This window comes from Culex pipiens, chromosome 2 (assembly GCF_016801865.2).
Source record: "Culex pipiens pallens isolate TS chromosome 2, TS_CPP_V2, whole genome shotgun sequence".
In the NCBI taxonomy this organism is placed as follows: domain Eukaryota; kingdom Metazoa; phylum Arthropoda; class Insecta; order Diptera; family Culicidae; genus Culex; species Culex pipiens.
Window position 1 is genome coordinate 137,130,584 of NC_068938.1, and position 72,089 is coordinate 137,202,672.

At 37.6% G+C, this 72,089-nt stretch overlaps 2 protein-coding genes across 2 annotated transcripts; both read right to left on the reverse strand.

Moving 5' to 3' along the window:
* Nucleotides 1–28,356: 28,356 nt before the first annotated feature.
* Nucleotides 28,357–59,974, reverse strand: LOC120425580 (uncharacterized). Its single transcript, XM_052708202.1, has 7 exons — nt 59,679–59,974; nt 59,118–59,623; nt 58,962–59,061; nt 58,808–58,903; nt 36,677–36,829; nt 28,851–28,975; nt 28,357–28,785 (listed from the first exon to the last, which is right to left on the reverse strand). The coding sequence occupies exons 1-6, from the start codon at nt 59,964–59,966 to the stop codon at nt 28,925–28,927; spliced, it is 1,194 nt and encodes a 397-aa protein (XP_052564162.1). The 5' UTR covers nt 59,967–59,974; the 3' UTR covers nt 28,357–28,785; nt 28,851–28,924.
* LOC128092959 (uncharacterized) lies at nt 37,161–38,642 on the reverse strand. The gene is made up of 4 exons (XM_052708201.1): nt 38,179–38,642; nt 37,593–38,110; nt 37,440–37,538; nt 37,161–37,377 (listed from the first exon to the last, which is right to left on the reverse strand). Exons 1-4 carry the CDS (start codon nt 38,464–38,466, stop codon nt 37,272–37,274), a joined length of 1,011 nt encoding a protein of 336 aa, XP_052564161.1. The 5' UTR covers nt 38,467–38,642; the 3' UTR covers nt 37,161–37,271.
* Nucleotides 59,975–72,089: the final 12,115 nt, after the last annotated feature.

The window sequence follows — 72,089 nt, forward strand, 5'->3', positions numbered from 1 at the left end:
AGTGTACATAAAATTGTCCCCTCAGCAAAGCCACCACAAGTTGCACGTTCTCGCCATAAACATTCCATTTAGTGCTACAATTTTCGCATTTGCAACGATGGCAACTGCGGCGCTAAGACTGTCCCTCCTGGTAATCCCGATTGACTCCACTCGCTGGTCGCTGGTTGACTGATTCCAGCTGGATTCCATCCCGTCTCTTGTCTCTTCTGCCACGACGCGGAAATAAAAATCCACTACTCCTCGGAGTGTGTGTTCCACTTTTTATGGACACTTCCTTCAGTCTTGAGACGAAGAACCGGCACGCCATTTCGCCAAACACACCATCTAATGTTATGACCTTATTAGCTGAAATGACAAAATGTGTAATGTACGCTGTATCGAAGCTGAGGGCATACCTGCTAAACTAGCAACACTTCCCCCCCTCTTGGGCGAGGCTGTTTATGGCTGCACCGACTCTGATGGACGGCCAAATGTCCAGGCGTCAGCGTCGTAAAAAAGCTTATCAAAGTCACATAATATAAATACCCTCCTGCAGGCCAAATCCTTCCTCGTCACGTACGACAGTTTTTTTTTCGTCGTCCTAGGCTGACTTACGGATAATCCAACAATTACCATCCAGCAACCGGGAAAAGGCAAGCAACAAATTATCCTCAAGCCAATAGCAATAGAAGACCGGCCAACCATCGTCTTTATTTGGATAGCTGATTTGAGCTCATTTGCTGCCTAATAACACGTGTTTGGCGTTTGTTTTATTATTATTCTGGAAGGTGTTCAGGAAGATATGTTTCGCATCGGGAAATACCTACCTTTCTAAGTCATCTATTTTCATTATGGACCACAACTATTGAAGGTTGCATTATTCGCTGATAGCAGGAAAGAAATTATATTTAAATTGGGGTTTCGTCTTTCTTACTGAGGAAAGGATTCCTTCCTAAACTTTTCATATAAATTTGCTGTCTGTGTGCTCAAAATTATCAGGGTCATTTTCCGCCAACTCACACAGCAGTTGCCCCTACCCCCCTTCGATTTTTTTTTTTGATTTTTTTCTTTAAAGAGTAATTTTGGTCTATGACAGGGGTGACCAAAGTATGGCCCGCGGGCCAAACGTGGCCCGCGAAGTGATTTTTTGTGGCCCGCGGACCAATTTTGAATGATCATGTAAAATGGCCCGTTAATTGAAAATAAACCGTAATTGTATACTTCTCAAAATCAAGGGTTATTTTTAACTTATGTTTTTTTTTAAATTTTATATTATTGTTAATTTTCATGAATCTTTCTAATTTAAAACAATTTCACACGTTACAATATGAATAAAATTAGTAAATATCAAAGTTTTCAATAAATTTTTTTTGGAAATGTATATGAAATGTTTAAATTTGACTGAAGTAAAAAAAAATGTAATCATGGTTAAAAAATAAGTATTACATACACGCAGAAAAATGTTTTGTAGAATCAGCCTGTACGAGGTTTGAATCAATAAAATTTTTGTTGAATATAATCAACGCCGATTTTGCGTTGAAACAAACCTTGATTTTCTAAATTTCACAAAAGTCTTTTGTTGTTTTGAAAAAGCTGCTTTGACGTTTAGCGTTGATTCAACAAAAATCATGATTTTCAAATCAACAAAACGTTTTGTTGATTCAAATATGCCTTATTTTTCTGCGTGATATTAATTAAGCAGTCTTAATGACCCTTTTTATGGTCTGAGCCATTAACTTATTTAGCACTAAGAAATCTTCCATCTCGGGGTTTGAACTACTGACAGTTGGATAACGAATCTGATTGACTACCATCTCATTCAGGCAGACTAAATGTTAAAATCAGAGGAATAAGACTGTTGCAAAAAAATTTCAAAGCCTTTTTCAATCCAACTCTTCCCCGGCTCGAAAAATCAGAGACAAAAATATTTTTTCAGGCAAACTTACAAATTTCAATTGAAAATAGCTGAAAGAGAGACTAAATGTTAAAATCAGAGGAATAAGACTGTTGCAAAAAAATTTCAAAGCCTTTTTCAATCCAACTCTTCCCCGGCTCGAAAAATCAGAGACAAAAATATTTTTTCAGGCAAACTTACAAATTTCAATTGAAAATAGCTGAAATCAATTTAAAATTCATACCTCTGCGTTCAATTTGAGCATGTTCGGGCTTACTCAAAAATATCTAGAAATCTAGAGCGAAAGAAAATTCGCTTAAATTTTTATTTTCGTCCAATCTTACACTTTTTGAAAATAATACATTTTCTATTTTTTTCATTGCAAAGTTGTTTAGGTATTTGAAAAATACAAAAAAAAGCAATAAAACTGATGGAAAACTGTCTTTTATTTATTAAATAACGAAAATCTAGAGTTTTTTTAAAAGGTCCTATAAGCTATTGTGTTTCATATGTTTCAAAAAAAGTCTGGAAATGTTCAAAAAGTAACAGCAAATTTCAAAACTTCAAATAATAGATTTAGTTTTTTGCCTTTTAAATTAAAATGAAGTTATTTATTTTTTAAATTACCTTTTTTATACATTGGCCCGCAAGCTCATTTGAGCATCAAATTTGGCCCGGCATCCAAAAACTTTGAGCACCCCTGGTCTATGATTACGTATCCGAGGTCCTTTTTTTATATCTGGTGATGGAGGGGCACTACAACTCCTCTCATTTTTCAGGATTTTTACAAAGACACGTTTTTGTCAGTGATTTATAGCTCAAAGAGATAGACATTTGGGTCTTTTATTAACCCTCTACAACCCAACCCCACCATTCGACGGGCTTCGATTGAAAAAATCACCAAAAAGCAACTTTTCAACCAATTTTTGATCTTTCAAAAGCATTGGAAAGAGAAATCATAACATTTTAGAAAGTTTATGGTCTAAAAGTTTCATTTTTTTATTTGACTTTGCCAATGTTTTTAAAAATGTCATTTTTTTAGGGGTCAACTTTGGCTGTGTTTTTTACTAACATTTCCTATATTTTAAGTAAAAATAAGTATGCAGTAATTTTTATAGTGTCCCAGACTATGCCTCTGCGCATTTTTTCGCAATTTAAATGATAATGGTGCCATTCTATAGCAGAAAATGTGAAAAACAAGTAAAAAAATTAAAAAGTGACTGTAAAAACATGAAAAAATTAGATAGGCAAAATGCATTGATAGGAGGTGTTAGAATAGGCCAAATACTACCAAAAACAAACATAAATTAAACAAGATAAATGAAAATTGAAACACAAAAAATAAAGCAAGAAAAACATAAAACAAGAGAAGTGAAGTTTATCGTAGAACAAAAGTTGCTCAAAATGACCTCCTGAACAAGGGAAAAATAAAAATTTTCGAAAAAAAATTTGGGCAGTAGAGGGTTATTTCATCATCCCGGTCCGAGAATCGAACTCACGACCTCTGGATTGGAAATCCAGCACGTTACGCCCATTCCCTACCGGTCAGTACCTATTCCCAGTGAAAAAAAAATACTTTTTGAAGGGATGCCGAGCCAGACAGGAATCGAACCCCATCACCTTCCGTTTACAAAGCGAAACCCATAACCTTTCGGCCATGGAAGCTCGGCTTTTTTGAAAAAATGACGCATTTGACTTGATGTCGTACTCCAAATTCCTAAATGAACGTATTTTTTCAGTTAAAAAAGAAATAGTTTTAAAAACCACGCCATTTCTCATTACTCTTACTGTTAAAAAACGTAAGACCTTCCATTTTATGCGAAATTTAATGTACTTTTCTTGGAAAGCAAATTATTCATACTGAAAATGAATCGCTACAAATATTTTAAAAATATTTAAAAATGTCGCAACATGGGTCACAAAATCAGGGAGCAAACTTTTTTTTTCAACTTTGAATTTCGAAGATAACGAATCAAACATGATTTTAAATATATTTTTACACTTTTTAAATTTCAAAATACTGAGAATTTAACCAAAAGCCTCGAGTCTTTTTAGGCTCAATCTCGAATGCCTATTTTTTAAAATTTCAATGGTAAATTATGGGTCGCAAGATGATTATTAGAGTGGGTACGGATTTTGAAAAGTTCTCAGACCAAGTTTTGGTGTGGTTCCCCTTGTATGGCATACCCATAGGGACTTTCACGCCAAATTTCAGCTCACATGGTTGAAAACTGGCTTGTCTCAAGCAAGTTCAAGTCTGGAGTTTTTTTTTTTTTTTAAAGTCCAAGTGTTTTTGAAACGCCCAAAATGCAAAAAAAAAAAATGAAAATTTGGTTTATTGGACTTTAAAAAAAAACTCCAGGAGTTTACATGGGATTTATAATGGGAAATTTTAAATTTTTGTTTCGCTCCTACATGCCCGAGGAAAACATGTAGAAACTAGAGGTGGGCAAAAAAGAGCGAACCGCTCAAAAGGCCGGTTCACTGAAAAGAGCGAACGAACCGTGGCTCACAAAAAAAGAACCGCGGTTCTTTTTAAACTCCGGTCTTTTGAAAGAACCGTTTCAATATGGCATGATTTTTGTCATAAATATAATTTATTGAATTTCCAAAAAAATAGTATTAAATTTGTTTTTGAGAATTGAAAGTGCAATTTCAAATATTTCAATGCTCATAAAAATTAATTCCAAAAGTAAATGATTTTCTAAGCAAAATGAAGTAAACTTTTCATTGTACAACTGAGTGCACATTAAAGTAATACTGGAATACAAATTTGAGCATTTCAAAAAGCATAATTTGTCAAATATTACCAAAAATCAACTGAATATTTGAGAGATTTTGTAAAAAAATAATCATTTTGTCCGATTAAACTTTAGCGTTATAGACTTTATCGATTAAATCATAAGTTCAGTTCTTGTAGAAATATTTTTTGTGAAATTCCGTTGCACAATAAGGCAAAACGTTTTTTTTTCGACATAAAAAAAAGTTCATCAATACATCGATACTTTGAAAACTAATGATTGCAATACAGCTGAGGATGTGTAAAATGTCTTTTATCATTAAAATGGTTATACCATGGCTTGTTTTTTATTTATCAGAGTTGAGGGACATAAAATTCAAAAAATATTTGGTACGGCCCAATTTTTTAAAAGTCCAATGTGAAATAACTTATAAAATCACACGATTCTTGAAAATCCCATTTCATCGAAAATTTTAAAAAGAGCGAAAGAGACGTTCAGAAGAGCGGCTCTTTTTAAAGAGCGAACGAAAATGAGCGGCTCCTAAAAAAGAGCGGTTTTGCCCACCTCTAGTAGAAACTTCTAGGATGGCCAGAAATGAGTGGCCTACAAGGGGAACCACACCAAAACTTGATCTGAGAACTTTTCAAAATCCGTAACCACCATTGGATTCACATTATTAGAAAATTATAAAGGGTACTCAGTCTTCAATGTTAGTCTATAGTCATAGATGATTAACTTAAAAAAATATGTATCGATATTGCACTTTGACGATCTATTCCAAATAAATGTGCTGGCGCTTCGGCTAGACGACTTATCGATCTTTCGAGCAGGAACGAACCGGGACTTCAAATTTGATGTTCAGAATATGATTCTGTATAAAACCAAAATTTGAATAGGAAAAAACAGGGGAATAATAGGACGTAAAACACTACACCCAAAGTTAAAATCTATGCGGATAGTCCTTTCGAAAAGAAACGACAGGAAAGTACTATTTGGCGAGAGTAAAGACCTCTCACGCTACAACAACAACACATTGTATTCATTCGTTCATTAATACAGTTCATCCCATTGGGTGGCTTATATGGACAAATGACCGCCACTTAATCACCGAACTGTGGTGGCCGATACGGCAAAGGTGCAGTTCAACATGTCGAAGGACTCGGTTTCGAATCTCAGTATTATAGACACTTTTTTTGAAGGGTGAATTTTCTGGAAAATGAACCATGAGTAAAGTACTCTCATTCATTTCGGGATTTATCCTCTCCGCCCGTTCACAGTGCCATTTTACTACCGAACCATGTTCTTTATCCTCTCGTATACCGATGCCCAGTTCTGGGTGTAATATGGCTATATATCTGGAAATAAATTTTGGAATAGCTTCAAATTTTGGGCACAAGCAGTTTATGGCGTATGTTATCGAATGGTTTTTTTTTTTAATTGACATCTTTGAATTTGAAAGTGTTACCTCTAAAAATGGCTTTGACCACATTTACTGGTCGAAAATTGTGAATCGAAAAACAGAATGTTCGTCTCCGATCCCATGGCTACAAATCTTAGATATGGAAATTGTGGGTTTTACGAGCGGTTTTCCAATGATGGAAGACACAAATTTTAAAGAGCGGATACAGACATCGCACAAGAATTTCAGAAAAAGAGCTCTCAAAAATCAGGCTTTGAGTTATGGGTTTAGGGCCAAAATTCAATCGAAAGAGCGCATCAAAACCTTCAAACTAGTAATAGGATTTTATTTTGGGACGATTCCCTGTCGTGCACGATTTTTTAGGATTTCTGAGAAAAACGTTTTTCCAAAAGCAAACCTTAGACCTTTCTTTTGTAAGAAAGGCAAAAACCAATGCTAAAAATATCGGTTAAAAATGGCATTTTTAAAAACATCGATTAACAAGTCAATTTTCCAAACATAAAATAATCAAAATGTTAAGAGTTTTTCGTTCCACTTCTTATTGGTGATCCTGAATTCGACGTCGTCGTGCTATCTTGTCGCACCCGCCATTTTGACGTTCCGAGAAAAACGCGTTTTAATGTTTGACCTTGAATATTCAAAAACGAGAACACGCAATGAAAACAATAACAAACATTTATTGTTTTGCTCACCATTCTGTGCATTGTCCCAAAGTTTGGTTGAAGTTGGTTGCTGGAGTCCCGAGTTATAGTTACAAATGTTTACGGTAGTCTAGCTTGTACGTGCGACAAACGCATCCTGACTTTCCTGGCCTGAAATCCCTTTGGCCTTTTGTCGCACTTACATCAATTTTCATGGAGTGACAAGATAGCACGACAAGATTGAAACTACTTTCATATGTAAAGTGACAAAAATGCACGGAGTTTGCTCGGTTTTTGTTGAATATCTCAGGATTGAAATCGAATTTTGGGGAACTGTGAAGGTCAAAAGGTGAGGCATTGTGAGCTGCACAAAATGGCGTTCTTAACTCAATTTGGCCCAAAATGCACGTACGACAAGTTAGCACGATGGCGACGAATTGGTCGAACAAATTGATTTTCTGCGTATTATTAGATCGAAGCTCAGCGAGTGGCAAGGATGCAATGTAAGGGGTTAACTTAATTTGCCCACAATAGACGTACTACACTTGCTACAGCCATTACAAGTAATTGTTTATTATGAATTTCAATTTGTGGATTTTTAATAAGGACTAAAAACCAAAAGTAGACAGTTAAATTTGGTCTGAGGAGCATGGACTGAACGTTTGCAGATAACTTAATAATGAAAAGTCTGCGATGAAACAATGTTTTTAAAAGATACAGCCAATCACGTGGTGCCATCAGTTTCTCCAAATTATGCATTTTTACGGCATTAACCACTTTATCACCGCAGCGTATGACACCGAAAATTTGAACTTACGACCTCTCCTGTTTCTTTACTCTCGCATAAAACGGCACTCATTTCAAGAGAGGGCTACACAGAGCGGGGATGCTTTCAGATAATCCACCGCTAAGCATGTGCACGTCATCCCTGGACGCACCCCTCCCACTCCTCAGTAATGAAAGCAAGCCATTTTGTGCCCTTTACGTGGAATGGTCGTAAATTACGAATTGCTGTGACAAAGGGAGGGTGCATCATTCAACCCCGAAACGTCAATGGATTTATGAATTCATAAAAAGTTCCAAATAGATAATGAATTACTTATTGTGATATTTGAATAACGGTTTTTATTATTCATATTTTGTTGAACAGAATGACACTCTTAATGCAAAAAGTTTTTTTAAGATCCCTCCAAATGTGCAATGAAAAAAATTGTTAAGATGAGGACAGCAGAATCCCTCCCCTTCCTCGTGAAAACCTTTGCAATCCTTTGCTGGACGACACAACTGTCTCGGATTCAACAATTGTCTTAATTTCCAACGCCGTCAGCTCTTTGGGATTTTTCGTCTTTTTTTCTGATTCAACGAAAACGTGTCTGGAAAACGAAAAGAGTTAATTAGATTTTAATGTACGTTACAGGAACCGCAGATGGTGCCACCCTCTCCGAAGGGAATGATGTCCGTCCGTTTTCGTGGTCAGTTTTCCGGATGGTCTCGGAACATTTTTCCGGACAATTCATTGGCCAACTACCTAATTGGTGATAATAACTGGGATAAGGGATGTCGATGAGGGTTCAAATTATCTGTCTTTAACAACATGTTATCACTTTCCAATCTATCTCTGATCAGAGATTCCCTCAATTACAAATGCAAACGATATTTCACAAAAGAAAAGGAGGTGGGTGAAGAACTTTTCCCTTCGACGACCTTTTCCTTCGTTGGGATCCAACCACGTAGCAAAGACGTAGCTCAAGCTGGCTTTGAATTAATAAACATGCAATATATGCAAATCTAAGGTTTTCCCCGTTTGCGTCTTCATTTCTTGCTAGGGCGTGGAAGAGGTGGGACATAAATAATATCGGGAAATGCAAAAATGTGCTCCTTCAACGTTTTTTTTTTTGCTGTTGTTTTGTCCCAGAAATGCTAGGAAAAGTCATGACACGTTCTCCTTGTTTTTGCTGTCGTTGTGTTTTACAGTTGCTTAGGACATAAAATTTTGCAGTATACGACAACGGCCACGACTGCACACGCTGGGCTTGTTGGTATTAAATTGCTTAAAAATGTACACAAACAAAGAACACCTTCAAAAAGTTGAATACGGTTGAAGTCGCTTGTCAAAAAATATTTAAGCTTTTCAAATTTATAACTTTTCAGGTCAATTTCCCACCTAACAGATTTGTAGATTTGATGATTTGAATATTTGAATAAAATAAAATAAAAAAAAAGATAGAAAAAAAGAGAATAGAGAATATAGAATAAAGTTAAGAGAACAGAGAAAAGGGAATAAAGAGAAAAGTATACAAATAAAAAAAGAAAATAAAAACTTGAGAATAGAAAATAGACAATCTCTATTCTCTATTCTCTATTCTCTATTCTCTATTCTCTATTCTCTATTCTCTATTCTCTATTCTCTATTCTCTATTCTCTTTTCTCTATTCTCTATTCTCTATTCTCTATTCTCTATTCTCTATTCTCTATTCTCTATTCTCTATTCTCTATTCTCTATTCTCTATTCTCTATTCTCTATTCTCTATTCTCTATTCTCTATTCTCTATTCTCTATTCTCTATTCTCTATTCTCTATTCTCTATTCTCTATTCTCTATTCTCTATTCTCTATTCTCTATTCTCTATTCTCTATTCTCTATTCTCTATTCTCTATTCTCTATTCTCTATTCTCTATTCTCTATTCTCTATTCTCTATTCTCTATTCTCTATTCTCTATTCTCTATTCTCTATTCTCTATTCTCTATTCTCTATTCTCTATTCTCTATTCTCTATTCTCTATTCTCTATTCTCTATTCTCTATTCTCTGTTCTCTATTCTCTATTCTCTATTCTCTATTCTCTATTCTCTATTCTCTATTCTCTATTCTCTATTCTCTATTCTCTATTCTCTATATTCTCTATTCTCTATTCTCTATTCTCTATTCTCTATTCTCTATTCTCTATTCTCTATTCTCTATTCTCTATTCTCTATTCTCTATTCGCTATTTTCTATACTCCTCAATTCTCTATTCTCTATTCTCTATTCTCTATTCTCTGTTCTCTATTCTCTATTCTCTATTCTCTATTCTCTATTCTCTATTCTCTATTCTCTATTCTCTATTCTCTATTCTCTATTCTCTATTCTCTATTCTCTATTCTCTATTCTCTATTCTCTATTCTCTATTCTCTATTCTCTATTCTCTATTCTCTATTCTCTATTCTCTATTCTCTATTCTCTATTCTCTATTCTCTATTCTCTATTCTCTATTCTCTATTCTCTATTCTCTATTCTCTATTCTCTATTCTCTATTCTCTATTCTCTATTCTCTATTCTCTATTCTCTATTCTCTATTCTCTATTCGCTATTTTCTATTCTCCTCAATTCTCTATTCTCTATTCTCTATTCTCTATTCTCTGTTCTCTATTCTCTATTCTCTATTCTCTATTCTCTATTCTCTATTCTCTATTCTCTATTCTCTATTCTCTATTCTCTATTCTCTATATTCTCTATTCTCTATTCTCTATTCTCTATTCTCTATTCTCTATTCTCTATTCTCTATTCTCTATTCTCTATTCTCTATTCTCTATTCTCTATTCTCTATTCTCTATTCTCTATTCTCTATTCTCTATTCTCTATTCTCTATTCTCTATTCTCTATTCTCTATTCTCTATTCTCTATTCTCTATTCTCTATTCTCTATTCTCTATTCTCTGTTCTCTATTCTCTATTATCTATTCTCTATTCTCTATTCTCTATTCTCTATTCTCTATTCTCTATTCTCTATTCTCTATTCTCTATTCTCTATTCTCTATTCTCTATTCTCTATTCTCTATTCTCTATTCTCTATTCTCTATTCTCTATTCGCTATTTTCTATTCTCCTCAATTCTCTATTCTCTATTCTCTATTCTCTATTCTCTGTTCTCTATTCTCTATTCTCTATTCTCTATTCTCTATTCTCTATTCTCTATTCTCTATTCTCTATTCTCTATTCTCTATTCTCTATATTCTCTATTCTCTATTCTCTATTCTCTATTCTCTATTCTCTATTCTCTATTCTCTTTTCTCTATTCTCTATTCTCTATTCTCTATTCGCTATTTTCTATACTCCTCAATTCTCTATTCTCTATTCTCTATTCTCTATTCTCTGTTCTCTATTCTCTATTCTCTATTCTCTATTCTCTATTCTCTATTCTCTATTCTCTATTCTCTATTCTCTATTCTCTATTCTCTATTCTCTATTCTCTATTCTCTATTCTCTATTCTCTATTCTCTATTCTCTTTTCTCTATTCTCTATTCTCTATTCTCTATTCTCTATTTTTGATTCTAAAGAATAGAGAATAGTGAATTCTCTATTCTAGATTCTGAAGAATAGAGAATAGAGCTTAGAGAATAGAGAATAGAGAATAGAGAATAGAGAATAGAGAATAGAGAATAGAGAATAGAGAATAGAGAATAGAGAATAGAGCTTAGAGAAGAGTGAATAGAGAATAGAGAATAGAGAATAGAGAATCGAGAATAGAGAATCGTGAATAGAGAATAGAGAATAGAGAATAGAGAACAGAGAATACAGAATAGTGAATAGAGAAAAGAGAATAAAGAATAGAAAATAGAGAATAGAGAATAGAGAATAGAGAATAGAGAATAGAGAATAGAGAATAGAGAATAGAGAATAGAGAATAGAGAATAGAGAATAGAGAATAGAGAATAGAGAATAGAGAATAGATAATAGAGAATAGAGAATAGAGAATAGAGAATAGAGAATAGAGAATAGAGAATAGAGAATAGAGAATAGAGAATAGAGAATAGAGAATAGAGAATAGAGAATAGAGAATAGAGAATAGAGAATAGAGAATAGAGAATAGAGAATAGAGAATAGAGAATAGAGAATAGAGAATAGAGAATAGAGAATAGAGAATAGAGAATAGAGAATAGAGAATAGAGAATAGAGAATAGAGAATAGAGAATAGAGAATAGAGAATAGAGAATAGAGAATAGAGAATAGAGAATAGAGAATAGAGAATAGAGAATAGAGAATAGAGAATAGAGAATAGAGAATAGAGAATAGAGAATAGAGAATGGATTCAAGATTCAAGATTCAAGATTCAAGATTCAAGATTCAAGATTCAAGATTCAAGATTCAAGATTCAAGATTCAAGATTCAAGATTCAAGATTCAAGATTCAAGATTCAAGATTCAAGATTCAAGATTCAAGATTCAAGATTCAAGATTCAAGATTCAAGATTCAAGATTCAAGATTCAAGATTCAAGATTCAAGATTCAAGATTCAAGATTCAAGATTCAAGATTCAAGATTCAAGATTCAAGATTCAAGATTCAAGATTCAAGATTCAAGATTCAAGATTCAAGATTCAAGATTCAAGATTCAAGATTCAAGATTCAAGATTCAAGATTCAAGATTCAAGATTCAAGATTCAAGATTCAAGATTCAAGATTCAAGATTCAAGATTCAAGATTCAAGATTCAAGATTCAAGATTCAAGATTCAAGATTCAAGATTCAAGATTCAAGATTCAAGATTCAAGATTCAAGATTCAAGATTCAAGATTCAAGATTCAAGATTCAAGATTCAAGATTCAAGATTCAAGATTCAAGATTCAAGATTCAAGATTCAAGATTCAAGATTCAAGATTCAAGATTCAAGATTCAAGATTCAAGATTCAAGATTCAAGATTCAAGATTCAAGATTCAAGATTCAAGATTCAAGATTCAAGATTCAAGAACACACTGTGCCCTTTTCTCCTTTCCAGAAACTGGTCCTTTTCCCAGCAAAGACAAAATAAAATGCAAAATTTCTGTTCCGCTAGTTCGCCACGTGGAAATGAAAAGTGATGAACACCACCACGGCCAGAAAGGGGGTGACATTCACACAGTGCGCGGTGGTTCACGATGAAATGAAGTGGACCATTTGGTGAAACGAGTCAACTCTGCCCCCGAAGTACTTCCGGGGGGTCTGCACCTGCTCTGCTCGGGTCGAAACGCAGTAAAGGTGAATTTACGTGAACGTCTTTTCACATTTTCGTCGCCCCTTTTGGGCATAAAAAGTTCCGTAACGGAACGGAAGCCGTTGCATAGCTGGGGACAATGACGAAGCGTAATTTCACCTTTTTGGTACGAAGGACGACTGTTTCGTGGCATTCCAGAAAAGTGTGAGGAGGAAGCATTAGGTTGACCCCAAAGAAAGTCGATGTAAGTAAAAACACATTTTTGCATTTAGGTAGTGGATTACACAAATTTAGCTTAATCAAGTGCTTGTGTAGCTACACGATCAGAAATACACTCAACCCCCGGTGGTTGATCACTTTTTCGTTTGACACTTTTTTGGTTTGTACCCCGTTGGTTGGTCAAAGTCAAACTAAAAAGTGACAAACTGACAATTTTTACACGGCACTCACGCACACTATCAAAACAAACGTTTGTTGGTGTGTGTGAACTCCGTGTAAAAAGGATGTCAAACTAAAAAGTGACCCCGTTCCTTTGACAACAGTTGGTGTCAAACCATTGGGGTTTGCAGTATAAAAAAAGTTAGAAACGTTTCTTTACGTTTTGTTTAGCTTTAAACGCCGTAGAGGCCAGATGATTAAAAATGTCAAAGTTTATTCTAGGCGGCAGAATCTGGTCTCCAGAATTCGATAGACCTACGTAAGTTGACTCTCCATCATGTTGATATTGTTTACTTTGAAGATGCAGACATTTGCAACATACAAAAAAGGTTCATAAATCTTTATGCGTATAAAATTAGGCCGATTCGCTACGCGGTTGTTCTGGTTAATTGAGAGATTTTGAAGGACGAACCTGCAAAAGCCCTGGCAAAGCTGCAAATTCAAGTGAAGCTCGTGATGAAGTTCATAGACTGAAAATGAACGTCTTAAGTTGAGTACCACATAATATTGACTGTTCAAAGAGTTGAAAAATACATTACATTATGCTCTGCAAAGCCATATAACTGCCTGTAACAACACGCTTCCACATCCACGTATCATGACACGGTGGCACTATGGTACATTGGGTGGCCAAGTTTCAAAAAAGTGACCTTCTCCAAATATTTTTTGGTATTTTTTTCTCGAAAGTAAACATTCTAACTAAGAAAAATCCAAATTTTCAAAGCTCTAAGTTTGTTCATTACGGAGATACGCATGCTGAAAGTAAAAAAATAGAGTAAAAATCTAGGGTTTTTCGTAAAAAAGGCTGATTGTTTAATTTTTACATTGCTCAGCCATTTTAAATATTTTATTAGGACAATTATACATCGTTGGAAAGGTAATGAGATAAGCTTTGAAACTATTGATAGATAAAATGGTGTTTCCAAACCAAAAACTGAAGTTTTCATCGAATAACTGGAGCATTTTTTTGACAAAACTTATTTTTTTGTGTTTGTTAATCGAGTACTTTTTTTGCTAACCGATGCTAAACATGAAACTAAGATCACTTGAAAGATTGGATCATAATCTAACATTCCTGAAATTTCCAGCCTGCGATTTTTTGCGTTTTCGGAGATATGCCATTTTGAACATTTACGTTTTATCAAAATTTGCTGCAATCTACATATGCGCCCGTTTATTTCACTTGCTTTGCTACCTACTTCGTGGGCATCGTCGCTTCAAAAATCAATACCTTGTTTCAAGAAGTTCGAAATGATTTTATTGGAATTTTCTGTTACCTACATTTAAAATTGAGTGCCTTAGTCAAAATGAGGTATTCGTACCGAAATTTCTCAAGCGAAACTGGAGAATCTCAGTTTGATACCGAAAAAAGTATTCAGCAAAATATTGAGTGATATAGCATGATGAATTTCTGCGATCAATCCATGAAACTGATCCACATTTAAGTTCTATGTTGGTTAGTACAAAACATCATAAAAAGTACCTTTAACATATCCTGAAGCTGTCAGAAACTCTATAATCATATGAATTTTCATGAACAAGAACATTAGGATTAGTAAGAATATGGTTTGTATTTTATCGTTTTACTTCATAATTAATATTTTGAATGAAATCAATTTTCTGTTATTTGATTTAACAATTAAAATTTTCGAAATTTATGCCTGTAAGGATGGGGGGGTCTCAAGTTATATGGCATGGACTCACAAAAAGAAACACACAGCAGTAAATAATAAATATTTGACTTAAAATGAATTTACTACGCTTAACAAAATTTTGTTGGGGAGGAGAGGAGGAGGGGAGGGGGGGGGTGAAAGACAGAGGAGGGAGGGGTTGTGTCCTTAAAGTGGGGATGTATTAGCTTATCCATAATTTAATAATATAAACTTGCAATACAATATATACGCAATTCTGTTGCACTTGCAAATGTATGAAAAGACTATTTATTATAAACAATCAACTATTGAAAAACATGAAAACTCATAAAAATCGACGTATATCATTTCAATACCATACAATTACCCAAATTTGTATGAAAAAACATTTAAAAAGCAAAAAAATAATTTGGCCGCCTGTTTGTATGGAGATGGCCCATAGTGGGTGGTACGTAAGAGTGAAGGGGAAATCGGAGATAAGTAAGGAATCCCTGGACGAATTGACGGGTCGACAGGACACCGTACGATTGCTGCTTGATGGATGGAGTCGACAACCGCCTGCAAGTAAGATGGAACCACTGTTTTTCATGATTTCATGGATCGACGAACCATTTAAAATACCGATTGGATATTATCTCATCATGACTTCTTCATTTTCAAAAAAGCAGGAGTGATTATACTGCACAGTTTGCATTGAATCTCGCCGATGGAGAATTGAGACAACTTAACTCAGGGGTGCTCAAAGTTTTTGGAGGCCGGGCCAAAATTGAAGCTCAAATGAGCTTGCGGGCCAAATTTCCAAAAAAAAGGTTATTTGAATAAAATAACGTTATTTTAATTTTAAAGATTTAATTTCTGTTATTTAAAAAAAAGTCAATTCAAAATAATAGAAACAACAAAATAACGGTTTTCTATCGGTATTGTTGATTTTATTGTTTCAGGTATTTGAAAAAAAGTTTTTAGCTGAATGTACTTGTGTTTTCAAATAAAAAATAAGTTTTGTTGTTATATTTCGAAAATGTGTTATGTCACCAAACAATTAAACAATTCATCTAAAGGCGTAATTTTATCTATAAGTTAAGTGTGGCTAAGAAAAATCGTTGAGAGCCAGAATTTCAACATTTATTTCATCGAAAATTCACTAAAATCCAAATTATTTTTAATAAACCCAAACATGCTCAAATGATTCTAAATGCAAAGGAATGTATATTTAATTAATTTCAGCTGATTGCACTTGATTTTTTTAGTTTTGAAGTTTTTTGAAAATATATTTTTGCTCCTGGTTTTTCGAGCCAATTTTTTAATAATGGGGGAGGGGTGGGTTCATTGACGAAATATTTGCAACAAACTTGATCCTCCGATTTCCACATTTTGTCAGCCTGAATCAGTTGGTAGTCAATCAGATTCGTTATCCAACTGTAACGAGTTCGAATCCCGGAGGAAGTGCAATGTAAGTTTGAGGGTCAGTTCATTAAAGGGCCATTATGACTTGCAAATTAATAAAGAAAACTTATATTTTTGCAACAATTACAGAATTCTACCTAAGTTAACGTTTTTTAAATATTTCCAAAAATGTTTGATGAAAGTTTTGACGATATTTACTAGTTTCACTCACATTGCAACGTGTGAAATTGTTTTAATTATAAAATTTTTTGAACAAATTATTTGTATCCTAAAGTGGGGATCAGAATATTGATAAATCATAAATTTTGTTTATCAATAAAAAATTATAAAGATTAGCATTTAAAAGTTTAAAATAAACCTTCATTTTGAAAAAGTATAAAATCACTTTACAAGTGGTCAACGAACCATTTTACATGATCATTCAAAATGGGTCCGCGGGCCACAAAATATCACCTCGCGGGCCACGTTTGGCCCGCGGGCCATACTTTGGTCACCCCTGACTTAACTCATTAAACTCTTATCCGGAACATGGAAATGTCTGGGAGATAAAGTGTCCGATTCTAGAAAGATCCTCTTCTATCTTGGACTTCAGGTGCAACTTATCGCAAGGTCAAGGAAGGAAAGAGAACGGAGTATTTTAAAAAAGTGCACGGAGATTATAGGATGCTGTCTACCATGCAAATCTACATATAAACCTTTAGACCAGGGGTGACCAAAGTATGGCCCGCGGGCCAAACGTGGCCCGCGAGGTGATATTTTGTGGCCCGCGGACCCATTTCGAATGGTCATGTAAAATGGCCCGTTGACCACTTGTAAAGTGATTTTATACTTTTTCAAAATTAAGGTTTATTTTAAACTTTTATATGCTAATCTTTTTTATTTTTTGTTAATAAAAAAACTTATGATTTATCAATATTTTGATCCCCACTTTAGGATACAAATAATTTGTTCAAAATATTTTATAATTAAAACAATTTCACACGTTCCAATGTGAGTGAAAATAGTTAATATCGTCAAAATTTTCATCAAATATTTTTAGAAATATTAAAAAACGTTCAAGTTTGACTTACGTAGAATTCTGTAATAGTTGCAAAAATGTAAGTTTTCTTTATTAATTTGCAAGTCATAATGACACTTTTATAAACTAACCCTCAAACAAACATTGCATTTCCTTCGGGATTCGAACTCATTACAGTTAGATAACGAATCTGATTGACTACCAACTGATTCAGGCTGACAAAATGTGGAAATCGGAAGATCAAGTTTGTTGCAAATATTTTACAAAGCTTTCGTCGATCAACTCACCCCTCCATCATTATTAAAAAATTAGCTCAAAAACCAGAAGCAATAAAATATTTTCAAAAAACTTCAAAATTTCAAAAAAAAGCAATCTAAGTGCAATTAGCTGAATTTGATTAAATATGCATTCCTTTGCATTTAGAATCATTTGAGCATGAGCATGCAAATTTTTTTTTGTCGAATCTTTTTTTCTAAATAATGATTGCAGTTTAACTATATGGAAGCTTAAAACATTTTCTATCATTTTTTTCATTGATATGTTGAAATTCTGGCTCTCAACGATTTTTCATTAGCCACACTTAGTTTTTTAAATAAAATTACGCCTTTACATGAATTGTTCAACATGTAATGTCACCATTTTCGAAATATAAAACTAACTTAATCCACCTATGTGGTTGATGCCTTCCTCACTTTTTACCAAAAATGGGTATATGAGTGGTTTCATCATTTTTTCAGATCCAGAAAAAAGAACCCAATGTATAACTTATGTGATCATAACTCGAGACAGGGTTGCCAGATCTTCAATGTTTTGGACTCTTTGGAAAGGCCTTTCAATTACCTAACCAATGATGGGTCGGATGATGGATCCGAACATAGTTTACATACATTTAAGTGAGATCCGGCTTCAAAAAAGTACATAAGTATCACTTATGTTGTCATAACTCGAGACAGGGTTGCCAGATCTTCAATGACTTGGACTCATTGGAAAGGCCTTTCAATTACCTAACCAACGATGGGTCCGGACATAGTTTACATACATTTAAGTGAGATCCGGCTTCAAAAAAGTACATAAATATCACTTAAGTGGTCATAACTCGAGACAGGGTTGCCAGATCTTTGATGTATTGTACTCATTGGAAAGGCCTTTCAATTACCTTACCAACAATGGGTCGGATGATGGATCCGGACATAGTTTACATACATTTAAGTGAGATCCGGCTTCAAAAAAGTACATAAATATCATTTAAGTGGTCATAACTCGAGACAGGGTTGCCAGATCTTCAATGTCTTGGACTCATTGGAAAGGCCTTTCAATTACCTAACCAACGATGGGTTGGATGATGGATCCGGACATAGTTTACATACATTTAAGTGAGATCCGGCTTCAAAAAAGTACATAAATATCACTTAAGTGGTCATAACTCGAGACAGGGTTGCCAGATCTTTAATGTATTGTACTCATTGGAAAGGCCTTTCAATTACCTTACCAACAATTGGTCGGATGATGGATCCGGACATAGTTTACATACATTTAAGTGAGATCCGGCTTCAAAAAAGTACATTAATATCACTTAAGTGGTCATAACTCGAGACAGGGTTGCCAGATCTTCAATGTCTTGGACTCATTGGAAAGGCCTTTCAATTACCTAACCAACGATGGATCGGATGATGGATCCGGACATAGTTTACATACATTTAAGTGAGATCCGGCTTCAAAAAAGTACATAAATATCACTTAAGTGGTCATAACTCGAGACAGGGTTGCCAGATCTTCAATGTCTTGGACTCATTGGAAAGGCCTTTCAAATACCTAATCAACGATGGGTCGGTTGATGGATCCGGACATCGTTTATATGCATATAATTGAGATCCGGGAATTTGTGAAAACACATTTTTAAGCATAACTTATGAACTACTTATCGAAACTTCAAACAATTCAATAGCGATGTATGGGACCCTAAACCAAGTCGAATGCAACTGGTTCGATCAAAATCGGTTCAGCCAGTGCTGAGAAAACTCAGTGAGAATTTTGGTCACATACATACATACACACACACATACACACACACATACACACACACATACACACACACATACACAGACATTTGTTCAGTTTTCGATTCTGAGTAGATATGTATACATGAAGGTGGGTCTAGGAGCTTTTAATAGAAAGTTCATTTTTAGAGCAGGATTATAGCCTTACCTCAGTGAGGAAGCCAAAAAAACAAAATCTTGTTTTTTTGAAAGCACAAGTATATTCAGCTAAAAACTTTTTTTTGTCAAATACCTGAAACAATAAAATCAACGATACCGATAGAAAACCGTTATTTTGTGGTTTTGGTTTGTATTATTTTGAATTTGTGGTTTCTATAATTTTTAAATTAACAAATTAATTCTTTTAAATTAAAATAATGTATTTTTTTGTAAATTTGGCCCGCAAGCTCATTTGAGGTTCACATTTGGCCCGGGCTCCAAAAACTTTGAGCACCCCTGCTTTAGACAAACCAATTGCCTATATATTAGGTAAGAATACAAGTGATTGGAAAATGGGTAACTCAAAACGTTGCAGTGGACATTTGAAGTCCGTATTCGAGATCAAATAAAGTAGCGAGAATCCAGCGGTGAATTTCATCGTCAAGTAAATTGTTGGAACTTTACTCAAGATCTTTCAGTTCAAAATTTCATCTCTACACGACCACCCTAACTGACAAACCAAGAAAAAATATTTATTTGCGCCACTGTTTTAGTTTACTACCCGTCCCCCTTCGAAAGACCCGGTAGACCTGGTCCCAAACCGCCACGACGGCATTCCAACGAAGACGTTGCACCGTGACATCTCCGCATACTGGGCGACACAAACGACAAGACGGGGGCATCGTTCCTTTTTCCTCGGACAGAAAAGACCATCAACATTAGAAAACACATGTTCTGCATGCAAATTTCCATTTGCTGCAGCAGGTTGGGTGTGGGGTTAGGGTGGTACACACACAAGGAGGAAACCGCACCAGCACATTTCTGTCCAATGTGCTTAGAATAAATTAGGAGGGTTTATTGGCTCGCACATTTTGCCCCGTTCGTTTGATGTCCTGCACCTCTTCACTGGCTGTATACAGCGAGAGTGTCATGTTTTGCATGTCCGGAACTTCCCGGAAGGAGTGCGGGTCGTCGTGAAAATTGAGGTGAAACAGTCGGGGTGGAAAAGGCCAAGACAAAGTTCTTCTACGAGCGGTGGGCTTCTAATGGAGCAACTTTGGTGATCGAAACTTTGGCCTCGAAGAATGGTTTTGGGATACTTAGTGAAGTTATTGCACTTTGAAATCACCTTGAAAATGTAGATGTTTTATAGTTTGCCATTATGAACTGACAAAAAACAACAAACGTTGTTAATTTTCTTGAATCTTGAATCTTGAATCTTGAATCTTGAATCTTGAATCTTGAATCTTGAATCTTGAATCTTGAATCTTGAATCTTGAATCTTGAATCTTGAATCTTGAATCTTGAATCTTGAATCTTGAATCTTGAATTTTGAATCAATATTTTTCGGTCTTTTCTTTTTTCTTCTATCTTTGTCTTATCTGTTTTTGTTTTTTGTTTAGACCAGGCAATGCAGAATTAATTGCTTAGCAATTAGTCCTTTATTGATTGGCCCCTGGGAAATTGAAGACGACAATTTGAAGCAATGTTCAAGGACTATCCCAGACAAAGCACATTCATATTTCTTGACATTTGAGGTTATTTCTCATTTTGAAAAAAAAAAACGTGTTTAAATAAAGTCAGAAATTTAATTTAAACAATTCTGTTTGCTTTTTATTATATTTTTTCCGTTAATCATCACAAACCTTTTGAAAAGTTAAACCAGATCAATTGCAGTCATCTCCCTGCTGTCCAGATGGCCGGTAAACAGCTTGATTGAGCATGCCAAGGAGGAAAATCAGCAGCTAAGTGGCCGACAAAGATCCGGCTGCTGCTGATTATAGTTCAATAACACACTACTCACGCACGTGGTCCCGATGATAAGAAGAGGATAAGACGGGGGGAAAAGCAACACGTCCTGTCCCGATGACGTTCGTCACGCACACCGGGAAAGTAGTGCGGGAGTTGCGTCTGAGTTGAGCTGGTGAAGGCGTGTAATTTAATAAGTTACGCAATTTGTACGCTCGCTGTCTCGTTTGGGCAAGGTTGCTCTGTCTCCACGTGGAACGAGACTTGACGAAACGGAACGGATTTTGCGAGTATTTTTTTTTTTTTCAATAATGTGTTTTTGTGCGTTAGAAATCTACAGTTTTTTTCAATAGGTCCTTTAAACATATTAACACAGTAGCTTATAAGACTTTTTTTAAGTTTAGAAATCAACATTTAAGTTTCTCCCCAAAGGTTCAATGCTAAGAGATGAATATAGACAACGCGTAACGTGATTTTGGAATGATTCCATTTTGTTGAATATACATCTACATAAAAGTTTCATAAAAGTTTCAAAGAATCAAAAATAATAATTATTTCTAAAAACAAAAAAAAAGAACAAAATTGCACTATAAACAGTAAAAAGCAAAAAAAAAATCAACAAAAATCCAAACCATATTCATTTTCCATACAGAAGCCGCTTCGTTTTCTACCGTTACGTGCCTACACGTGTGCAACCGTTCCCACGTGGCGACCCATGAAGCACGCCGCGTGCCTTTTTCGGGGGGCCTTTACATTTTATTATGTATTGCCTCCCCGTTTTGGGGCCCACGATTGCCACCCACATCCCGCGTGGGGAAGGTGGTGGGAAAATGATGTGTTGCGCAACATCGTCGGAGTAAATACATAAAGAAGAGGCAGCAGCAAGCCGAGAGTTTCCGCCTACTTTTTCCGTCGCTGTTGTGTGAGGGCTTCTCTTTTTCACATTAGCGGGTTGGTGGCTTCCGCAGCTGAGTTGGGTTGGTGTTAATTACTTAGACGGCCTATTGAACCCCACGGAAATGGCGGAATCAAATTTGGCATTTACAGAGTCGTAAATCATGAAATAAAAATGGAAACGTTAGGGTTCCATGCTTGTTATTGAATTTCGGAATCATTTTTTTTAATTTAAAAGCGTTTAAGTAGAATAAAATAAAATTATTCTGTAATTAAAACAGTAAATCTCCAACGAAAGTCATACATCGACTTCAACCGTGATGGCTTAGGCAGTTAAGTCATTGATTTAGTCTGTCAAAAATCCACAATATGGCAAAATTTAATGAACTTCACCTTAAATGCCTTATAGTCAAACGAAACTAAAATTATGCTCAAATACCAAGATATGGATTTTTTTTTAAATTTATATTTATTCAAATTTCTTTTCCATGTACATTCATTCAGTAAAAATATTATTGAGTGTCCAATCACAAACGATGACTTTTCACCTCAATTTTAAATACTAGCAACTTTCATTTATTCATGAAATATTGTAGCTTTCGCTATTCAGTGATTTCAAATGTAGGAGGTCCTACATGTACAAAAGGGAAAAGGGATACCTTAAAACTAACTTATAAACTATATAAAGAGCGGATCAATGTAGCTGAAGACTGCAATTATTTTTGTCAAAATGCATCAATTATCTTATTGGACATAACATCCAAAGTGTCAACTTCGGCTAATTGATGAAGTTCATTGGTGCTGAACCAGGGAGGAAGTTTCAGAATCATTTTCAGAATTTTGTTCTGAATCCTCTGAAGTTTTTTCTTTCTGGTTAAGCAACAGCTTGTCCAGATCGGCACAGCATAAAGCATGGCAGGTCTGAAAATTTGTTTATAAATTAACAGTTTATTCTTGAGACAAAGTCTAGAATTCCTGTTTATTAGTGGATACAAACATTTAATATATTTGTTGCACAGCTCCCTCCGTGTACGCACGAGAGCATGCAGCTAGTGCTCAGTGCTCCATCATTTTTTCGATTTTTTTCGCCGTAATTGATTGTGGTTACCCGCGAGTTTGCTTCTCCAGCATGCCAAAGGCCGGCCGTGGCCGTGGCAGTTCGAGTGCGGCCTCGAAAAACCCGCGAAGTTCGTCTACCGGCCGTGTACAAAAAGGTAAACAAACCAACGCCGTGTCGACCGCCATCGCGCAGGGGAGCGTCAGCGCTGAAGGCATCGATAAAAAGTTACTACATCCCGGATATGTCCCAAGATCACCAGTGCGAACCCGTTCCGGTACTTCCGGTGCCACGACCAGTGGCACATCAACATCCGCCAACATCCCCATCAGGAACGAGTTCCAGATGCTGAGCGACGACGAAGAAAACAACAACACCGACGGTAGCAGCACTACCGACGACGACGACGATGACGGGCGTGCACGGAAGAAAGTGTCGACGCCAAAAAAGAACAATTCTCCAAAGGAACGTAGACCACCTCCCATTTTTGTTTTGGACACGTTGGTGGACGATGTTGACGAGTTGCTGGAAGGCCTCGGATATTGTCTGAAAATCGGTAAGTCGTCAGTGCAAGTTTACACATTTGACGAAAAGAACTTCGACCTGGTTGTGGAGAAATTGAAGCGTCAAAACTTCAAGTTTTACACATTCGACCCCGTGCAGAAGACTGCCGTTAAGGTCGTTTTGCAGGGGTACCAAGACCGCCCGATCTCCGATCTCAAGAAGGACCTCTCGGGTGCTGGAATAACGCCGCGTGACATAAAAGTGCTCTCGCGGAAGACTACAGTCACGGGTACACACACACTGTACCTGTTGTACTTCGACCGCGGCACCGTCAAAATTCAAGACCTGCGGCGAACTAAGGCGTTGGACGGGTTTTGGGTAAACTGGCGGTTCTACTCAAAGAACCCGTCGGACGCAGCACAATGCCACCGTTGCCAGAAATTCGGCCACGGCTCGCGGAACTGCAACCTCCCGCCCCGCTGTGTGAAGTGCGGTGAATCACACCTCTCTGAGGCGTGTGCACTGCCGTGCAAAGCGGACTTGGGGGACAAGGCAGAGCAAACGAAGGCGCGCATCAAGTGCGCCAACTGCGGAGGTAACCATACCAGCAACTACCGTGGATGCAGCGCACGGAAAAACTACCTCGAGGAGCAGGAAAAGAGGAAGAAGAAAGCAGCAGCGTCCCACCCTTCTCAGCGAAGTACGAGCGAAACCGTGCCGGCAGCTGGTCATCGTACGGTTCCAGCGGACAACTCAGCGTTCCCTCCTGGATGGAGGCGATCGTTCGCCAGCGTGGTCGCTGCCGGCAGTGGCAATACGGCCCAGCAAGAAGTTACCGGAGAAGATCTCTTTACCCTGCCAGAGTTCTTTGCTCTCGCAGGGGAGATGATGACGCGGTTTCGGACCTGCCGTAACAAGGCGGAGCAATTCCTGGCCCTTGGGGAGCTGATGATCAAGCACATCTATAAAGGATAAAAAACTGTGATCTAGTTTTAAGCTTTTTCTATTTCTATCCCCTTTCCCTTGCAATTTTAGTAAGTTTTTTTTTTATTTTTTTTTTCTTACTCTTGGTGACACCTTTATTTACAAGCAATAACTGTTCCAAAATGGATTATGATGTAACACACAGCTGTAAGGAACTCCAAAACTCTGTTATGAACTTCAAAAGAACTTATTGTATCTTGATTATTCACCAATAAAACCGAATTGAATTGAATTAACTTAAAGTCACGTAACGTGCTATAAATCATACTACGGTGGATAACTATTGCAACTCCACCGCCATTACGATTCATTCGGTTATTAGTTATAACTTTATAATCTGGGTCACTTTTCAAATAAGTGCCAGTTTTTAAGAATGTTTCGGTTATAACAGCAACATACACGTTATGAACTCGTAAAAAGTTGAAAAATTCATTTTCTTTCGCTTTTAAAGAGCGAGCATTAAAATTCATAATATTGATGGAATTACTTAGATCCATGATTAAACTTCAGGGTAAGAACAACATCATTCGCAAATTTCAATCCAATCTGGATAGCTTCCATCATGGATGTAGCATTACTCATTGTTTGAATCAAACCAAACAGTGAGTTTTGCAAAAAAGTCATTTTTTCAAACGTAACATCGCCAAGATCAGAAGATCCCAAAGCGTTACCAGCAGAATAATTTTCAAATGAGGTTTGAGGTACCTGCCCAATTTCAGAAAGATTGGTAGAGGATTTAAAATTCGTGGATGAACCCGAAACGACGTTAGCATAAGAAATGCCATTGTTGTTACCTAACTTTTCCACGGTAGGGGTATTTCTAGAATTGTTCGAGTGAGACAGCACGAACGTTTGATTTAAAGATGCAGGTACAACCTGACTTTGAGAAAATTTCGGTTTGGATTTCGGCTGATGCTTAGCACGAGAATCCAAAACCTTTTTTCTGATGGGGCAATCCCAAAAATTTGATTTGTGATTTCCACCACAATTTGCACATTTAAATTGGGTGACTTCTTTCACGGGACAGTTGTCCTTGTCGTGAGAAGAGTCCCCGCAAACCATGCATTTTGGAACCATGGCGCAATGACCGAATGCCTGGCAACGCCGGCACTGGGTCAGATTCTGGCCATTACCGCCATGTTTCTTAAAATGCTCCCACTTTACCCGTACATGGAACAAAAACTGAACTTTGTCCAAAAATTTCAAATTGTTGATTTCATTTCTGTTGAAATGAATCAGATAAAATTGTGAAGTCAAACCAAAGCGAGAAATATTCCCGTTTGATTTTTTCTTCATTGGTATTACTTGGGATGGGGCAAAGCCAAGCAACACCTTAAGTTCGTTTTTGATCTCATCCACCGACAAGTCGTTGGAGAGACCTTTCAAGACCGCCTTGAATGGCCGAGCATTCTTGGTCTCATACGTGTAGAAATTGTGTTTGTGGTTTTTCAAATAACCAACAAAAGTTTGGTGATCTTGTAAAGATTCCGTCAACAAGCGACATTCTCCTCTTCGACCAAGCTGGAACGAAACCTTCAAATTACAAGTTTCCTTGCAATTCTTCAGTTGCGTTCGAAAGCTGGCCAAATCGGAGACGGAAGTCACTACAATTGGCGGAGCCTTTACTCGTTTCTCGACGGCAGAAGGCTCAGTACGAGGAGAAGGTTCCTTGTCATCAGTTTCGGATAAAACACCGAAACTGTTTTTCAATGGAATTGGAGGATTGACCTCACATTCAGAATCAGAATCAGACCTCAGAAGAGGCTGTTTTCTTTTTCTGTTTCCGTTAGCCGGTTTAGCGTTCAAACGCTTCACCGACGTAACGACCAAATCTTCAGACCGTTTACCTTTGTTTTGACGCATTTTGCAAGCAAAGTTCTCTTAAAAAGATGGCTTCGTTTGTAAAATACAACAAAATTTCAGGTGGGGTTAGTCTTGAAAAGACTGTTTAGAATTTTGGGAAATAACTCAGGTAATATTTAAAAAGACTGTGAATTTTGTTTTGAAATAACTCTGAGCTTAGGTAGTAAAAAATACCGCAGCTCTAGTGTCCGTTCACCACGAAGGTTCGCAAGACACTGCCAAGATATGGATGAAACAAGTCATACAACAGTGTTACTTGTTCAAAGGAATCATATTGACATGCTAAAATGATGAAAGTGAAAATGTTAAACAGCTAGGGACTATCGAGCAATTGAAAAAAAACGTATAAAAAGTTCAATTTTTTGAGGTGTAATTTTTAGTCAAAATTAGGCAGCTAGTCAAATGACAGCCCAAGTAACATTTTTTCCAGGAGTTCTACAAGAGCTCCTCAAGATAGCTACAGCATAGCAGTTTGGACCGCGATAGGATAAAACTCTCTTCAAGTACTCTTCCAAACTCCTGAAGAAGTTGTGAAGAGAATTTTATCCTACCGCGGTCCAAACTGTTTTTGTAATTTTCCCATTTTTGCGCGTGGCGCGTCGAAAAACCCAGTTTTTATTTTCAAAAAATCGTATCTCAGAGTATTGAAAACATGACTTCACCATTTTTTGATATATTAAGTAAAATTTTCCGAGGAATCTGATAAAAATATTTTCAGACATAGGCTCTTCGGTTCCGAGACCTTCAAAACAGCATTTTAAGTTTTCATACGACTTTTTCAAATCAATTCAAAAATTACCTTTCTTTTGCGTCTAAGACAGCTAAAATCGGATGAAATGGCGCGGAGATATGATTTTTTGAAAAAAGTCATTTTTGCGAAAATCGACGAAAATAGCCATTTTTCGGACCACTCTAACACGGCGTAGGTCACCCTAATGGCCAAACAAAAAAAAATTCGGGTCTAATGATTTCGGCCAAGGACATCCCCTCCACTCTTGGACAATTTCCATACAAAACATATCTTTTTGCATGAATCGTGAACAATCAATGACCCCCCCCCCCCCTAAGGTGTCCACGTGAATGAATGGTCCCTAATATAATTTCAATACACATGAATGAGAGTCAAATAAATTGCTAGAAAAAAAACAATACTTAAATAAATAGACCACTTCTAAAATTGCTATTGAGATTTAAAAAAATAAACTAGATTAGTTAAAAAAAATACTGTTACTGCTCGTTAGCTAATTTTTTGGCAACACTGAAAAAAAATATAAGTACCAAATTCCTAAATTCTAGGAATTTCGGCTCTTTTCCTTATTAAGAAATCCAAAAAACCCGATTACTAAATAAGGGATAGAGGCAACATTCCTAGAAGAAAGGAATTTGATACTATTTTTTTATTTCAGTGAATACTTTTAACATCATATTCTAACTTAAACACAAGACATTTGCAACAGAGAAGTGTGAATCATTCCATCTCCCACAATACTACGCGTAGTCAAAGCTACTGCCTTGGCTTGGTTCGACTGTTCCGACTTCCAGACAATAAACCCATTCGTCACCCGAATGTCGTCGACAGCATAAATGGTCCTTGGTCGGAAATGCTTTTTTGATGAGCTCAACGCAGATAAGAACAACCCATAGACTGGCCGATTACTCCTTCAGGCAAAACCCACCCCTTTTCGGTCTGGAAAATGGAGAAAAATGCACAGTTCAAAATTGTGGAAATTTGTGAGATTGTTAGTTACTGAAACAATCAATAGCTAAAATGTTTGAATGATTTTTTCACTGTGAATATCCGAATTATCTGCGAATCTCAGAAAAATTTATTGTTATTAATATGATTATTTTATTGCACTTCAAAACAAAAAAGGGGAAAGACAACCAAGAGGACGCGCATCGTTCACAATGTCTCCATTTTGCTGGAAATTCCTCGGCAAAGGGCAAATGAGATTGGATCGGAAGCAGATTATGATTCAGAAGAAAACTGCGTGAATAGTTTTATTTGATGAATAATTCTCCGCCCCCACCCCCTCAACATTTCCCGGGGGTGGTTGTAGTGAAAATTTACATTGAAATTACATTCTGTGTGATCTAAGGGATTGGATGGAAACTTGTACCATCTTCTCAACTCAACTCAACTACTGGGTGCTTTTTAACAACTGTGGGTGCAGTAATCGAAAAGAAATTCTACTTCAAAAAACGACCAACACCGCACATTCCATCACAATTTTAATTTCCCCTAGGTATTTTGCAAAATCATGCTCCAACGCGCACTTCCAGAAATGACATCCAAAGAATTCTTAACACATCTCATCCTTCTATGTCCTTCTCCGCAAACTTCCTCATCCAGTCATAATCATCCGTCTTGCAAGATATCAACGCCTTATTATGCTTCTTGACTATCCTGGAAATGACATTCATTACTCTCATTCCCCGACCCACGCAGCCGGGGTTTCCGGTGATGATTACCATATTTATTACAATATCTGGTGACGTGTGAAATAATTTCAGCCTCCATCCTGGCGGGACGTCCCATTCGTCATTTAGTTGAAGTTCAGCAGCATCGCCACAAACGAGTAAATTTGCTTGTAGATCTGAAAAGAAGACATGAATATTTTTGTTTTGCATTTTTGAAGCACTTGCATAAATACGCAGATTATTCACAAAGCAAAAATGGCTTTTTAGCACCATTTTTTTTCATTTCTTTTTAGAGAAAACAGTTTAAGGAACGCTGCTGAGTGTTAATTTTTCTGAAAAAGTAATATTTTTTGCAACAAGTTGCAAAAATGTTTTTTTCACGAGTCGTACTTTTGTCTATCAAGGTTTACCAAGTTGGGTAAATATGACGAATGCTGACAAAATCATTGTTCTGCATGTTTTTTGAAACGGAGTAGCAAAAAAATAGTTTAAGCAACAAGTTGCAAAAAGGTGATTGTTTCAGCACTAGTCGTACATTGTCAAGGTATGAGAACACATTATTTTTTTTTTATTTATTTTTTCAGGGCATTCAAATAAACATTTTCATCTATTAACAATATACAGCTTTGGGAAGTAATTTACAAAACTAGATCTAGGTGTTAATTTGTTTCGTTTATTTTGGATCTGAAGTAATAATCACAACGTCTTTCCATAACCTGATACAAAGTGTTATACTAACAGGCTATCGTTTCCAATAAATTACAAATTACAAATTACAATTACAATATTAATATGAAGACATTTGGATATACCATTGCCGAGGTATAGCTATTTTAAGTTAGCAGTTTCAAAAAACGGATGCCACGATATCTCAACACTGCGTTGGCCAAATTGGCTCCAAATTTTGGTGATGGTTCGGTGTGCATGACGAAGGCCGATTTTCAAAAAGTTTATTAAAAAAAGATAAAAATTGTTTTCTGTTTTTCATATATTTAAAAAAAACCTAAATTTCCAAATCAGCCTTCGTCATGCTCACAAAGTTTGACGGTTAGCTTTGCGCATGGCAAAACTTTAAACATAAATCGTCTTCGACTCAATTAAATCATGAAATATCTTTATGAATCTATCAGGAGTGATTGGAAACCATCTTTTGAAAGGGTTTAATAAATAATTGGATGCATGAATTTTTGAGATTTTTCAAATGGATGTAACCCCTTAACCAACGAAGTTTACCGAAAAACGCTTTTCGAATGAAAGTTTATGTCTATGTTGCTTTTCGACACAAGTGTTTAAAAGTTCAACTTTTCATCACCCATTTCAGTACTGAAAAGTAGAAAGTTTTGCAACGAGTTCCATACAACGTTTCTTGCAATTCCGAAAAACACCCTTTGGACAGAATTATAGGACAAATGTCCATTAGGGTGGAATCTAGTTATATGGAAAAAATTAAAATGTTGAAAATGCAATCAGCAACACATTTTTTGGGTTCCTTTTAGGGTCCCGATCAACCTCCCAAAATTTGGGAGCGATTGGTTAAGCCCACGATTGGCGCAAAGCGAATGAAATTTGTATGGAAATTACTATGGGGAAACATGCATTTTCACATTTTTGAAATTGCAAAATTCGTGTTTTATTATTTTATGAAACTAACACCGTCGAAGTATAGCCCTGAATGTCCTGAACAACTCTCCCGAAGACAGTATGGTGCTAAAGTGCATCACAAAAAAGATACAGAGTTTTCAAAAGTAGTGTATTGAAATAATCAGTGAAACTCACATTTTCTGCCACCATTGCCGAAGGAACCATGGTACACAACATAAACACGATTGTTCTTATATTTTGATGAGCCTTACGTAAAATCGTTATGAAGAAATGTTCAGAAGACATTATTTAGTTAAATTGCACTACAATTCCTCAAATATATTATATTTTACGAAAATTTCCACTTGATCTGGCAGTGTTGTCAAAAAGTATGATTTTTGCCGAGTATTCCGAAATGACTCTCTTGAACGCTCTGTAACTTTTGTTAGAAGCAAGTTAGCACCATACTGTCTTTGAAAGAGTTGTTAAGGATATTAAAGGCTATACTTCTACGGTGTAAGTTTCATAAAATAAGAAAACACGAATTTTCAAATTTCAAAAATGTGACAATGCAAGTTTTCCCATAGTAATTTCCATACAAATTTCATTCGCTTTGCGCCAATCGTGAGCTTAACCAATCGCTCCCAAATTTTGGGAGGTTGTTTGGGACCCTAAAAGCGACCCAAAAATGTGTTGCTGAAGAAACCAATTTTCGATTCCACCCTAATGTCCTCAATGCATGGATGAATCGATTAAATAAAAAAATGTTGAAAAGTATAACTATTCAGTATTTGTTTTGAAAAGTGTTAATATTCGATTCTGTTATTTTTTGTGCAGAAAAGTAGGCTTTTTTGTCGTTCTACGACGGAATTGCAAAAAAAGAATATTTTTATACAAAAGGGATTAGGCCGATAAAAAAATTATTTGAAGTTTTTTTTGTATATTTAGAGGATGAATGATTTTAATTAGGAATTTGAAACTCTTGGAACGATCCAAATGATGCTATCCCAGAGATTGTTATCCGAGCATTCGTTGGTGAAGGTTGTCTGAATCAACATGACTCGTCGCGTCCCGGCGCAAAACGCCGGCAATATTGCCCTACCTGCGGCTCAAGCAGGCAAAAAAGTGGGAATTTCCAAAAGGAAGGTTGAGGCCTCAACTGATGGCCAAAAACCGGGAATTTCCAAAAGGAAGGTGCTTTTGGAAGTGACATCGAACAGCAAAAAGACGAAAAAGAGCGACGGTACTGTACCGATGGATGAGGAGGAGGAGAACTCTTCATCGCACGAGGAGCAGCTTTTGAAGAACAACAAGTTCGCTGGACTGCCTGACGAGGACCAGGTAGCGGAAGCAAAGGAGAATGAAGTGAAACAGCGAAAGGAGAAACTGCCTCCTTTTTATGTGAGGCAATCAGCAGCAACGATCGACTTTCGAGCGGGGCTGGTTGAACTCATCAAGTCTGGGAAATTCCAAGGCAACATTCGTCTGTGTCAGGACGGATTTAAGGTGCTGGTGCAATCCAGGCAGCACTATCAACTGGTCAAGGATTACTTGACCGAAAACGAGGCGGAGTACTTTACCCATGATGTCGTCATGGATAAGCCGTACAAAATCGTCGTCAGAGGTCTGTACGACATGCCAGTGGAGGAATTAGCTGCCGAGCTAAAAGTTTTGAAACTGGATGTGTTGGCCGTGCACAAAATGAGCCGACGCAACAAAGACATCAAGTACCGTGACCAGCTCTACCTGCTGCATTTGGCTAAGGGATCGACGACGCTTCCTGAGCTGAAGGCAATCCGAGCGGTTTTCAACATTATCGTGTCGTGGGAGCGATACCGACCAGTGCATCGTGACGTCACACAATGCTTCAACTGCCTGGGCTTCGGGCACGGAGGTAAGAACTGCCACCTGAAGCGTCGTTGCGCCAAATGTGGTACCGATGCGCACATCACATCCCAGTGCATCCAAGATTCGCTGGTGAAGTGCCTCAACTGCAACGGTGAGCATTCGTCAACCGACCGAAAGTGCCCCAAGAGAGCTGAGTTCGTGAAAATTCGGCAGCAAGCATCGACGAAGAATCAGCCTCAGCGTCGTAGAACTCCTCCAGCCCTGGTGGAGCAAAATTTTCCACCTCTTCAACCGCGACGCCAGGTCCCGAACTTGGCACCGTTGCCGTTGGATCCGAGGAAGAGAGCTGAGATGAATCATCCACGGCCGGGTTCCAGCCAGGAGCCGAGACCGCCACCACCGGGCTTCAGCCAGGAGCCAAGACCAACCCAAGAACCAGCAGCTGAGGAAAATGGTAATGATCTTTACACCTCAACCGAACTCCTCAATATTTTCAAACAGATGTCCGCTGCACTGCGTGGATGCAAAACCAAGACCCAGCAGATTGAAGTGCTGACCTCGTTCGTCATCCAGTATGGATCGTAGGTCCCTCAAGCTGCTGAATTGGAACGCTTGCTCCATTAGGAGGAAGAATTTAGAGCTGGTGGATTTTCTTCGCGAGAAGGAGATCGACGTAGCTGCCATCACGGAAACTCATCTGAAGCCCGGTGAAAAAGTTTATCTGCAAAACTACAAGATCGCGACGCAGCTCGATAGGACCACCTCTGGAGGAGGAGGTGTGCTTGTCGCTGTTCATCGTGATCTCAAGCCACGCCGGCTGCCACACTTCAAGCTGGACATCATCGAGGCCGTTGGGGTGGAAATTCCCACTTCTGTTGGCCCAGTACTCTTCATTGCTGCATACTGCCCACGTCAGGTGAATTCCAGAGATGGTTCAGCAGCAAAACTGAAGAGCGATATCCAGAAGCTGACACGGCGGAGCGCAAAGTACATCATCGCTGGTGACCTCAACGCGAAGCATGAAGTTTGGGGCAACAGCAGGAGGAATCGGAACGGAGTGATTCTGCACAACGATCTGCAAAACGGATACTACAACGTTGTGAGTCCGGATCGTCCAACGAGGGTGGCTCGGTCTGGGAATCACTCAATCATCGACTTCTTCATTACCAATATGGCTGAGAACGTGGCTCATCCTGAGGTGTTTGAAGAGTTGAGTTCTGATCACTATCCGGTGGTTGTGGAGGTTGGAGCTTCCGTTATTCCGCAGCGGCAACCAACCCGGAAAGATTACCACAACGTTGACTGGCAGCAGTTTCAGCAAGTGGTCGACAGCAACATTGACTATGATCAACACCCGGAAACTTCTGCTGATATTGATCGTTCGCTGGAGGTGATCCAGCAGGCTATCAACCAAGCGGAGGATGCCAACGTTCGGGAGGTTCCTGTTAATTTTAAGGTAACTGATATTGACGTAGATACTAAACACTTGATTAGACTTAGGAATGTTTATAGGAGACAATATCAACGGACTGGGGACTATGACAAAAAGATTTCAGTTAACAATTTGAACAAAATCATACAAGACCGACTTGACAATATCAGAAATCAAGAATTCTCAAAACATGTAAGCCAGCTGGGGAATTATTCAAAACCATTTTGGAAACTTTCAAAAGTTCTTAAAAACAAACCAAAGCCGATTCCTCCTCTTATTGTTGAGGATTCTCGTTTGATTACATCCGAGGAAAAGGCAAATGCACTTGGGCTTCATTTTGTTAGTTCACATAATCTTGGCGCTTCCATGACCAGCCGTAAAGAAACATCAGTTGCCAATAGTATTTCAACAATCAATGACTCTACCTTTGAATTTCCTGCAGATTTCCATGTTTCTGGTGAGGAAGTCAAAGTTGCAGTTAAACAAATGAAAAATATGACAGCTCCAGGCTTTGATAACATTTTTAATCTAGTGTTGAAAAAACAGAGTGATCAGTTCTTTCAACATCTAGCCAATATTTTCAATAAATGTTTGCAACTTGGTTACTTCCCCACCAATTGGAAACTGGGCAAAGTCATACCAATTTTGAAGCCTCAAAAAGATCCAACATCGCCAACAAGTTATCGTCCCATTAGTCTTTTGAGTAGTCTGTCCAAACTCTTTGAGAAGGTCATCTATTCAAGGCTTTTGGATTTTACCAACGATAATAATATAATTTTGAACGAGCAGTTTGGCTTCCGAAAGGGTCATAATACTGCTCATCAGCTTACGAGAGTTACTAAAATCATCAAGCAGAACAAGCTTGAGTCTAAATCAACTGCTATGGCTTTGTTGGATGTTGAGAAGGCTTTTGACAATGTTTGGCATGATGGTTTGATACATAAACTGTATTTATACGGTTTTCCAATGTATCTTATCAAAATTATCCAGCACTATCTTTCAGAGAGATCGTTCAAGGTTTTTCTGAATGGGATTGCTTCTGGATTATTCAACATTGATGCTGGGGTTCCCCAAGGAAGTATTCTTGGCCCACTTCTGTACAATATTTTTACATCTGATTTGCCTACTCTTCCTGGTAATGGTGTGTTGTCACTTTTTGCTGATGACACTGCCGTTATTTATAAGGGTAAAATAACCAGATATTTAGTTGGCCGTCTTCAGAAGGGTCTTGACGTTCTTTCCGAATACTTTGGCGACTGGAAAATTCGCATAAATGCAGCCAAAACTCAAACCATCATTTTTCCACTTTCCAAATCGGCCAGATTTGTCCCAAAGGATGATGTTTTGATTAAAATGAATGATGTTTCGATACCCTGGTCAAAGGAAGTTGTCTATTTAGGTCTCACACTTGACTCGAAACTTTTGTTTCGGCAGCATGTAGATAAAATATTGAACAAGTGCAGCATTCTCATCAGGTGTTTGTATCCTTTAATTAACAGAAAATCAAAGCTATCTTTGAAAAATAAGCTAGCAGTTTACAAACAAATAATTTACCCCGTTATTGAGTATGCAGTACCTGTTTGGGAGTGTTGCGCTAGAACTCATAAATTGAAGCTCCAGCGTGTCCAAAACAAGGTACTCAAAATGGTTTTGAATGTTCCTGGCTGGACAAGATCAAGTGAGGTTCATGAATTAGCAGAAGTAAAAATGTTGGATCAGAAGATTCAAGAAAAATGTTTGAAATTCAGGGAAAAATGTGCTATATCTGAATACCCCTTGATTCAAGGATTGGTTTAGTTTATGGTAAGATTTAGTTAGTTTTAGGTTAGGTTATGTTTTCTTAATTTTTTTTTTCCTCATTGTACCTAGTGTTACAAAAATGATAAATCATATACTTTTAAAGTTAAGAAAATGAACAGTGTTTAAATCACGAAAAGCAAACTAAAGCTGAAGAGCCACAGCTGACCACTTATTATGTAAACCAAATGTAATTATTATAAGAAAGATTCAATAAAGTATATTTAATTCAAAAAAAAAAAAAAAAATGCTATCCCAGAATTTATAAAACGAAATTTGAAAATTTTCCTGTGAGAATATTTTAATCTCAAAATTCAGCTACAGTAAAAATTTTACGTAGTTTTTAAAAGAAACCTGTTTTTTTGCCTTCCTCGCTGAGGTTAGCTGAAAACTGAACAATTTCTGTGTGTACGATGTGTATCGATAAGAAGTTCAAAAGTTATGTATAAAAATGTGTTTTCATTAATTTCCGGATGTCAGAAAAGTGACTTAAATTCCAGCATGTTATACATCGCTAATTAGATACTTGAAAGACCTTTCCAATTAGTCCAAAACATTGAGGATCTGGCAACCCTGCCTCGACTTAACAGATTAGTCATCTAATGCATCTTTGGATAAATAGACTTTCCCAAAAATTTTAAGAGTTTGAAGATTTTTGAGAAGTGAGAAAGGCACCAACTACATGGATGGTTTCAGTAACTTTTTTTTAGATTCTTCACTTTAACAAATATAAGTCATTAATATTTTTGAAACAAATTTCAAAAATATCAATCGCAAATTGAACTTATTTTTAACAATGGTAAGGGGAGAAAATTCAAAATATTTTTTCTGTTATTTTTCTGAGTCTCTGAACTTTATATAAGTTTACTTGAGAAAAAAAAATCAAATACTTGCTTAAAAAATATAAAAATAAGCATACAATATTAAAATAAGTAAAAGATTGGTAAGATTAAAATTGGCTGAGTCCTACATTGTTGAAAACGATTATATTTTGCTAGGTTTCATTTTTGGAAAACATATTTTTTGATTTACGGTTCACGCTATATTTAAACCGGACTCGTATTAAGTTACTCTAATACTTGTTTCTAAAAATGATACAGCGTGGTTTTGCTGAAACGAGGAGCGAAGTGAGGGGGTGTCAAGTTTTTTTTGCGTAACGTAATAAAAGAACACTCCTTTACTGTCACATCTGGTTGTTTAAGATGTTGAAGGTACGTACCGTCACAAAGTAGAACAAATCGACAGCATTGAATCCATCAGACAGCACCATCGGTTGCTGGGCCGAGTGGAGCAGCAGCTGGAGGCTCTTCTGGGCTTCGATCGGCAGGTTGTTCCAGGATATGTCGTAGATCTCGCGAATCAGTTGGTCATTCTGTATGAAAAGTAAACGGGATAGAAAAGAAAAGTCTCCCCACCTTGAAAGTTTTGTTTAAATATCAGGGCTGTAACTTAGGTATTTTGTTTAGCCACTCTGACTCCGGCATCTGAAGATTTAACGATTTCAATTTCGGGTTCCTCTCTCCAGCAAGACCCGACTTCGTTGAATTCAACTGTAACAACAACTCCCATATAAAAAATTCTTAAAATTTGCCATGTCCATAAATGCATAGCTGTCCCATATAAAATTTTCCAATTTTTCCCGACTTTTTCTGACCACCAAAGCCAAACAGAATCAAACATTTTTCATTTGTTTTTTTTTTTCATCATTATAGTTTATATAGTTGAGACTACAAATTTCAAGTGCATTTTTATCAAATGCTTGAAAATGTACTCCTAACAAAAAAGCTTTTGTGGGTAACTTATGGCTCCATGAGCTAACTTACTTTACTGGACAGCAGCGTTCCCATCAAACAAGCGGAAAACAACTGCAATGCGCTGCCAAACGCTACCGCCGACCCCGTGTACCAGATTTCATCAGCCAGAAATTGTTCATTAGAAGGAGATTCTGGTGTTTCATTTTGGCTGCTCAAACAATAATTACCGTTACAAGAATATAACATGAAAAGACAGTTTGAGCGATCAAGCTGCCAAAGTTGACGTAAATGCCGTTTTGCAAAACATCGTCCAAATCACTGAGATTCCTGAAATTTTTCCAATCTTTGGATGATCTTGATTAACTTGATTGGAAAACAAACCCAGTATGTTGAATGTGTTTTTCGATAATATCATCCAATAACTCATTTATGGCAGATCCATTCCGTTCCAACTCTGGTGATTGTGTCAAGAGATCGAGTTTTTTTAGATAAACTATGATTATCTCCAGTCGTGCAATTGCATGAATGATAAAAAATATGAATACAAGATCTGAAGCTTGCAATCCACAATAGCCGTACACCAGTAATGTACTTTGGTAAGCGAAATTAATCCAATATCCAGCCAAGGTGTCCCGGTCAATCCATGGAAAGAAGTATCCAAACGGCAATACGTAGTGTTCGCCCACGAGAGAGCTCACGATTGAATACGCTACAATCAATCCGATCATGATTTTTGCGAAGATTGCGTAAAAAATCACGGCAAATTTGCAAAAAGTCGCTGCATTCCACATCGCTTCCTCGAACTCGTCATATTTTCGAACGTTTTGAAAGTTTTCCAAATTGCACATTTGAAGTTCATGAATCGTGGGATTGGTGTAGCTGTGAATCTTTGCAAAAGCCTGTAACCAAAGTAAATACAATTACATCCTAGGATGCAAACAAACAATACAGGACATAATTATCAAACCTGCACAGCCCCTCCAATCATTACGACGCAAAACATAACGTCAAGTAGCTGACCCCACAGAACTGTAATGCACCAGAAACTAAGCACCAGGTACAGCGTAAAGTCAGCGTACAGCAGAGCCAACCGCCGATTGTTCCGGGTGTAATTTTGACGGAAAATTTCGGCCCCACAAACGTCAGCCAAACGCATCGCAGATTCGGAGGCACTTTCGTACAAAGCCTTTGGATTTTTGAACTCACTGCTCCACAAATTACGGTGGCGCACAAAGTACCGCTTGGCAAACTCCATGGCTAACAACGAGGTTGTAACTTATCCTTGATAGGGTGATGCAGTAAACTTTACTGGCTATGTGGTAAATTACAACGGCGATCGAATGATTGATTCATTAAATCGCAGAGAGGGGTAGTGTTAATATTTAATCTACAATCAGCCTTGAAGTAATCATGCGAAACTCTAGAAGGTTTTGAGGCATCTGCTGTTTCCCAGATTCCCAGACGTTGAAACGGAATGAGAATAAACTAACTTTCGAACCTTTTTGGTATCATACAAATTAACAATTGATATCGATTGATCTCTTAGCAGCGATTAATGATTTGACTAATGGAATAACAAAAAAATATCACCCCCTGCTTTTTTTGCATTCAAATTAAATAACTTCAGCGTTGGTCTGTTCGACAAGGTTGATCCTGTTACTAATTTGAAGATTTGAAGCCCAGAAACCCAAAGCCTCAAAGCCTGATTTTTGAGAGCTCTTTTTCTGAAATACTGAGGAAATGTGAGATGCCTGTACCCGCTCTTAATAATTGGTGTCTTCCATCATTGGAAAACCGCTCGTAAAACCCACAATTTTTATATTTCAGATTTGTAGCCGTGGGGACGAACATTTTATTTTTCGATTCACAAGTTTCGACCAGTAAATGTGGTCAAAGCCGTTTTTAGAGGTATTTTTGGACTATTTTCAGATAATCCATTCCAGTCCGATGAAAGCATGCTGGAAAGTCTTGTGATTAGATTACGCCCCAAGCACTTTTCTTGTCAATTTTAATAATTGCAATACATCCGAGATCACCCGAAAATGTAGTACAAAAATTAAAGCGGCCAGCCCTACTGCGTTGTGTTTACCGCAGAGAGGATTCTGTGAACGGATCACATTCCACAGAATCTACAGGGGAGGAAGGATGCGTGGACATACCGTACCAAACGCTCCGGATCAGTTAGGTGTTGTGTTTTAGTGTAAATTTGGCAGATAATTATATTTTTAGGGGGAAGTGGAATTGGGCAAAATGGGATTAAGGAATGGGAAAGTGAGGAAGGGGTAGGAGGGCTATTGAATTTATGGTATAATAATATAAGGGAATATAATCATTTAGCAAATAATGATGGAAAGCTCTCACCAAGAATCAGCAAATCTTAAAATCTTCGAAAGACACAGCCAGGTTGTGTCCCAACCTGCAGCTCCTAAGTTCTTAGGAGCCGCCAATCCAGCCGCATCAAATCAGCCAAAATTTCCTCGTCATTTGCGCGATTGAGGCTCTATCCCAGGTCAGCGACGTCTTCCCGGACATGCAGCAACGCAACGCGAATCTCGGATACCTCCACCATCTCCACCTTGTCCACTGCCACTCACAAGTTCGTCTAGAACTAGCCGAAAAGAATTTGACGGAAATCCTCAGAAGACGAAAAAACGCGGAGCGAAAAATCAAACAAACCGGACGCGACCATAGCTTACTGCGATCTCCTTTTGGACTTTTTTACAGATAACACTTTTAAATTCAATGAATTCAGTTTCAAACAAAAAGCCTTTCGAAAACATGCGCCCAGCAATGAAATAATCAACATCAGAAGAAAATCTTTGGATGCTCATCAAGAGAAAAAATCCGAAGGGAGCATGGCTCTCGGTTCTCGCGCACGAAAGCTTGTTAAAAAAATCATCATCTTGATTATTCGGCGAAACATCTTTTTCTCTACTACACTTGCAAATGTAATGTCACACGTCGAAATATGACCTGTCACATTTTGTAGATGGGCAATGTGTGTAAACAAAGTGAAATAAATATTTTTGAGTGGTGCTGACAAGGAAATTCACAAAAAATCATCAGCAGATTGATTTTCTTGGAGAATTTTGGGAGCGATTTTCTTTCGAGTGATTTACCTCCTCTCTCTTTCGCGAGTGAAGAAGGTTCGCAAGCAAAATTGATTTTTTAACGATTCTTCCATCCCTGCATGCGCCATAAACTACTTGTGCCCATAATTTGAAGCTTTTCCAAAATTTATTTCCAGAGATACAGCCATATTCGTTTTACGTCCTATTTTTACCCTATTTTTCTGTTAATTTTTTTGTTTTTATACAGAATCATATACTGAAGAACTTCTGTTTCATTCCCATCTATTCCTCGATGACCCGGGACCCAGTACAGATGTACCCGGTTTCTAGATGCTAATTGTTTCAAAAGTGTTCTACATTCCCAAACAAGCCTGGACTGGCATGTTGGCGATTTTAATGCATTCATTGTACATTCCATGATAGCGTATATTTCCGCTAAAAATACTGTTGTCCATTGTCCCATAGGTATTGAAATATTCAGTCCAGGATCAGTTATTCCAGCACCCGTTTGTTTTCACATTTTGGATCCATCGGTGTAAAGTATGATCGACCTTGGAGGAAAAGTTGGCCCTCCTGACTCCCACTCTACCCGAACAGACGGCAATAACTAATTCCATTTTAATAACAAATACTGTTAAAATAACAAAAAGTGTTATGGAATATTCTTGCAAAATCCATTTTTGCATAAGAGTTTAATAACAGTTTATATTATCATAACGAAATTTGATATTGGTCTGATATCGATTGAAAGCCAAAACAACTTTGGAATAACATTTTTTGTTATGGAAGAATACCTCAAACCGTTATTGGGATGATCGGATTAGTTGTTAAAATAACAAAAAATAATAATAAAGATTGATTCGAAGAATAACTAAAATTGTTATTAGTCTGATATTACAATAACAATTCAATAACAAAAAAATCATAACGACGAATAACAAATATTGTTATGAATAACATAAAATGTAATTTCCAAGTTATTTCCGTATGTCTAGGCGATTTGTTTCAACCCAGCCCGGGAGCATGTTGACAGCTCCCATATAAACTGAGCGTACCGTAAACTGGGGTCAATCGGGACACATGGGGCGAATTGGGGCAGCAGTTTTAACCATGTTGGAGCACAATATTTTGATTTTTCTGGTTGGTTTCGGTTAAAACAGACTCAGACCAACAAAATGTGTACATTCATTTCCAAATTTAAAAGCTTCAAGTGCTCTAAAAACTGCTGTCCCTATTCAGACTGAAGTCCCGATTCGCCCCAGATTACGGTACCTTTTTTTGTGGGCCCAGGGGGGCCTAAGATGGCGGCCTTTGATGTTATCCAGCCAAACTTTTGAAAATGGCGAGCTTTTGCCTTGTTTCGATTTAAAACGACAAAATAACCACTGGCCTCCTGGTGGTGAATACTCGCAACTCACGAAAACTGTCAACTTAGAGTCCGGCTGTTTCAACCACTTTGAACGGTACGTCTAGGTCCAATTCGTGCTTGCCATTTCATTAGGACACATAACTTTTGTAGACAAGAGTTTGTCCCTTTCACACCTTAGGTAAACTATCATTTGAGGGAAAGGGATACACTATTGTTTACAAAAGTTACGTGCCCTTTTGAAATGTTAGGCTCCAATTTACTCTCCACCCAGTCTGTGATCTTGATACTCCTTGGTTTATTTTCAGTTCAGCTAAAATTTGCAAAAGTTCAACGGAATTGCATGCAAAGAGCATTTCTCTACGAAATCGGTCGTTTTTCTTAAATTTTAATTTTTAATCCGACTGAAACTTTTTTTGGTGCCTTCTGTATGCCCAAAGAAGCCAGTTTGCATCATTCATTCAAAAATTCAATATTACGCCCTTTTAAAATGCAAGTCTTGGTTTAAAAATTTTGACTGTATTTTTTTCGAAAAGATTGGAAAATTTCACGAATGTTTCATTTTTAAACATTGAAAATCGGTCCATGAGTTGCTGAGATATCGACGTTAGAAAACGGTGGGTTGTTTGAGTGAGTCTTAGAAAACATCAATTTTCTTGTTTTTATACACTTGCATGGCAACATCTCAGCAACTAAGGGTTCAAAAAAGCAAAATATAGAGAATTTTCTCAGCTATTCAAAAATATTTGTTTCAAAATGGGCAAACATATGCACTAACTTTAAAAAATGATAAGCTGCGACTATTTTCAAAACAGTCTCCTAAAAATGGATTTAACTTGAAAACGGTGCACTTTATCAAAATTTTACTGATGTACTTTTTGATTGCAAATTTCATTTTACATCGAAAAATAAAGTTGAAAAATTTTTGCGACCATTTTTTCGATTTTTTGAAAAAAATCAGTATTGACTAAAAAATTTATAACTCGATCAATGATTTTTTGCACAACCTGGAAATTTCTAAAAAGTTAGTTTTTTTTGCAAATCAAGTTTTCGTGAATTTTTTACGTGTATATTTTTTTTCAGTGTAGTCCATATCCTTATTTAATACTTTGCTGAAGACACCAAATCGATCAAAAAAAATATTCAAAAGATACGGATTTTTGAATTTTCATACATCTTTTTTGTATGGCCAGCTGCCAAATTTGAATGGAAAATTATATGGACAAACTATATTGTTTGTTTGTTTGTATTGTTAACCATAGACTTACATTAAAGACTGAGTACTCTTTTTTTTATAATGTATTTTTTGAGGAAAGTTTACCAAATTTTGCATAGTTCACACAAGATTGACTCTTGCCACGTTTATTTTGCCTCATGCTCTGCCCATAATTGAAAATTCGGCTACTATACCAAATCAAGTATCCAAATCTTTGCCACGGCCGTTTCAAAGCCTAATCAAAAGTAATCAATGTTATTTATACTGAGAATCTGAAACCTTATCATGTTGCATATCGTTTTTTGAGGTTGTGCTGGAAAAATATCAGTGCAGTAATTAATCTAAGCTGAGTCATCCTTTGTTCTAGGATGAAAACAAATAATGATTTAGTACAATCATTTTAATTTAGTACGAAACTTACTTTACTTAACAGCAGTGTTCCCAAAATGCATGCACCAAAAATCTGCACCGCAGCTAACACAACAATAACCAACCCAGTGTACCATATTTCTTCAGCCTGTAAAAATCAAACTTATATTGTGTGCTTAGCTAATAACTATTTCTACCCAGTTTTTTTACCGTTGCAAGAACGAAGCATGAAAACACACTTTGCGCCACCAAACTTTTTGTGTTTAGTAATATTCCAAATTTCAATAGTTTATTCATGCCACTGAGATATCTAAAAGATTTTTCTACAGAATTTTGATGTTATCATACTTCAAATATACAAACTGTGTGTGCTTGATATGTTTTTCGATGATATCATCAAACAGGACGTTCATTGTTGATCTTTCAGACGGAAAATCAGCCTTTAGTAAAAGATCAAATTTTCTCAAGTAAATAATCATTGTGTCCAGCTGGCCATAAGCATGCATGACCAGAAATAGGAAACATAAATCTGTATGTTGTAACCCACAATATGCATAGACCAGGAATGTAGATTGATAAGTAAAATTGACCAAGTATCCAACGAAGGTGTCTGGATTAATCCATGGAAAGAAATATCCAAAAATTAAAACGTAGTGGTCACTCATAATGGAGCCACCGATTGAATACATCAAGACAAGGATCAACATTGTGTTGTATAACATTTTGGAAATTTGTACGGATAGTTTGCAAGTTGCGGCCACATTCCACAAAGCATCTTCTACTTCTTCATATTTTCGCTCATTTTCGAAATTTTGAAGATTTCCTAAATGAAGATCGTAAAACTGTTTGTCAGTGTAGCAGGTAATTTTAGCAATAGCCTGAAAAAAATACATTGCATATACAAAAATTCCATTTTTTTTTTCAAAATTGCCAAACCTGAACGGCTCCTCCCATGGTCACAAAGCAAAAGATAACATCATTCAACTGACCCCATAGCACAGTCACGCACCAGAAACTAAGCACCAGATACAGCGTGATGTCAATCAACAGCAAAATCAACCGAGAATTCCTCCGTGAGTAATTCGAACAGAAACGCTCGGTGCCACACACGAAGGCCAATGTTGTAACATTTGCACATGCACTTTCGTACAAAGCCTTGGGATTTTTGAACTCGCAACTCCACAGATTTCGTCGGCGCACAAAGGATCGTTTAATCGCATGCATGATTGCCAATTTGAGACTGAGCTTGACGTTGGCGTTTTCTTATATTTTTTACAATGGATTGTTTTTCATGCCAGCAAAAAGCTGGTAATGAATATTTAATATGAGAAGCACCTCTGAACTACCAACATATGGTAGTGTGTACCCAAACGGAATCCGGCATATCTCCGGTAAAGGTGGACCATTTGGGTGGAATCTAGTTTTATGGGAAAATTAAAAATGATAGAAATCCAATCAGCAACATATTTTTCGGGTCCTTTTAGGGTCCCAAACAACCTCCCAAAATTTGGAGACATAACATAACGACATAACGGAAAGACATAGGACCAAGCAATTTGAATGAGTTTTTGGATTGCTAGTGAAATCTGGAATAAGATTATTTTATTTTGTTTCAAAGATTTGTCGGCAAAATTGTCATAAATGTTCTCCCAAGGTGAACCTTCCATGAGAGCACCGGCAACTCCAGGTTATGGCCACTACTGTCGAAATGTCAATTTTCATGTTCAGTATCAAAAATCATGAATTTTGATACCCATATTGCAACAACTCGTATGGTTCTGTAAATGTCCTCCCAGGCCCCGGGGACACCTTCTTTGAGGGCAGCGGCCACTACTGGTTGTGGCCACTACGGTCGAAATGGCCATTATTATGCTCAATATCAAAAACCATGAATTTTGATATCCATATTGCCACAACTCGTATGGTTCTGTAAATGTCCCCCCAGGCCCCGGGGAACCTTCTTTGAGGGCACCGGCCACTCCAGATTGTGGCCACCACTGTCGAAATGGCCATTATTATGTTCAGTATCAAAAACCATGAATTTTAATGCCCGTATTGCCACAATGGTTCTATAAAGCTGCTTCGAGGGCACAGGCCACTCCAGGTTTTTTCCACCACTGTCGAATTGGCCATTTTTCATAGCGACTTCCACCGGTCCGCTTCGCTTGAATTTCCTTTTTCTGCTGCTGGTGGTTCTTCCTTCTGTTTGCTGGTCCTCTTCTTCTGTTGGCTGCTGCTGCTTTGTCCTCCGCTCCGGCCCGATGTGCACAGTTCTAGCGACGACGAGTCGTCGGTTCGAGTGCTCGTTCCAAAGTGACTTGCTTTTGCGAAATTTTCTGGTTAAATAGCGGCACAGCCGGAGAACGGCACAAAAGGGGCGTGGCCTCGAATGCATACGCTCGCTCTGATTGGTCATCTGTCCGATTTGATTTGTATTGTTCCCTCCTCCCAGCACCTTCACCTCTCGTGAAAGACGTTCGTCACCACTTGCCCTTCCTGGTTTCTATCTCGTGTACAGTGTTCACCTTTAGTGACACGAACGGTAGTACCTTCATAGACTACCGCAATGGTAACTACGAAGGTATGAACGAATTCTTGGCAACCGTTAACTGGACTCGACTGATGGCCAATCTCGACGCCAACGAAGCTGCTGTTACTTGGACGGAAATTTTGACGCAAGCTATCAACGTCTTCATCCCGAAGAAACAGCGGCAACCTCCTCAACATCCACCATGGTCTACTCACCGCCTGAAGAAGCTTAAGACCGTGAAACGTGCCGCACTCAAGAAATATGCCAAGCATCCGACAGATCGTTGGAAAACCCACTACAGATCTAAGAACCGGAAGTACAGTTTGTTAAACAACCAACTTTTTCTCCGCCACCTGAACCGCATCCAGAGCCGCTTGAAACGTGAACCCAAAAAGTTTTGGAACCACGTCAACGAGCAGCGGAAAGAAACTGGTCTCCCAACCTCGATGGTACTCGACGGTGATGAGGCTACAACCACCGAGAGTATTTGTGACCTTTTCCGGCGCCAGTTCTGCAGTGTCTTCAATAACGAAACTGTAGCAGACTCGCAAGTTGCTAGGGCTGCTAGTAACGTTCCACTGCGACCTCCCATCGGACCTCATCCGGTGATAAGCTCCGAGTCCGTTCGCCGTGCCTGCGCCCGCCTGAAGAGTTCCAACAGCTGTGGACCGGATGGCATCCCCGCGGTTGTACTCAAAAAGTGTTGCGATGCACTAGCGGAACCGCTGGCTCAACTCTTCAACACCTCGCTTTCCACCGGAGTTTTCCCATGTTTCTGGAAGAAGTCGTTTGTGTTCCCTGTTCACAAAAAGGGGCCTAAACGAGACGTCCGGAACTACCGCGGAATCGCTGCACTTTGCGCTGTAAGCAAGCTCTTCGAAGTCATTGTGCTAGACTTCATCAAGTTCAACTGTTGTGATTATATCGCCCAGGAACAGTATGGCTTTATGGCGAAACGTTCTACCAGTTCCAATCTGGTCACCTATTCGTCCTTCATCCTACGAACCATGCAGAAACGGAAACAAATTGACGCTATCTACACCCCACTCGGAAAATAATCTGGTAAATTTGAGTGTCTGGCGCTGGCGGACGTTTGTCGTGCAGTTCAGACACACTTGGCACACTTATCCTAGACAAGTTTTGCGTAACGCCAGATGAATCTGGCGAAAATCGGGCGAAAGTTCTGCCTGCTGTCTGGCACAAAAATCAACCGGTTCAATCGGTTGAACCGTGCACGACCGGTTTGTGTCATATTCGCCAGAAATCATGGCAGATTTCTGGGGCAAATCTGGGGGAAATTCTGCCAGATGGCTGGCGCAAGCCCCCAGACGAACGCCAGAATTGTGTCCGCCATTTCCGACCGGGACGGATCTATCGGCAGCATTCGACAAGCTAAACCACCGTATTGCTGTTGCTAAACTCGAGCGACTGGGCTTCAACGGTTCTCTGCTCGAATGGCTTTGCTCCTACCTCACCGGACGAGAAATGAGCGTGAAAGTGGGTGACGTAATTTCTGCCATATTTGCTGTTTTTTCAGGCGTCCCCCAAGGCAGCCACCTGGGTCCTCTGATTTTTCTCCTCTACCCACTCGGAAAATAATCTGGTAAATTTGAGTGTCTGGCACTGGCGGACGTTTGTCGTGCAGTTCAGACACACTTGGCACACTTATCCTAGACAAGTTTTGCGTAACGCCAGATGAATCTGGCGAAAATCGGGCGAAAGTTCTGCCAGCTGTCTGGCACAAAAATCAACAGGTTCAATCGGTTGAACCGTGCACGACCGGTTTGTGTCATATTCGCCAGAAATCATGGCAGAAATCTGGGGTAAATCTGGGGGAAATTCTGCCAGATGGCTGGCGCAAGCCCCCAGACGAACGCCAGAATTGTGTCCGCCATTTCCGACCGGGCACCATACCTCGGACGTCCTGTGTGAAAGATTTAGGCGTGATGCTGGATAGCAAAATGACGTTTACTGACCATATTACGTATATGGTTTCCAAAGCTTCCAAAACATTAGGATTCGTCTTTAGGATAGCTAAGCATTTTCGAGATTTAGGCTGTCTCAAAGCTCTTTATTGCTCGCTGGTTCGTTCTACGCTCGAGTACTGTTCCACGGTTTGGGCTCCCTTCTACCAGAACGCCATTCAACGCGTGGAGTCGGTGCAGCGAAAGTTCGTCAAATATGCCCAACGTCACATCACCTGGCCTGATCCTTTAAATCCTCCGAGCTATGCTGAGCGTTGCAAAATGCTAAACCTTGATCCTCTCTCGGTAAGACGTGATGTTGCAAAGGCAGTGTTTGTAGCTGACCTCCTGCAGTCGTCCATTGATTGTCCCGCTGTTTTGCAACTGATCAATATTAACACCCGCCGGCGTGTACTTCGCAACCACTCTTTTTTGACGGTTCGCCGAGCTCTGACTAATTACGGACATAACGAACCAGTTTCTAGTATGTGTCGTATTTTTAACTTGTGCTCTGACCATTTCGACTTTGACCTGTCCCGCGACAAAATCAAAATCCGTTTCCTTAATTTCCTCAAGTCCCTTCCCTGACAATACACACGTAGATATTAGAACACTGTGATATTTTTGTTAATTTATTGAGTTAGTTTTAAAGTAACCCGTCTTGTATCATTTGAGTTTTGTGTACTTGTTGATGCGAAAAGACGAGGTGGTTTTGTGCCTCTTTGAGAGAGTGTCTTGGAATATGCTAGACACATCTCAAGGGGGCTTTTGTCCACCTCCTAATAAAGAAAATGAAAATGAAAATGTACATAAAAATTACTCATTTTGATTGCATGTTTTAAGTGCTTTAACTATGTTTAGTCAAACTATCTATGTAGTTAAACGAAAACTGAAGTCTTCCTCTTTCAATCGGTGGTCCAACCGTCTGGATTGATTCACAGGGCAAAAAGATATAAGCGTTCAAAATGTCCCCTTTTCAACGCTTAAAAGTGACGCTTTGGATCGAATTTCTGAACTGGCCCCCCAATATAGTAAGTAGAGACATAGTCCTATGTCAAAAAGTTAATTAAAAGCTCGGAATTTTTTTTCCATGTACCTATTTTTTTCTCAATAGTCCTCAACAATAAGTAGGTATCTTTGTAACTTTGCTGAAAACACCAAATTGATCAGAAAATTCACTCAAAAGTTACAGCTGTTTGAATATTTACGTACCATTTTTGTATGGACAGCTGCCGAAATTGTATGGAGACTTGTATGGGTGAACCAATGACACAAAATAGCTTCTTTGGTCATAAGGAAGGCCCCCACAAAGTTTGAGCCAAATAAAAAAATACAATTAAACTCCATTTCCGGTTTTGGTAGAGAATTGCTCTCAGGAATAACTGATTATATTTTTGAGTGAATTGTAAGAATGTTTAGATGATCCTACACCCAAAGGAAAAATATGTATCAGAATCCGCAACAGTGGACTTAGGCTTCATCCATAAAGTACGTCACGTTTTGTTGGACCCCCCCTCCTTTTTAATTTTTTGTTCAATCTAGATTAAATTTTCAAAAGGTTCACAGCTAAAAAAGTAGAAATCCAGCTGCGTGTAAAAGACCTGGGTGTAAAATAAATTGCATTATTGTAAGCAATTTTATGTGATTTTACACTCTGAAATATGTAGCCCATCAGTATGGGAAACCTACTTGACCGAAATGTCAAGCGCATATATGTGTTTATCCTTTCTATTCTTCATCGGTCCGATGGCCGAGTGGGCTAAAGCGCCAGTCCTTTCTGTCTCCTCCATCGGTTGCAACTTTTTTTTGTGTTTGCAAAAATTGTACATGCAGTGTGTAATATTAAGTGTTTATTTTGACGAAGGTGATGTGCATGCTTGTGCATGCTTTTGCATGCGATCGGATTTTTGCTGTGTTCTATTTACATAAGAAATTCACGACTCATAGGTTGTTTTGAAAATTTACTTTAGCATGGTTGCATGATTTATAAATGTAGGATTATTCTTAATTCGGAGTTCAATCAATGTTTTTTTTTAAAGGTCGTGTTTTGATTTTAAATTTTTTTTAATATTCTGATATAAGCATATTAAATTTATTATCAAACACTTTTTTCATAATGCCTTTTATCGAGTTTCATTTATGGGTAAAGTTTATCAAACTTAAATTTTTTTTAAATATATTTTAAGACTGAATTTTCTGTAGTCAAGAAATAATCTAGCGTGACGTGACAGGCCCTCTTGTCCTCCGCTTACGACGGTGCGGTGGTAGCGTGTCGGATCAAAAATTAAGAAGTTGAGGGTTCAATCCTCGTTCTGTTAAGATTTTTTTCGCAATACTAGCAATACAGCAGTCGGTAATGTCAATCATTGTCGGTAACGAGCAAAATTGTCATGCCCCTATGTCGCAAAAAATGCATGAGGACAGATTTCATGCAAAATCTGATATACTTTCATAGGGACATGGCGTTACATCGTGCTGCACCCTGTTTTTTGAAGTGCAAAAGTGGAAAAGTGCATGAAAAGTGTCATCGTCTAAAAATAGACGGAGCCCTATCTCGCCCTGCCAAATTAAGTCGATAAAGTAGTCGGTTTCGATGGAGAAAAGTGGAAAACATTGTCTAAAAATAGTGACGCCATCCCCCTATGCAGCCATGCATCATAATTATGCGACCGCCGTTTGGGTGTAACACAGCCAATCTTTCGAAGGGATCCTAGAGAGTGCCTAAGGTTAGAATACGCCTAGCACCCTTCTTGTATTTATTAACATCTGTACTTTTCCACACTTGAACTAAAAAAACAGATGGCAGCACGATGTAACCCCACGCCCCTATATTGTAATTCCACGAATGTTCTAGACACTATTTGCCGTGGTTATAGCGCACAACTCGCTCTCTGTAACAATACTCCTAATTCCGGTCCAATCTCACCAAAGCGTCATGGTCTTGTGGTCAGCATTTTTGCGTACCAATCAAATGGACGGGGCATCGACACCCGTCTCGAGCGATTTTGATTTTTCGTTCCTATATTCATCATTTCAAATTTCTGTGTGTTTGAACATTTTCGTTGGGAGCAGTTGGGAATCGAACCCAGAACCATTCGCTTACAAAGCGAAAATCGTAACCAGTCAGGATGCGTTTGTCGCACGTACAAGCTAGACTACCGCAAACATTTGTAATTATAACTCGGGACTCCAGCAACCAACTTCAACCAAACTTTGGGACAATGCACAGAATGGTCAGCCAAACAAAACGTGTTTGTTATTGTTTACATTGCGTGCTCTCGTTTTTGTATATTCAAGGTCAAACATTAAAACGCGTTTTTCTCGGAACGTCGAAATGGCGGGTGCGACAAGATAGCACGACGACGTCGATGTGTCAAAATGTCTTCTGCCTACATTCCATTTGGCCGGTTGTTTTTTACGGTTTTTGTTAAATTTTTGTCTGCGATGATCAAAAATGAGATCAATGCTGTCGCTGTCTTCGAATTAGTGAAAATCTAATTAGGGAATCAGCTCTGTACATAAAACAAACTCACTTACTTTGCTGGACAGCAGTGTTCCCATCAAACAAGCGGTAAACAACTGTACAGCGGAAGCTGTCACGATTTCCAAACCCGTGTACCAGATTTCATCAGCCTGAAATTTTTGGTTAAAAGGGCAGTTGAATTGTCTGAAACCTTCAAATACCGTTGCAATCACGTAAAATGAAAAGACTGTTTGTGCGATCAAACTTCCAAAATTGATGTAAATTCCGTTTTTTAAAGCATTGTCTAAATCACTGAGATTCCTGAAAGAAACACAATTATTTGGCGATTTTGCTGATAACAATCTCTGAACAAACTCGGTATGTTGGATGTGTTTTTCTAAAATATCATGCAGTAGTTCACTGATAGCAGATCCGTTGAGCCGCAAGTCTTGTGATTGTATCTGAAGATTAAGTTTTCTCAGATAGATTATGATTGTCTCCAGCCGTGCAATCGCGTGCATGATAAAGTTTATAAACAAATGATCCGTAAGCTGCAGTCCGCAATAGGCGTACACCAAAAATGTACTTTGATAAGCCAAATTGATCAAGTATCCAGTGAAAGTGTCCCGATCAATCCACGGAAAGAAATATCCAAACGGCAAGACGTAATGCTCGCCCATATAAGAGCTACCAATTGAATACGCCAAAATCAATCCAACAAAAATTTTGGAGATGATTGCATAAAAAAGCACTATCAATTTACAAATAGCCGCTATATTCCACAACATGTCCTCAACCTCGTTATATTTCCGAATGTTTTTGAAGTTGTCCATGTTTTTCAAGTGAAGTTCGTAAATTGTGGGATTTATGTAACTGGAAATTTTTGCAAACGCCTGCAAGAAATTGATCAACTATTACACCCACCAAAAGCTAACAGAACAATCACTTTCTAACCTGTACGGCCCCTCCAATCGTCACGACACAGAAGATGACGTCAAGTAGCTGACCCCATAGCACCGTCAAGCACCAAGAGCTAATCACCAGGTACAGGGTAAAGTCAGCGTACAGCAAAGCCAACCGACGATTGTTCCGGGTGTAATTTTGACGGAAAATTTCGGCACCACAAACGTAGGCCAAACGCATCGTCGATTCACAAGCACTTTCGAACAAAGCTTTAGGAGTTTTGAACTCACTGCTCCACAAGTTTCGGCGACGCACAAAATAACGTTTGGCAAACTCCATGACTGACAACGAGACTATGACTGTATTTTTTTTTTTTTTTTTTGAGATCGTGTTTCAAATTTTGCTTTGCTATGTGGGAATTTTCCTCGACGATCAATTAATCAATGCATTGCAAGAGTGTTCAATATTTAATGGACAAATAGGTTAACCTTGGACCATGACTACGACTTGAGAATTCTAGAAAATTCAATAACATCTGTTATTTCCCAATCTACCAAGTGCCTCTTTTAAGGGAACAACATCCAAATAATATCATCATGCTTTTTAAAAAGGACGACGGTATTTTTTTTGCACATTTTCAATAACGTTTCAAATAAATTGCCACTTAAAGTTGATTTGCAAGAAAAACACTATTTTTTCCATTTTCTGATACGTTTTAGAGGACATTAAATGCCAACTTATCAGAAATTTCCAGAATGGGCAAACATTTTCTACCAAGTTATGATTTTTTGAATCAATACTGATTTTTTCAAAAAATCGGAATACTGGTCGCAAACATTTTTCAACTTCGTTTTTCGATGTAAAATCGAATATGCAATCAAAAAGTACCGAAGTGAAATTTTCATAAGGTGCACCATTTTCAAGTGATAGCCATTTTTAGGTGACTTTTTTGAAAAGAGTATCAGTTATTCATTTTTCAAAATAAGTGCACATTTAAAAAAAAATTGTTTTGAAAAGCTGAGAAAATTCTCTATATTTTGCTTTTTTGAACTTTGTTGATACGACCCTTGGTTGCAGTGATATTGCCATGCATATACAAGAAAATTGATGTTTTCTAAGCCTTACCAAAACAACCCACCATTTTCTTTTGTCGATATCTCAGCAACTAATGGTCCGATTTACAATGTTAAAAAATGAAACATTCGTGAAATTTCCGATCTTTCCGAAAACGATGTTTGATTTTTTTTTTAAATCAAGACTAACATTTCAAATGGGCTAAACTTTCAATATTACGCCCTTTTGAAATGTTAGTCAGGTTTATTTTTTTTTTAATATTAATTTTGGAAAGATTGGAAAATTTTACGAATGTTTCATATTTTAACATTGAAAATCGGACCTTTAGTTGCTGAGATATCGACATTAGAAAATGGTGGGTTGTTTTAGTGGGACATCAATTTTCGAGTTTTTAACCTTTGCATGGCAATATCACAGCAACCAAGGGTCGTCAAAGTTCAAAGATGCAAAATATAGAGAATTTTCTCAGCTTTTCAAAAATATTTTTTTTTCAATGTGAATAACTGCGACTATTTCCAAAAAAGTTACCTGAAAATGGATATAACTTGAAAACGGTGCATTTTATCCAAATTTCGCTAAAGTACTGCAAATTCGATTTTACATCCAAAAATGAAGTTGAAAAATTTTTGCGGCCAGTATTTCCATTTTCTGATTTTCCAAAAAATCAGTATTGATTCAAAAATTAATAACTTTGTCGAAGATTTTTTGCCCATTCAAGAAATTTTTGAAAAGTTGGATTTAATGTTTCCACATCAGCCAATGAAAAAAAAATAAATAGTGTTTTTTTGCAAATTAAGGTTTAGTGACAAAAAGTGAAATTAAAAATCATCAATTTTTTTTCAGTGCGGCCCTTATCCATACCTACAACTTTGCCTAACACTTGGCTCTGACAGCTCCGAGAGTGTAGACGTGTGTGACGTGAGCGCTAAGGGCATCGTGCCTCGAGTTGTTTGACGGATCGAGGTGGAAGAGACCTCCGAGACGGATGATTTTCGACTCATCCCCGGAAATCGGAAGCGGAAGAAGACCCCTGAGATCACCAGAGCTGTCGTCGGAGAAGGAAAAGTGGAGCAGAATGTGCTCAAAAACAACAAGTTCAGCCCGCTAGCGGAAAACGAAAACAACAACAATGCCAGCCCAGCAGGAGGAGGAGACGCCCCGGCGGTTTCATCACCCGGCCAGTCGGCAGGTAAACAAAAGCAACCACCTTTGGTGGTGAAGAGCACCACGGATGTTTACAAGCTCGTGGCAATAGTGGAAAGTTGTAAATTTGGTTTCAACCCGATTTACAAACTAACCCGATTTGGAACCAAGGTGACCTGCTTCTCTGTCAAGGATTTTGACAAGTTGCAGGAGCTCGTCAAGAGGAAGAAAGTGGAATTCTACACCCACGATCGGCGGAGCGAACGAAATCATCGGGTAGTTCTTCGTGGTTTGCCTGATGAACTGAAACCGGACGAGGTCAAGTACCTGCTGAAGAGGGATCTCAAGCTGGACGCGCTGGAGGTGCATATCATCAAGCGGAAGGAAAAGTCCACCGTGGACGAAACTCCGTACATTGTGGTCTTCCCCAAGGGATGCACCAATCTGAAAAAGCTCACTGCAGTGAAAGTTGTGGCAAGCACTATCATCCGGTGGGAGGCCTACCGGAACAAGCGGCCGAACGTGACCCAGTGCAGGAACTGTTTGCAGCTGGGCCATGGGACCAGAAACTGCCACCTCAAGGGGAGGTGCAACAACTGTGGGGGTCCCCACAGGACGGACGAGTGCAACGTCCAAGAAGTCGAGCCGAAGCGGTGTGCCAACTGCTCTGGAGCCCACGAAGCCACGGACAGCAGCTGCCCCAAGCGTGCGGACTTTATCCAGAGGCGCCAGCAGGCGTCGAAACCGAAACCACCGGCAAGGAAGGCGGAGAAGCAGAGTCCAGCAGTTCCGGCGTTTACGCCAGCGGAGTTCCCTCCGCTGCCGGGCGCAGTTCCGGACGGAAAATCCAAGGATCGCCCTCGTCCCGCAGGAAGCAGCCAAGGTGGCCCCCGAGACGGTGGAGCCACGGAGAAGGAAGCCGGGGAGGTACTCTACAGTTTGGCTGATCTGTGGGGGATTTTCTCCAAGTACATCGGCAGGTTCAAGACCTGCAAGACCCGCTTGGACCAAGTAACCCTCGTCAGTTACATGATCTCCTAGTATGGAATTTAAGGAGTTTTTTTTTTTTTTGTTATTATATATTGTTTTACTGATCCTCGGTCCCAACCTGGTCACAGCACCTAAAAGGACCTAATAAAAATAAGTTAAGAAAAAAACAAAAAAAAACTTTGCCTAAGAAACCAAATCGATCAAAAAATTTCTTCAAAAGATACAGATTTTTGATTTTTCATAAATCAATTTGCATGGACAGCTGCCAAATTTGAAAGGAAAATTATATGCACAAACTTATTATGCAAAATGGCTTCTTTGGGCTTACTGAAGGCACCAAAAAAGTTTCAGTCGGATTAAAAAATATAAAAATTAAAATAAAAAAAAAACTATTTCGTAGGAAACTGCTTTTATGTGGTAATTTATCAATATAATTCAAAAGGCAACTTTTATGATAACACTTCCTAGTCCTCCTAAATCCACCTTCACATATACACATCTACTTAGGCTTCATCCATAAAGTACGTCACGATAATATCGGCCAAAATTTACCCTCCTCTCCCCCCCTTTGTCACGCTTTTCCTATACTTATAACATGCAATGTCACACTTGCTCAGACCCCCCCCTACCCCCCTAGAGCGTGACATACTTTATGGATGACGCTTTAGGATCAAAATCTGTGCAAATGTATGTGAACTCGGCACTGGCTGAACTGATAATCCGATTTGGATCCGTCTTGGGATCCCAGAAGTCGCTTTCGAAAATTATTATGTTTAGTTAAGTACTTCAAAAGCAATGTTGAACAGGTTGACTAGATTCTCGAATATTGTAAAATAAATCCCATCAAGTTATAACTTTTTAGAAAGGAAATTCAAAGACCTCAACGAGCTCAAAGATTGAAGATCTGATAACAATGATCAAAATGTAACGTTGCGTGTGCGTTCCAACCCCAACTCCAGTAGCTTTTGCACCGTGGTGCAGCGCCACTTCCAAAATTAGGAAGACTACTGGAGCACTTTCTATGGCCCGGCAGAGGCTCAATTCCCAGGGCAGGTTAAGGAGAAGCTCAAACACAAAGCTCACTGTGACACTCCCAAATGGCAAATCCAACGACTAACGAACCAAAATCTAACTATTGATTAATTGAGACCAAATTGATAACGACCATAGAACGTTTGCGAATAAAAAGTTAATAACGAGTTGAGCGCTTAATGAACGGACCGTCAACCTCCATTGAGCAAAGTTTTATTAAGGTTCCATTACAGGTGAACGATTCTACCTGAGTTCTGACGAGCGACTACACTCGGTACCAAGATCTTTGTTGACGTCAACGTTCTAATCTGCTCTTGCTCTTTTCCTACAGACTACCTCTTAATACTAATCTGACCTTCACGCCTCGTCCGGCGAGTGCTGCGGGAGGTTCGGCTGGCTCACGTGCTGTTGATGGAGGTTTTGGAGGCCGCACGTGGCTGCAGGAACTGTTGATTCTACCGGGCGACGATCGCGTTGTTCCACTTATGCGTACACGCACCACTTGCAGGAACCCGAGCGGACCTCGCTGGCGGGTTGGATCGAATGCGGTCCAAGCTGGACGAGCCACCGATGGAAATGCTTCACCGGATCAGGTGCGGAAGCCGCACGTGGCTTATGCTGATCGCCTTCGCTTGAGCTGGTCGCGTGGTCGGCGCCTAATACATCAGCGTCCCGCGCACGGGGCGGATCGATTGGCCGTACCAGGAAGTACGAGGATGGTTGGGCGACGAGGTGCGGTTCCGGGGATCTTGCTCGCAGGCCGCGCGGTTCGTTCTGGGCGCACGCCCGATGTGCACTTTGCCACGTGTCTTCCCTCGAATTTTTGACCACCACACACCGTTCTGCGTCCACTGTGCGTAATCCACGCGTGCTCACCAATGCTGCCAGTGGTTAGTGTCTCGGCTCGCGCCGCCGTGCCGCTCACTCGCTGATGATGGCGACGCGGATGTGACGTGCGATGATTTCCACGTTGCATGCAACTCGTCGAACAGTTTCAGACCCCTAATGCGGCAAAGGGTTTCGTGTCGAGGGGTTCGCGGATGAACTGTTCCACAGTCCAGTCACTCACGTTTGGCCACGCCCAGGATGACGGAGGGGCGTTTACAGGTGTCCACGGACCGTAGCGACTTCCGGGAGGGTGCGCGAAGTCGAAGGCGCGCCCAAGGAGATGTGCAGGGTGCGCCGAGCAGTTCCGGTGTGCCAGGGTGATGGAGAGTCGATCGGAGAACCTTGTAGCGGACGGTTCCTTCCTGGAGGGGTTTTGGGACCCTAGATTTTGACCCACGGCAAACTGTGGGTGCTGTTTACCGCGGCGAAATACATTTTAACTTCGAGTTCACAAGGTTACAAAGTTTCAGCATCTTCTTACCTGACTCAATCCGAACTAACTCTCTAACGCCTAATTCAACCGGTGCAAATTGAACGTCGTACCGGGTTAGCCAATCTGTACAAACATTCTGGCTAATTAGATGTGGTTTTCAACTAAATTTAGCGAAGTTTTACCTGTTGACGTAATGGCTGACTCTCCTAGGCGTCACGTGTTCTTTCTCACCACTTGCACTTGAACTGACTTCGTGGACGGTCCGGACAGAAATGCTCGATAGGGAAAGGGAATATACATGGGAACCCGTGCAAAGTATCCGCCTCAACTACTACACCGTTGAACGTTATACGTCCGTATATCCCCTCAATTTCAACCAATCACCAGTTGCCAGATGGTCCATAAGCATTGGTTAGTCCACCGTATTTACAAATACAGAGAGCCCAGCCCAATACCTCCAAGTTGTTCGACGTGCCATTTGAGTGTACCACCCTGAGTATTTCATGGAACTCAAGCGAGGGATGGGTCAAGAGCCTCTCACAGTAGTGACGCCTTCCACAACTAGCGGCGCTGTTGCTGCTAAAGGGAGGCTAAAGAACGCACCACACTTAGGGTGATTCATGATCGTTACAAAAAAAATGACAAAAATTACTGCGCATGCTCAACTCGAGGGGAAGCATAAAGTTTGGGGTCCCCAGAATTACGTGCATTTGAATTTTTCAAAAATAGTTTGTCTGGGCCGAATGGTTTTTCTCCAAAGTTTGTATGGAGAATTAGGGCGGTTCATCGCTCTTGCATACAACCCAAAATTTGATTTCTTAAATAATTAATGACGAAAATGGGACCACTCTAGCACGGTGTAGGTCAGGGAGCGTTCTTTTATTACGTAACGCGAAAAATCGGACTTTTAGACCCCCTCCCCCCCCCCTCGTAACAAAATTTCCATACAAATTTTAAAAAATTGTATGGAGCGTAACACGGCCTCCGAGACCCCCCTTCCCCCCTACTGCGTTACGTAATAAAAGAACGCTCCCTCACCATAACGGCCAAACAATAAAAATACGGGTCTAATTATTTCGGCTGAGGAACCGCCAGAAAAATTTTGAACCCGACCGGAGAACTTATTTTGAGAACAAAAAGCAGACACTACTCACCTTGCTCGACAGCAGTGTTCCCAGCAGACAGGCGGTGAAGAGCTGCACGGTGCTCAGAACAACGATCGCTAGTCCAGTGTACCAGATTTCTTCGGCCTGGATAAGAGGTGCGATTGAACCTGTGGTGAACTGTGATGATGGTGAGCTTTCTTACCGTTGCAAGCACGAAACAAGAAAACACAGTTTGAGCAACCAAACTTCCAAAGTTTATGAAAATTCCCATCTTCAGTAGGTCGTTCATGTCTTTTGAGTACCTGTAGCATAAAGATGTGCTTAAAAGATGTATTTTACAAGTTTCCAAGATACACACTCCGTGAGTTTGATATGTTTCTCGATAATATCGTGCAGCAGATCGAGACAGGATGATGCACCGTTGGAACTGATGAGATGATTGAGTTTTCTCAAATAGATTATAATGGTTTCCGTTGCTCCAATCGCATGCATGATTAAATATAAGAAAACTAAATCCGAGGCTTGTAACCCACAATAGGCGTAAATTATAAACGTTAATTGATATGAGAAATTTACTACAAATCCAACGAGGGTGTCTGGATCAATGAACGGAAAGTAATATCCAAATGGCAGCACGTAGTGTTCCCCCATTATCGATCCTCCAATCGAGTAGAACATGACTAATCCGACCATTCCTGAGAAGATTATCTTAAAAACGGTTACTGAGAGCTTACAAATCGTTGCAACGTTCATCATTATTTCCTGAACTTCATCATAGTTGCGATCATTTTTGAAGTTTTCCAGATTTCTCAAATGAAGGTCGTACAATCCTTTTCCAGTGTAACTGCTGATTTTAGCAAAAGCCTGTCAAAATACTGGTTAAAATCCAAATTTCAAACCTGAACAAACACTTTCAAACCTGAATGGCTCCTCCAATAGTGACAAAACAGAAGATAACGTCATTCAACCGGCCCCAAAACACGGTCGTGCACCAAAAACTTAACATCAAATACAAGATAAAGTCAGCGAACAATATGGCCAACCGGCGATTCTTCCGCGTGTAGTTTGGCCTTAAGACTTCAGAACCGCAAACGTAGGCCAAACTCATCACCGATTCGCAGCCACTTTCGTACAAAGCCTTGGGATTCTTGAACTCACTGCTCCACAGATTTCGACGGCGCACAAAGTAACGCTTGGCAAACTCCATGGTTTCTAGTGTTGGAATGATGGATTCAGTACTCCGATTCCAGGTTCAATAGTTAACTTGCATGACTTTGCTATATTATACGGCTGCATACTTAAACTGTTGCATTGTACCGAATCATTCACCTAAATGCCTTTGGTCTTTTTAACAGTTTTGCCTTCCTTACCTTACTGAGGAAAGGCTATAAAATCACTCGAAAAATGCACTTCTTAATTCGACCTCCTGGACCCACCTTCACGAATCCATATCGACACTGAATCACATTCTGAGCAAATTTCTGTGCGTCTGTAAGACGTGCACCGAAAAAATGTACTCGATTATCTCAGGACTGGCTGAACAAAAGTTATGAGCAATTCCATCTCAAATCAGGTATTTTTCTGGTACTTTTGTCCCTCTCCGATTTCAATGAAACTTTGTAGACATGTTATCCTAAGCCAATATAAGCCATTTTTGTGTATATGGAGCCAATAGTACTCGAAAATAACATTTGAGAAAGGCGTAAGGTATTTAAATATTTTTGTATTTTGCAATTTAAAAATTGCTGTATCTCAAAGCCGTTGCATTGTATCAAAAAGTGGTCAAAGACAAACTTGTAGGAAATTGGGTGGGCTTTGTGAAAAAAATACACTGAAAGAAAAATACATGCCACTTCTATGGGATTTTTCAATTTTTATGTTTTAAAGTTAAATTCAAAGGTGAAGTTACGATTTTTTTTCATTCAAAATTTTTGAGGAAATAGCCTAAAATGTTGCACAAAGACTCACCAAAAATGCAGGATGGTATGTCTCTTCTAAAAAAATACAAAAATCATTTTCTAAAACAGTTTTTTTTTTTGGAAGTGGCCCAAACGTCAAAATTTTCAAAAACCAATAACGGGAATCGATTCTCCAGACAATTTTACATAAAAGTCTCCATATTGACCATTTTCCTAAGTCCAATCCTTGCGAAGTTACAGCGGTTTTAAAAATAAAAATGTTGAAAAAATATAGAAATAAAAATTGCCAAAAACCATCTAAAAACCTATTTTTTCAACATTTTTTTTATTTTTAAAACCGCTGTAACTACGCAAGGATTGGACTTAGGACAATGGTCAATATGGAGACTTTTATGTAAAATTGTCTGTAAAATCGATTCCCACTATCGGCTTTTGAAAATTTTGACGTTTAGGCCACTTTCCAAAAAAACAGTTTTAGTAAATGATTTTTGTATTTTTTTAGGAGAGACATACCATCTTGCATTTTTCGTGATTTTTTTTGCAACATTTTAGGCTATTTTCTCAAAAAAACTGAATGAAAAAATCGTAACTTCACCTTTAAATTTAACTTTTAAACATAAAAATTAAAAAAATCCATAGAAGTGGCGTCTAGTTTTCTTTCAGTATATTTTTTTTTCAGAAAGCCCATTCAATTTCCTACAAGTTTGTCTTTGACCACTTTTTGATACGATGCAACGGCTTTGAGATACAGCAATTTTTAAATTGCAAAATACAAAAATATTTAAATACCTTACGCCCTTCTCAAATGTTATTTTCGAGTACTATTGGCACCATATACACAAAAATGGCTTATATTGGCCTAGGATAACATGTCTACAGAGTTTCATTGAATGGACCAAGTAACCCTCGTCAGTTACTTGATCTCCAAGTATGGAGTGTAATGAGTTTTTTTTTATTTTTATTTTATATTTTGATTGTAAACTGATCCTCGGTCCTAACCTGGTCCTAGCACCTTCAAGGACCTAATAAAAATAAGTTATGAATAAAAAAAAGTTTCATTGAAATCGGAGAGGGTCGGGTACAAAAGTACCAGAAAATACCTGATTTGGGATGGAATTGCTTTTATGCTAAAATGCAGTGTGATTTTTTAGCGATCCGATTAAAACTCATGCTGTATCGTCTTATTTACGAAGATGAAAATGATGTTAAGCCATAAAGTGAAACATATGAGCAGTTCTCTAGGATTTCGGTCATTCGATTTTTTTTGTATTTTTTAATCCGACTGAAACTTTTTTGGTGCCTTCGGTATGCCCAAAGAAGCCATTTTGCATCATTAGTTTGTCCATATAATTTTCCATACAAATTCGGCAGCTGTCCATACAAAAATGATGTATGAAAATTCAAAAATCTGTATCTTTTGAAGGAATTTTTTGATCGATTTGGTGTCTTCGGCAAAGTTGTAGGTATGGATACTACACTGGAAAAAAATAATACACGGTAAAAAAAATTTGGTGATTTTTTTATTTAACTTTTTATCACTAAAACTTGATTTACAAAAAAACACTATTTTTAATTTTTTTTATTTTTTGATATGTTTTAGAAGGCATAAAATGCCAACTTTTCAGAAATTTCCAGGTTGTGCAAAAAATCACTGACCGAGTTATGAATTTTTTAATCAATACTGATTTTTTCAAAAAATCGAAATTTTGGTCGTAAAAATTTTTCAACTTCATTTTTCGATGTAAAATCAAATTTGCAATCAAAAAGTACTTTACTGAAATTTTGATAAAGTGCACCGTTTTCAAGTTATAGCCATATTTAAGTGACTTTTTTGAAAATAGTCGCAGTTTTTCATTTTTTTAAATTAGTGCACATGTTTGCCCAGTTTTGAAAAAAATATTTTTGAAAAGCTGAGAAAATTCTCTATATTTTGCTTATTTGGACTTTGTTGATACGACCTTTAGTTGCTGAGATATTGCAATGCAAAGGTTTAAAAACAGGAAAATTGATGTTTTCTAAGTTTCACCCAAACAACCCACCATTTTCTATCGTCAATATCTCAGCAACTAATGGTCCGATTTTCAATGTTAATATATGAAACATTTGTGAAATTTTCCGATCTCTTCGAAAAAAATATTTTTGGAATTTTCAAATCAAGACTAACATTTCACAAAGGCCAAACATTCAATATTACGCCCTTTTAAAATGTTTGTCTTGATTTGAAAATTCCAAAAATATTTTTTTCGAAAAGATCGGAAAATTTCACAATTGTTTCATATATTAACATTGAAAATCGGACCATTAGTTGCTGAGATATTGACGATAGAAAATGGTGGGTTGTTTGGGTGAAACTTAGAAAACATCAATTTTCCTGTTTTTAAACCTTTGCATTGCAATATCTCAGCAACTAAAGGTCGTATCAACATAGTCCGAATAAGCAAAATATAGAGAATTTTCTCAGCTTTTCAAAAATATTTTTTTCAAAACTGGGCAAACATGTGCACTAATTTAAAAAAATGAAAAACTGCGACTATTTTCAAAAAAGTCACTTAAATATGGCTATAACTTGAAAACGGTGCACTTTATCAAAATTTTAGTAAAGTACTTTTTGATTGCAAATTTGATTTTACATCGAAAAATGAAGTTGAAAAATTTTTACGACCAAAATTTCGATTTTTTGAAAAAATCAGTATTGATTAAAAAATTCATAACTCGGTCAGTGATTTTTTGCACAACCTGGAAATTTCTGAAAAGTTGGCATTTTATGTCTTCTAAAACATATCAAAAAATAAAAAAAATTAAAAATAGTGTTTTTTTGTAAATCAAGTTTTAGTGATAAAAAGTTAAATAAAAAAATCACCAAATTTTTTTTTACCGTGTATTATTTTTTCCAGTTTAGTCCGTATCCATACCTACAACTTTGCCGAAGACACCAAATCGATCAAAAAATTCCTTCAAAAGATACAGATTTTTGAATTTTCATACATCATTTTTGTATGGACAGCTGCCGAATTTGTATGGAAAATTATATGGACAAACTAATGATGCAAAATGGCTTCTTTGGGCATACCGAAGGCACCAAAAAAGTTTCAGCCGGATTAAAAAATACAAAAATTAAAATTGAAGAAAAAAGACCGATTTCGTAGAGAATTGCTCATATACCTTTCTTTAGTAAGAAAGGCAAAAAAACGATTTTTATAAAAGTAAGGAAAATTGTAAAAAGCGTGGTTTTTGTAAGAAAACTTATCATGTTGTCTTAACTGCTGTCAAACAAACGGGGTCACGTTTTAGTTTGACACCCCTTTTACACGGAGTTCACACGCACACTACTTGTTACACACTATACAACTCACTACACGCTTATTTTGATAGTGTACGTGAGCACCGTGTAAAAAGTAACTGTGTGTCACTTTTTAGTTTGACTTTGTCAAACCAACGGGGTACCGTAAAACGGGGTGACTTTGATAGGTTCGCGATTTTTCCGCAAAATGAAGAGTATAATTAAAATACGTACGGAATTGTTTAGAATCATTCTGACTATGGTAGAACCATTTTGAGGTTCAAAGAACCTCAAAAAGAACTTTTCATAAAATTTTGGAAACTTTAAAAAGTTAGTTAACTGTAGTTAAAAAAATGTTGATGAAAGTAATTATTTTAAACTTCTCAAAGTGTTATGATTTTCTCAATGAACATGATTTTGAATCGAAAAACGGAATGCATTTTAGGATTCTTTGGACAATTTTCCACTAGGAGAAGGTAAAATAAGTTTGTAAATAATAAATAATATGTGACAATTCTCTACCAAAACCGGAAATGGATTTTATATGTATTTTTTGAATGGGCGTAATATTCAATATTTGGCCCTTTTAAAATGTTAGTCTTGATTTAAAAAATTTCAAAATATTTTTTTTCGAAAAGATCGAAAAATTTCACGAATGTTTCATATATTAACATTGAAAATCGGACCATTAATTGCTGAGATATCGTCATTGGAAAATGGTGGGTTGTTTTGGTGAGATTTAGAAAACTTCAATTTTCGTGTTTCTTTTTCTTAAGAGGCAGTATTTGTAAATATTGCTCGGTTTGTTCTAGAGGTCGTATCGAGGTGCTCCGATTTGGATGAAACTTTCAGCGTTTGTTTGTCTATGTATGAGATGAACTCATGTCAAATATGAGCTCTCTACGACAAAGGGAAGTGGGGTAAAATGGGCTTTGAAATTTGAGGTCAAAAAAACATAAAAAATCTTTAAATTGCTCGCATTTCCGTAAAACTTCATCAATTCCAACTCTCTTAGATGCATTCGAATGGTCTTTTGAAGCCCTTCAAAATGTGCTATAGACATCCAGGATTGGTTTGACTTTTTCTCTTAGCTTTTGCAAATTACTGTAAAAAATGGATTTTTTTAAACCTTAACACTCAAACGCTCGGGTAGTCATTTGACCCTTATTTTTTTTCTTAAAAATCTCATAACTTTTGGTAGAATTGACCAGATTAGATGCTTCCGGTTGCAAAAGATCCAGATTTGTCTATATTTTGAACTGTCAGATGGGGGACAAATATGGTCCACTTTTACCGGAGATATTCTGGATTCCATTGGGGTACCTCGGCCCTCTTATTTGGGGTTTTGGTCAATAGAACAAAAACCATTGCACAGAACAATGCCGGAAATGATGCAAAACTTCAAGGCATAATTCTAATACATCATCTAGCAAAAATAATGTACATGGTAAAGTCCTACGGGGCACCGGAACCGGTTTCATTTGGGCACCAATCGACATCAGCTCAGTAAACCGTTTCCGGTTGGAACCTGTTTCGGTGACCGAAGGTCTTGGCCATGCCATGTATCTATGCAGGATGATGTATTAGAATGATGCCTTGGCGTTTTGCATCATTTCCGGCATTGTTCTGTGCAATGGTTTTTATTTTTTTGACCAAAACCCCAAATAGGAGGGCCGAGGTACCCCAACGGAATCCGGAATATCTCCGGTAAAAGTGGACCATATTTGTCCCCCATCTGACAGTTCAAAATATAGACAAATCTGGATCTTTTGCAACTGGAAGCATCTAATTTGATCAATTCTACCAAAAGTTATGAGATTTTTAAGAAAAAAAATAGGGGTCAAATGACTACCCGAGCGTTTGAGTGTTAATATCTTTTTCCAACAGCCTCCAACACCCATACTCCTATACGTCAAAAGATAGGCAAATTCATGGACTATAAGCCTATGGTATTAACTTTTTGGCCAATCGCAGTTTTTCTCATAGTTTTTCGATTTTTCTACAACAAAAAATTTACAGCGTTAGTTTTTACCCTGCTGGCCTCTATAGCGGCACTTTTTGGTTTCAATTTTGTCATATTCGGAATCCTCGGACAATTTCACGTAAGTTAGAAGTATTGGAATTGTAATTTTGATTTAAAAAATAATTAAATAAAACATTTTCGAAAAAAGAAATAGATCATATTTAACCTATGATCAATACGTCAAATGCTGTATCAAGTAGGCGAAAACCTGTTTTACCCCTAATCCAACAAATTGTTAAAAAATATTTTGATTCATTCTAAATGGCAATTTATCCAATCAAATTTACAACTCCAATACTTCTAATTTACGTGAAATTGTCCGAGGATTCCGAATATGACAAAATTGAGACCAATAAGTGCCGCTATGGTGGCCTACAGGGCAAAAACTAACGTTGCAAAATGGTTGTTGTAGAAAAATCGAAAAACTATGAGAAAAACCGCGATTGGCCAAAAAGTTAATACCATAGGCTTATAGTCCATGAAATTGCCTATCTTTTGACCTATAGGAGTATGGATATTGGAGGCTGTTGGAAAAAGATATTAAGGTTTAAAAAAAAAACCATTTTTGACAGTAATTTGCAAAAGCTAAGAGAAAAAGTCAAACCAATCCTGGATGTCTATGGCACATTTTGAAGTGCTTCAAAAAACCATTCGAATGCATCTAAGAGAGTTGGAATTGATGAAGTTTTACGGAAATGCGAGCAATTTTAAGATTTTTTAGGTTTTTTCGATCTCAAACTTCAATGCCCGTTTTACCCCACTTCCCTTTGTCGTAGAGGGCTCATATTTGACATAAGTTCATCTCATACATAGACAAACAAACGCTGAAAGTTTCATCCAAATCGGAGCACCTCGATACGACCTGTTACACATTGGTGAAAAACTCGCTCTTAAAGCGGCTTTATCTCAGCAACCCGAGGTCCAATCTTCAATGTCTCTTAGACAATTTTATAGCAAATTTTCTGAACTTTTCAAAAAAAATATTTTCAGAAATGGTCACTCATGGTCACTATTTTTAAAAATTGAAAAACTGCAAATATTTCGCTAAAATCAAACTTTCGGTGGCTATATCTTGAAAACGGAGCCCTTTATCAAAAAATCTGTAAAGTACTTTTCGATTGCAAATTCAATTTTGCATTAAAAAGTAATGTCAAACTTGTTTTTGCATGAAACTTAAACTTCAAAAATTCATAACTCGGCGGCAGATTTTTTGACCATGTTTCTCTATGGCTCAAAAGTTGCGGATTTTTGTCCCCTAAAACATATCAAAAAATCTCGAAAATAAAAAAATACGTATTTTGGGAAATTGAGTTTTAGTAAAAAAATGTTGATAAAAAAATCTGCAAATTTTTTTTTTCCGTGTACCTATTTTTTTCTCAAAAGTCCTCAACAATACTTACAACTTTGCCGAAGACACCAAATTGATCAGAAAATTCACTCAAAAGTTACAGCTGTTTGAATATTTACATACCATTTTTGTATGGACAGTTGCTAAAATTGTATGTAGACTTGTATGGGTGAACCAATGACACAAAGTAGCTTCTTTGGTCATAGGGAAGGCCCCCATAAAGTTTGAACCAAATACAAAAATACAAAAAATAAAAATGGTCGAAATCGGCCGATTTCGTCATGTGTTTTTGAAACACAATTTAAAAAAATCTCCAAATTTATAGGCAATTTCAGTTGAACAAATTTCATGTAAAATGTGAAAACTTGTGATTAGTGCTTCGAATTCAGTATAAAATGCAATATAAATCGATGATTTTATAAACAAAACTAGTTTTTACAAATTTCAGGCAAAATTCCGACTTTTAACAATTTTACCTAAAATTTATATTTATTTTGTTAAAAAGCTTATAAACCTAAATATCTAAATATAAACATTATTTTTTTTCTTAAAAACAATACCAGCAACTTCAGTGATGGTACATTTTACGTACACATAAAGTTTGAACATCTTAAATATGATTTTAACAACAAAAACAATGACTATCAAAGTCACCCCGGAATTTAAACTAAGAATTTTAAACGTAACTATTTTTCTAAACACTATTGAAAAAACTTTTTTTCCAAAAAAGTGCATGTACTTTGTGTGGCCTGCCCCAGTACATGTTTTAAAAATAATAATCTTGAGTAAAACCTTACCTGTTGAAAAATATTCAAAAAACAAATTGCAATCCTATCAAAGTCACCCCGGTTTACGGTACAAACAAAAAGTGTCAAACGAAAAAGTGACCAACCACCGGGGGTTGAGTGTAATTCGACTTTCAAATTAGTGATTTGTTGCTCTTTTGTTCTTAAATTTGAGGAAAAATAATTCGTTTTTTTGTAGCACCTCTTTTGAGCGGCTGCTACCACCACGACGCGGTTCCGCTGTTTCGAATGAGAAAAGGATACCGGATTTTAAGACGAGTTTCAATCGATTCCAATATGACAACTTCAGTTTCCTGTTTGTCTTTAAAATTCCAGGAGTGAATGATTTTATAAACAAAATTAAAAAAAAAACACTATTCTTTGTACAACTGATCGTCAATTATAGTATTACCCGCATATAAATGTCTGCATTTCAAATTGATAAATTCTGTAAACTTTAGCTTATAGAAACCTGGGTGCTGAAGTAGAGAGTATTGTTATCGATCATTAATTTTTTTTATTATTTTTTGCAAGAATGAAAAATTTGTGGCTTTTGGGGACCTGGAGTTAAAGTCAAGAAATCATAAGAAAGTTGAAGGCGAAATTGTCATTTTTTAAAATTATGAATGAAAGTTGTTTAGGGAGTCTATGCGGTTGTATCCATCAAGAAGCTGAAACTTGAAAACACACACAATTTCCAGCAAAAAAAAGTCAAAAACTTGACGAAATAAAACACAAACTACTGATTATAAAACAGCTTATTTACCAGCAAGAAAAAAGTCATGCTTGTGCTTGAACAGCATCCTACTTTGGAGATGTAAACAAAGTGGGATCATCCGAAAATCACGTTACGCATTCTCTCTATTCATCACCCAGATAGAAACCATCCATAAACCACGTGGTCACTTTAAGGTAGGTCGTTGCAACTGCTTTGTGAATTGGCGGAGAACGACCCTTCTAAGGTGATGAACAATCTCAAAAAAAATCTTTTTATTTCAAATCATTCAACATTCAAAAACGCCTTTCAATTAGGAAAAAATATTGCTGTGGCCTTCTATTTCTGTGTTATGAAATGATTTTGTCTGACAATCGATTCTGTCGTCGATTAATATCCATTAGTTAGTTCTTAGTTGATACTCAGCAACATCATCAGGAACGAGTAAATTTTCTTGTAGATCTGCAAAGTAAACGCATTGATTTTAACGACTGTTGTTTGCACTTTTACTCATTACCGAAACAAAATTGAACAGATTTATGGGGCAAAATCCGTCCGAAAGAACGACCGGATTTTGGGCAGAATGAAGCAACAGTTGCAGCAGTTTTTGCTCGGAAACTGACAGCATATTCCACGGGGTGTTGTAGATCTCCCGGATCAACTGGTCGTTCTGAAAATAGGGTGCAAACATTTTGAAATTGCTACCAATTCACTTTTGCATGTGGACTACCTTGTTTGAAAGCAGGGTTCCCAGAACACACGGTAATCCTATCTGAAGTATGCCACCGAAGACAATGATGAATCCGGGGTACCAAATTTCGTCAACCTGAGATTTAGGATGGTTTAGTTTTGATGATTTTTTTTTTTTGCTGAAATAGTTGTACTTACAGTTGCTATAACGTATAATGAGGTGACAGTTTCAAAAATTAGACATCCAAAGTTTCCGAAAAAGTAGTTTTTCTTTAGTGTTTCCATCTTGTTGAGGTATCTGTCGATTAATGAATTATGTTTAATATGATTCATGATATTGATAACAAATGATTCGATAAACCTACGCAATATGTTCGATATGTTTTTCGACAATCTCAACCAGTAGCTGAAACTGTTCGTCGTTTTTCTGGGACCCATCACATTTCATCGTAATTTCACCAAGTTTTTGCAGATAAATGATCAAAACGTCAAGCTGCCCTACTCCACTCATGATAAGAACGAAGAAGCACATGTCGGAAGCCATCAGACCGGCAATTGCTTCGAACAGCTGGAGTGCGTGATAGGCATAGTTTATTAGGTATCCAATTAGGGTGTTTCGATCGATCACAGGAAAGAAAAATCCAAACGGCAGCTCATAGCTGTGATACATCAGTGAAATAATCATCGGTAAAATCAAAATGAGCGATGCTAGGTATGGATAACACATTTCCAATACTCTTACAGCAATTTTACAGTGAGTGGCCGTGTTCAGCAAAGATCTGCGAACTTCTGGAAATTTACTTATTTTTGAGTAAAACTGCAAATTGCTCTGATGCAGGTCGTAGATTGACATGCTCGTAAAGCAAATCATTTTAATAAATCCCTTTAAATAAAAGTATGCTTAAAATCAATGCCCAATAATATCACAATCAAATAGAAAATACTTGAAAAGCCACCCCAATTGTTACGATGCAGAATATCACGTCCACCATGTCGCCCCAGAGCTCGAAAATGCACCAAACACTCAGTACCAGGTACAACACTAAATCCACCACCAAAAATATCAATCTGGCATTTATTCTCGAATATTCCGACCTAAATCGCTCGACACCGACAATGTAAAAATATTTGGAAACGGATTCGCATGCTTTGCCGTACAGCGCGCAGGGACTCTTGAACTCGACCTCCCAGGCGTTTTGATATTCGCGGTGAATTTTCTCCAAGAAGTTCATCTCGATTGAAAGTTGCAAACTGACTGAAACTAACAGTCACTGGTGATGCACTTTACATGGAATGAATAAAACCAATTAAATCCTTGCAAGGCGATACTATGGGAATCTAAATCATCTCGCGAATCAGAAAACCGTGCAATTTCTTCATCAAATTGCAATATTAATGAATCAATCAACAATATGAAGAACAAACATTGTTACATAGATTTCTAAATATAACTATTTCAATTATAAGCTGTCCTCACTTTTTTGTGAAAGATGGATTGATGTGTTTATAAACCACTTATAAATTTAAAAAGGCAAGATCGGATAATAAAGAACATTATCGATCAGATTTACTATTCTTTATTCCATTAATTTTAGATTGTTAACAAACAAATATATCTATTAAAATGTCACACTAAAAACAGCCAAAATGTACCTCCCTCCCTCTTCCCTTTTGCCATGCTTTTCCTATACTTATAATATTCATTGTCAAATAATTGTAATTGTAAATGTTTTTTTGTCTGAGATATTCTGTTAGTCAGACTTTTGTCAAATATTTCATAAAATTATTTTCATTAGGTTCTTTTCGGTGCTGGGACCAGGTTAGCACCGAGTCGGCTTTTGTTATTACATTTTACTTAAAGCTAAGAGTAATTACAGAGGATCTTGTGTGTGAATGTACGTGGGAGGGGAGCCGATAACCTTTTGTCAAATATTTGTTTTGCATTGCAACAGTCTATTGAGCAATTTCTCTAAATTTAATTTTTGGTGTCAAAGAAGCCCTTTAGCATCATAAGTTTGACCATATAATTGTCCATACAAATTTGGCAGCCGCCCGTACGAAAATGATGTATGAAAATGCAAAAATCTGTATCTTTGAAGGAAATTTTTGTTCGATTTGGTGTCTTCGGAAAAATTGTAGGTATGGATAGAGACTACACTGAAAAAAAAAATTTTGTGATTTTTTATTTAACTTTTTGTCACTAAAACTTGAATTGCAAAAAACAATATTTTTTCTGATATGTTTTGGGAGACATCAAATGCCAACTTTTCAGAAATTTTCAGAATGGGTAAACAATCTTTGACCGAGTTATGAATTTTTGAATCAATACTGTTTTTTTTTTCAAAAAATCAAAATATTAGTCGCAAAAAATTTTCAACTTTATTTTTCAATGTAAAACCGTATTTGCAATCAAAAAGTACTTAAGTGAATTTTCATGAATTGTACCGTTTTCAAGTTAAAGCCATTTTTAGATAACTTTTTTGAAAATAGTCGCAGTTATTCATTTTTCAAATAAGTGTCCACTTTTTTGAGGCCGGATCTCAAATATTTTGATGAAAGTAATGTCTGAA

Excerpts from the sequence above, each read along its gene's own strand:
- LOC128092959 (XM_052708201.1), bottom strand. The coding sequence starts at position 38,466 with ATGGAGTTTGCCAAGCGGTACTTTGTGCGCCACCGTAATTTGTGGAGC. Across the intron at positions 38,111-38,178 it reads TGATTGGAGGGGCTGTGCAG|GCTTTTGCAAAGATTCACAG; the intron begins GTTTGATAATTA and ends CTTTGGTTACAG. Across the intron at positions 37,539-37,592 it reads AAACACATTCAACATACTGG|GAATCTCAGTGATTTGGACG; the intron begins GTTTGTTTTCCA and ends GAAAAATTTCAG.
- LOC120425580 (XM_052708202.1), bottom strand. The coding sequence starts at position 59,966 with ATGGAGTTTGCCAAGCGTTACTTTGTGCGCCGTCGAAATCTGTGGAGC. Across the intron at positions 59,624-59,678 it reads CTATTGGAGGAGCCATTCAG|GCTTTTGCTAAAATCAGCAG; the intron begins GTTTGAAAGTGT and ends GTATTTTGACAG. Across the intron at positions 28,976-36,676 it reads ATTTGTTCTACTTTGTGACG|ATCTACAAGCAAATTTACTC; the intron begins GTACGTACCTTC and ends TCTTCTTTTCAG.